We start from the raw sequence: 54,651 nt of genomic DNA, 5'->3' as shown, positions 1-54,651 counted from the left end.
AAAAAAAAAAAAAAAGTGAAAACTGGAGTACCTAGAAGACAGTAACAGTCAGGGAAAATAGAGAGGGGAGGTGACAGGAGGTAGAGGTTGATTTTGTTTTTTCTGAAAAGAATTATGAAATTCCAATATAAAATAAAGGTATATGGCATGTGAATGGTAGAGCGAAAAGCATTTTTAAAATAACTTTGCTAATTTTGAGTACTGTCAATTTTAGAATTAATATTCAATAATTTAAGGTGCAGTTACTGTTGTTTCCCCAGTAACAGTGCAGCTGCAACACTATCGTAAGGTTGAAATTATTCATCAGTATTAACCTGCAATTTACCCTCTTATTGTTCACAATTTGGGCTGAAATTCACCTGATCTATAATAAGATCATAATGTATATTTATGAACATTTCAGCTGGATATTTATGGATATTTCGTTTAAAAATGTTAACACTATCTGCTCATTGACATGGATCAGGTTTAGAACAGAGGGTTTTTTTGCCATTTTTATAATGAATTATCCACAGCTTGTTTTTTTTTTTTCAAAAAACTGTGGACTTTTTTTTCTGAAGATTCCTTCTTTACAAGATCCAGCTGCTTACATCCTCTTTGTGAGGGCCAAACTTCACCTGTATGATCTCTGATAGACATCCTGAAGCTTCTGAGAGACTTCTCTTGCAACTGATGCTTCCACTGCTTGCATGTCACCTGCATAGTGGGCAAAACATAGTATCAGATGCAAAGGACCCATATAGACATGCAAACCTGACTGTCTTCCCCAGGTACCCTAACAAGGCCAGAGGGCATCATATTAGAAGGCATAATGTCTGCAGAAATGGGCTAGAAAAGGAGAAAGAAGGCATATGTCATACCAGATAGACTTATTAGTTTTTGAATAGAAAGGTAGAAAGGGTAGAGTCAAGTGAGGAAAAGCTTTTCAGCCCGGTGGCATGAGAGCCACAATAGCCAGGCTGTTTTACCAAAATCTCTTGGCTTTGGCAAAAATCATAACACTAGGTACAACAGTCCTGGCCAAGTGGGTACTGTCTACAGCAGTTACTCTAGGACAAAAAAATTAAAAAAAAAAAAGAGAATTATGAGCCTAGCTTTGGCAAAATTACTTACAGTCTGATTTAGGTCTAAGGACTATTTGATGAGGCCAAGTCAAAAATTCTCCTAGATAAAAGTTCTCCAAAATGTGAAGTTACCTCAGAACATCAGTATTTTTCTTCTCTGTCAGTTGCTGCTTGGAAAGTCCACTGAAAATATCTGCTTTTGCTTTAATTATTAGTGCAGGGAAATATTAACAGCCTAAGAGTGCTACGAGCTGCTGCACATGCTCCAGCAGTGTGATGTGGGTCTAACAGTCTCTGTTGATTACGGAGGTTCAGAGGTTAACACGATTTTAGAGCTTGGTGCCCTTGCTGTGGCATAGTTTGTAAACTCTTTTGGCGCTAGCCAGTTGTTGATCCTTCAGGAAGATGTAAAACCAAACTGTGACTAATGGATAGAGGAAGGGGCTGTTGTTGATGAACTTTCCCATGACAGGAGAAGGGACCTGAACACACTTCTTCCTTTGTATGCAAGGCCAGTGCAGAGGCAGGAACAACTGCAGTGACCACTGCCGCGTGTGGCATAATGTTGCTTCTGAGCTGGTGGAAGCAAGTCTGTTTGGATATTGATGTTTATATATGAAAAAATATCATATGATATGATGATATATGAAAAAATATGCCCTGTGTATTTCTATTTATTGGTAAGATAAGGCATGTTGTGAATGAGGTAGGAATTCACAACTGAAAAAAAAGGGTAATTTTTTTTGGTTCTATTTCCAAAACTGGATTCTGTTTGTGTCTCTGCTGTGGCATGTAATTGGTTCAAGATAAGTCATCTAACCTAAAAGTTTGAGTGATCGTAGTTATTCAAGGCTCTTTTACAATCTGAGCATTAAAATGCTGTCTTTTGGCTCCTTAGTTATGAAATAGGATGTATAGACTATGAATAGACTAGGAAGATAGATTCAGTAAGGGGGTTGAAGTTTTTGTATTTGGGAGAATATCACGGGAAAGACAATATAAATTAATACTTGTCTACTTAGATTGGCTAACTTAAAGTGGCTTGGATAGACTGTGTAAATAGAATATGAAAATAATAGGAATGTTAAATTAATCATTGAATAAAATATAGGTGGTTTGACAAAAACAAGGTGTGAACATGTAACTTGGCTGTGCCAGAAGTTGAACTGTATGGAAGAATTTTTTTGTGTGTGATTTTCAAACTTTGGAAGTTGTTGGCATTTGAATTTGGAATGAAATCCCCAAATTTTGAAAGTCTGTGTGATGATTGGTTCAAAACCCGTATTCTTTCCAGAAGTCATCAGTGTTTTACTTTCATGTGTGGATGTGTACACACACACAGACACACACACACACATACACACAGAATAATTACGTATGTAATGTTTATAATTTCTAGATAGATATGTTAATGTATAATTTAGAGGTGAGACCTTTACTGCTGACACATAGTTACCAAAAGTTCTTTTTCACGACTCTAAAATTGTTAAGAACTTAATTGACAGAGTAGTTAACTGCTAGAAGAAAAACCCAGAATGAGGAGCATTTGGTAGGCTTGAAATATTCTGTGCTTTCTTTTCTTATATAATATGAGAAGATACCAAAATACCATATATATACATTTGGCAGTCCTTCCCTTACAAAGCTATTTACTAATACTGGTGTTGGAGGATACTAAACTATGGATCCATATGTCTAATTACATGAGAAAGCAGTTTGCATGCAGTTCAAGCTTCCATTGATTTCACTATGAATTTCCCTCATGTTGAAATTCCAGGTGAGCTCTCTCGGAAAACTAATGCACAGATCCTGGCTTCTTCTCAAAACCTAAAAAAAAAAAAAAAAAAAAAAAAAAAAAAGGAAGAAAAAAATAAAATAATGAAAAAAGAAGCTTTAGCATGAGAAAGGAAGCCGGTAGCTGTCTGAGGCCGGCTCTCGGAGCAGTGTTTACTGCCGCGGTTTTACAGGTGAAAGTTCAGGTTGCAGGGAGCTGCTGATCTCCTTCCAAAATTAGCTGCAGTGTGTTAAGCACAGGCCCAGCCCGCGAGAACAGATTTTTATTTTCAATTGAGAGAAATGAGTAGGATTTATCATTGCAGCTGGCTGGAAGTGCCGTGGGGAGATGGAGATTTGGGTATTGTATATTTTGCCATATTTTTCTTTAACCTTGTCTGTTAATGCAGTGAATATCTTTCTTCTTTCTCTTTAGTGTTTACAGAGCAGACTAGGCTGCCCTTGCTGGTGAACTACATACGAGTGAGCTTGGAACTGAAGTGCTTTCTAAATTTAGTTAGAGGTTCTTTGCCTTCAGCATCTGTCAGAGGCTACGTCAGGAGGGACTTAATGCATTAACAGTTTTTGAATAGAATATGATTGCTAATACCACTGTTACAGACAACAGTGGATTGAAAATTTACTCATTTATGTTCTTGTTAATGCTTTCTAAGTAGCAGACATGGCAAACTTTTACATTAGCAGAAGGGAGGAAGCTGAATGAAAAAATTCTTTTGAAGACACCTGTTTATTAATAAGATAGGTATTTATTTTGAACATGTTCTTATCTGCTTGATACCTAGTGATCAATAATGATCATTATTATGATTAATGATAAGTCAGTTGAAATGTGATTTTTTTTCCAAACTTGAACAGAATCTTTCTGCAGTCATTAAACCTTTTTTTTTTTTTAAATAGAGTCAATAACAAAACTAAGCCTTTTGTATTTAATACATGTAGCAGAAACAGTTAACTGCTCAATGCATCTATTCAAAAGCAGAGATATAAAGCGGGTCTAGGTGCAAAACTGAGTTTGGGTTGGGAACCAGCGTCATTTGAATCTCTGATATCACTGAAATAAAGACATCGACAGGCATTCTTCCGAGCAATCTTGGAGGGAAGCAGGAAAGGAGAATGCAAGAAGCATTTCTTTCAGATTCTGTCTCAGTCTCTGTCCTGTTTAGAATTATACTTCTGTTTAGAATTATACTTGAGGTCACAAAAAATGACCTCAATATGAATATATTTAATGGGCATAAAGGGTCAATGACATTTACAATGTTCTTAGTTCTATTTCTATTTATATTTATTGTTTTTCCCCTCTTAATTGAGGAATAAAATAAACTGTTGAGAAAGGAAAGTTTTCTTCAGTGAAGAAATAAGGACAAAATTTCAAAAATAGCTTCTAATTACAACTTTTAATTACTTTTGAGCAATTATTGTGAATTGGTGTAACCAGTGTTTTTGAAAGTTTGCTTGAATTTGCTCTAGTAACACTAAGGAAGGAGGAAAGTATTGGTCAAAATTGCACTGTACACATCCAGCTTGTAATAGGATAACTGTACTTGCGCTTATTGGCATGGGAGAGAGGAAATGTCAATACTTTCTAAAAACCAGATCAATATATATTTCTCAGCTCTGTGACTGTAGTATCAAGCTCCCTAAAATCCCAAACATTTCTCTATGTTTATTTTTTTTCTCAGCTCTTTTAGCTAGAAATAAGAATTGTAAGATATTTAATTAAAGTAAAAGCAAAATAAAAAGTAAAGGCCACAGCATGTGTGTGGGGTGGATGTACACGTGTACATTCCCACGATCAGAGCTTAGAATAAGTAGTTCTGAAAGGATCTTGGAATCTGGATCTTACCTATGGTCCAGCTATTCACACCGATAGAAAAGTACAAGAAACTTCACAGCATGTGGGATACTACAACATATTATTAATGTTTTTGCATTTTTAAGGGCAAAATTTTGAAATCTTAATCAGTATTTAATTATATAGTCAGTTTTATCTAGTCTTATGGTAACTTAAATGTTCAGTTGTGCCTTAATCAGTGTAGCTGTGAGTTTTGTGAGAAGATAGTCTTATATGTGGTTAAGTTCTATTTTCATAGAAGGACTCCTTCAGTAACGGGAAAAGGAAACTACTTATCTTCTCCAGGTTGTCTCTTATTTTGTATGTTTTTAGCTACCCTCTCTTTTCTATTCAGATTGAGCACACTTAATCTTCTCCGTCATTCCTTTTGTGACGGCATGCCTGTTCTCATCACTAGTCTGTAAAATCCTGCCGATTTGTTGAATTCCTTGAGAGTACTGCACAGTGCAGTCCAGAAGATGGCAAACAGATTGGGATGGAAGATAGATTCTCACTCTCTTTTTTCTCTTTGCACTTGTGTAGTAGCAGCAAATGAATCTCATCATGCATAGGGTTTTCCTGATTGAATTTCATACATGTTAGAAACTTTTTTTAGCACTTTTTCAGGCAGGTTTATGTCTGTTTTAGGTCTAGCTATCAATGTGTGGAAGCTTGTAAGTTTCTGAATGACAACTACAAAACAAAATATAAATACAATAATAAGTTATATTATTTTGTAGAATTTATTAAATCATAGTAATTTAGTCAATATATGTAGACTTTGTTCTCTGCTGTATCACAGAATCATTTAATAGAAATGTTTACACTTAATGGAACTTATTTTTTATTCTCTGGAAACTGATGATTTGTAGTACAGACTGTAAAGGGAAGCAACAAATTTCACTGGACAGTTGACTTCATTCTGTGCATTATCTTTTCCACTTTGCTGTATTCATTCCCAAATCCTTCTAATTTCTATGGTTTACTCAATAAATGTTGTTATTACATAGGTTCTTGGGCAGATCGCTCACCTCTGCATGAGGCAGCCAGTCAAGGACGTCTTCTTTCTCTAAAGACTTTATTGTCACAGGTGAAGGCTGTGTTCTTAAAATTGCTTTCCTTAATAATATTACTTAATTTCTCAGCATAGATTGTTACTGTGGATTTAGTATGTTTTGCTTTGCTTCTTTTTTTTTTCTCTCACTTGAATGTTTTCGAGCTGCACACATTTGGAAATTTCAATAGCTTAGGGTATAAATTAATATATATTCTCCCTGTTTTAAAGCTTTCTTAAAATTAATCTTTATATTGGAGGGTGTATCACTTACCCCACGGTAGTTTCACTAATTTGAGTTCTCAGGTAAATAGAGCTGATCAGAAAGATAGTTGTTGATGGGGAAGAATAATAGATTCTATTTTCTTACATGCTTCTGATTAATTATTATTTTTTAATAGCAAAGGGAGAGAATGTAAATCACTGAATCTTAATATTGCAGTATTGTGTCATATTATCTGTTACAATACTGATCAATTATACTGGAGTGTATATTTAAAGTATAAAGAAAATGAAGATGATAATTAAATAATCAAAAAGGACTTACTGCAGAAAGTTTTAAGAGTTCCAAGAGCTCCACCATTTTATCAATCTGAGAATAGTGCTCCTTGCAGAAACCTATTTGACCTTAGGGTAGAGAATCATGTAAACACAAAACAGTTTAGAGTCAGGCATTTGCAAATTTTTAAAGATCTCCACAGATGGGGAGTCCTCAACCTCTCTGAACCACTGTTCCAGGGACTGACCATCTTCATGATGGAAGAATTTTCCATTGTAACTAACAAAATTCCTTACATTGCAACTTGTGTTTGTTGCCTTTTGTCCTATCACTGTACATTTCAAGAGTCTGTTTGCATCTTCTTTACACCTTCCTTAGACCTTCATACCCTATTTCAGTCTCGAATATTTCTGATTAAAAAAAAGAGCTGAAAGCATATTTTCATTCTCTTAGTTGTGTTGATTGATGATTCACTTTGTGCTCACCAATATTTATATATTGCATGTAAGTTTTAAGTGCATTTAGAGTAACATAACCTGATCATTTAGCAGTGTAAGGAAATGACTCTTAACAGCTTTTGTATAATCTTTATATGTCATTCATATCTTGCTTAGGGCTACAATGTAGACATACTAACAATTGACCAAGTCACTCCACTTCATGAAGCGTGCCTGGGAGATCATGTTGGCTGTGCAAGAATCCTCCTTGAAGCAGGAGCAAACGTGAGTTTTTTTCTGAATGAGGTCCAGTACATTTGTTTAGCTGAGAAGGATGTATTCTACTGTTATTTCTCTGTACTATTCCTTAGTGATGGCATTGATCTCATTTTATTACAATAAGTTGCCATCTGAAAGCTTAGCAAAGGAAAGTGGTGGGTCAGACACATCAACAGAGAGATAAAAACACAGGTAAAAATCAAAATTAGAAAGAAGACTATGTAAGTAGATAGGTATGTAAGCTATCAAACAAAAGAGCAATAACAGAAAAAACAAATGTAAGTTGAGAAGACAGTAAGTTCAATAAACTGGAGAAAATTGGTCAGTAGTGTGTCACCAGTCATACATTATTTTCCTTTTAAATTATATTATTTCTCCTCTAAACTGTGTCTCTCCTGTACTGGTTTTCTCTGAGGGGCTTGCAGGAGACCCTCTAAAAAGTCTGCCCACATCCCAAGAAATGTCCAACACAGAGGTAAAAATATAGAATAAAATGACAAATAGTTCCCACATTTAATATGGAGCATGCAGGCTGACAGAGGTCCAGACAGAAGGTCCCTGTTATTGCCACAGATACAGATTTCAATTTTCTGTATCAATTAAAAGAGCTAAGTACAATTACTTTTGAAAATTAAGTCATTTTGTGCCCCAAATATAAATGTGTGATCTTCGATATTCCAGGTATATTTTGTTTTATTCAGCATAGTTTAGCAAGAATAATAATAAACTAGTTTTAACTGAGGAGTGTGGTGAGAGCAGGAAGGTAACACAGGGACTCAGCAGTTAAGCCATGTTATTGTAAGCAGTACATTTGTTGGTATTATAATGAAGTTAAAAAATATATCCTTATTTCAACTCTATTCTTTAAAAGATCTTATGTATTTTAGGTGAATGCCACAACAATCGATGGAGTGACACCCTTATTTAATGCATGTTCACGAGGCAGCGCGTCATGTGCTGAGCTGTTGCTGGAGTATGGTGCCAAAGCTCAGTGGGAGTCCTGTCTTCCTTCACCAACTCATGAAGCAGCCAGTAGAGGTAAGAAATCAGCTGCTGAACAAAATGGGACTGCTGAAAAATGTCTCAGCAGTAGTGTTAAGAAATGTGTCCAGTTTTACCTATGAAACAGCTTAGTGAAGTCAAGCACTGCTGTCATTCTTTGGTAGGTCACAGCGACTGTCTGGAGGTCCTGATATCCTGGGGTATAGATGTGGACCAAGATCTTCCTCACTTAGGAACACCTCTGTATGTAGCATGTGTTTCACAGCAGATCCATTGCATTCGAAAGCTTCTCTATGCAGGTATGTGATTATTTAACTGAAGGTACAGCTAGTTTTTGAAGATGGTTTACAGCACCCACTTTTTGAAGTGAGTTGCACTGCATCATCAAGACAGAACTATTACTCTAAAGCTTTATTTGCAAGATTGCATGATGCATGTTTTCACAAAAGTTTATTCTGTCACCGTTTTTAAGGTGTAGCAAGCATGTGAGTGGAAAAGGGAGCAAGACCAGAGATAAAGGTGTTTAAAATTTTCAGTACCAAATACAGTTTTGCAGGTGTTCATTCATGTAGGAAAAAGTAAAGTAAACTGTAAAGAATTTTTAAGCAGTAACCATTGTTTTTTCAATGGACTTCTTCAGCAATGTAGTCCCACTTTTTTTCATAATTTAGCATATTCTGATTAGTAAAGGCATTTGATTCCTAAATTTCACATTACATATTTAATATAAATCAAACAAACAAGAGATGTTTGTGGTTTGCCCTGTTTCAATCCAAACCCAAGGACAAAATCTGCATTGTTACCAGATCATTTGTTATGCTGATAACCACCATTGTGAATTACACATATATTTGCACAGTGACAGCAATAGTGGACTCAGCCTTGCTAGCATTATACCAGCAGTTCCTCTAGTAAATTGACATGATACTGGTATGCAGTAAAATTCATTAGGTGGCTAAGTTCACTGTGGCTTTCCCACTCGGGGGTGCATGTGTGTGTGCTTGTGCACATGCACACTGCACACCTTTCTTTCTTTCTTTTTCTACACTATTAAGCACTGTCTTTACTCAATGACCATTTGTTCTTCTGTCTCTTAATGCCTGTATACTACCAGGTGCCAATGTGCAGAAAGGAAAACATTTGGAGACTCCACTACATGCTGCTGCCCAGCAATCTAGTACAGAGATCATAAACCTGCTCCTTGAATTTGGGGCGGACATAAATGCCAAAAATGCAGATTTTGAGCGACCTGTAGATTTAGCTGCCCCAAGCAGTTTGGTGGAGAGACAGTTGCTCCTCCATGAAGGTAAGCTTTAGAAGTATGTTTGTACAATTCTAAGTTGGATTATTGAAAAAACTGCGGAAATGTTATAGAAGCTAATTCAATGCTGGATGAAACGAATGATAAATGCATTTCTAGCTATAAAAATATCCAGTAATATTTATAGTCTCAGGCCATGTTGGCCAAGCAGCATCAGCATATATACAATCTGAAACCATATCTTCTTATTTTTATTAGATATTTCTAAAATTAGACATTGAAACTACAATTTTTATTGGCTATCTCAGAACTTGTTTAAAAAATATGTTGGCGTAGCTGGTCAAAACTAAATATATATATTCTGAAATGAAAATACATTTTTTCTTTTTAACAAGTTCTGAGACAGAACTTTTTAACAAGTTCTGAGACAATATATTCTAAAACATATTTAAAAAAGATGTTGGCATAGCTGGTCAAAACTAAATATATATATTCTGAAATGAAAATACATTTTTTCTTTTTAATATATTTTAGAAGTACCTATAAAGCATTTGTAGACATCAAGCATGCAGTTATTGAAAGTATGGGTTTCTTTTTCTTAAAATTTTTGTCAGTTTGTACAAGGTATAATATAAACTGTTTCAGTCTATTCCCAGTTACATACACCAATGCAAAGACAATTTTTTAAAAAATAGAATATGAATGAGTTGTCATATATACTTATAAAGCATTTCATAGAGATAGAATCAGCGGTAAGAAGCTTCTTTTTTGGATTAATTTTTCTTTGTTGAATTGTATCCGAGAAATAAGAGTTGTCACTCAAGGCTTTCAAAGAGCATGAAATATGCTGGTAGTATAATTGACACAAATTACAAATTAAGTATTACAGATAGATTTAAAAAAAAGCTCTTATTTGTGGCAGCAGTATACCACTGAATACTGTGAATACAACCCCCCGGGAGCAGGGGGGTTGGACTCGATCACCTCTGAGGTCCCTTCCAACCTTCGGCATTCTATGATTTTATGATTCTATGGTTTGTGTGTATGTTATAATTCTGCTTTGCCTTTAGATATAGAGAACAAGAGAAGAGACAGCCTAAGAATACTCTTTATTCTCCCTTTAATTAGTCAGTGTGAAGCTGGCATCGGTACCTGTACGTAAAGCAGCAGCAATCCTGCTCTTGAAGTCTGTAGCTTAGAGATAATATCCCAAAGGATATTATTAAAGGATTTTTTCAGACAGGTATAGACCCTGTATAGGAAAATAAGCCACCCAAATGTGTGGGAAATAAGAAGAGGAATTTTTGTCATAATCACAGGCATTCCTTTAGACGTATTCGATCCATTGTACAGGCCTCAAAAAACAACCAAACAAAAAAAGCAACTTTATCTTTGAAACTGTCATAAAGTATTTTCTGAGTGCAGGTTTTTAAATTAAAAATATGAATTCTTTGCTGGATCTCACTGAGTTTGCTTTTTAGATACCTGTTAGGTTTAAGCAGGTTTCAGCAGCCCCTTTCTATATCTTTCAGAAAAAAAACAAAAAGAGTATAAGAACAGGAAAAATAAAGAATTTACAAAACATAAACTTTTTTAGAAATTGCATTATTGTATACAACTGTTGTAAAACAAAATATTAGCTTTCATAGACCTTTTTCAGGTCTATAATTAAATTCCTTTCTTTCTGCAGCTACCCCCTCTTCTCTGTGCCAGCTCTGCCGACTACGTATCCGAAATTACATAGGAAGAGCTAGACTGCATCTTGTCCCGCAACTCCAGCTGCCAACGATACTGAAGAATTTCTTACAGTATAGATAACACAGTAACTAACCTTTAGAAACTTGAATAACAAATACTCTTTTTTTTTTTCCTCTAAATTTTACATTTTACCTAAAAAACTGCTGGGCGGAAGAAAGCCTTTTGCATATTACTTTAAAAAGTCTTTGACGCAGTCTAGGGATGCAATAGTAATTGGGAGCCATTCAGCAACTGGTACCAAGGTGCTAATAAGGCTGAATTGAATGAAGTGTGCTAGTGCTCTGGGAAATGATCGTATAGCTTTAGCTTAACACTTACTAATTAGCTTTAGTGCTGTTACTTGTATTTATAATTCATAATCTGTTTGACTCAATCGAACCACAAAGTTTCTTCATTATTATTTGTTAAGTTGTCCATTTAGAGTCATTATTTTATGTGTTTTTAAGTTTCTATTATTTGCGTACCTAAAAATCCTTGGTGATAGGTGCATTATATACATTGATAAAATAAAATAAATAAATGTCCTTTTTTTCTTCTTTATTTCCTATATTTAGGTAATTCATTAATGAGAGTGAGAAGTTTCCTTTACCTTGCCCATGTTGCGAATTGGAATTCTGCTGGAATATGATCAGTTCTTTTTTTTTCAACCATGCACAGTGTACAGATGGCAAGGGAGTATTTCTCAGACGCCTTACGGTAGAGAGACTTTATGACATCCTCTGGCAACACAGAATTCCAATGTTGTGTATATGTACATATATAGAAATATATAAAAATATAGATATGTATGCATCAGCTTCAACTCAGAGTTCAGAAGATGGATGCAAGGCTTTGTCTGGAAAATACATCTATTCCTTGCAACAGGGCAGCTCTCACTCTCAGAAGGTATTATTTGCCTTAAGCTCTAGTTCACAGAGAGACTACAAAAGAGTCTAAAAATCTCATTCAAACATCAAGAGTGCTGACCCCTCCACAGACATTAGGAGGCTCAGAAGGCTCCTGCCCCACTCCTGCCTGTGCACTGTGATGATTGACGGTTGTGTCAAAAAGGGCAATCCGTTTAGTTCATCAAAATATAACACTGCTTCTCTCAGTTTTTGCATTCCATCTTCCATGAAGAACAGATTGCCATCCCAGTGACTAGCACTCAGTTCCTGTAAACCAAAGCCAGAGATCTGAAGATTTACTGCTTGACGTTTGTGATTGACCTTCTTCCATCCCTTTTCAGTGACCACATCTGCAGTTATGTTACCACTGTAATTATGCTCAGTGAGGAAACGCAGAGGAAGTTTTCACTGAGAAGAATGCTTTTGCTCAGTTGCTACTTTACACCCTCCCAAGAAAACAGTTGTCTGATACTTACCTTCTTTAAAGAAAACTTAATTTCCTTGTTTCCTACACAAACTCCAGTGGGGTGTCTCTGGAGTTCCTGTAAAGGAAGAACTAATACAAGTCCTAGGAACTGCTCAGCAGTCTGTGCTGTGCATACTTGCTAGAAAGGAGAGAACATAGCGAACAAGGTTCGTGTTGCTATGTTCCATCCAGACACAGCATTTCTATGCACAATACCTTTACTGTACATTACCTCTGTGTCTAGAGTAAGATCACCTGAAGCCTCTCGCCTTTGGGTATGCGCAGTGCTTTTTGAGTTCACTCAAGAAGACAGCCATGAAAAATACAGAATGATCCTTCTTGACCCATGAAGATTAATTTTCATTCAAAATGGCTATTTTACAAGAGACCTATTTTGAAACTAAGCAAAGAAATGACATCAGGAGCTTTGTTTTTTTTGAGAGTCCCTGCTGCCTCATGGGCACCTTCTTGCTCAGGTGGCTTTGGAAAGGTCTGTAAGTTCTCAACAATCCCTACGGACATGTAAAGAACAAACAAAATGACCTTTGGAGCTTATACCTTATTCAGTGCTACTTTTTATTTAAGTCAGCAGCACTCTTTTTTTTCTGCCAGAAGGCTGCCCTGCTGCTGGCTTCCAGTAGTATATTTATGAGTTGAATGTCAGGTAACACGCAGTTGTCAGGGTAAGCTTTTATCTTACGCTCCCAGATAATTCTATGAAAATAGAGTCACTTTAGCAAACTGAGCCAAGTTGGATGGGTATCGGTCCTGTTACCATGTAACAGGAACAAACAAAATAGGGAATGTAGGTTGTTGGCCTGGTGGGGCTACACCATGTGCTGGAACTGGGCTTGGCAGATGGGTCCCCTCTAATGCCACATACCAAAAACACAGGCTAATGCAGTGCTGAACAACACATGCTCAGGCAGTCACTGCCTCTGTGGCCTCTGCTTGGTTGAAGTCTTTTCAAGGAATGATTCCCATTTCGCCTGAAATGAAATGAGGCCAGCCTTGTTACTGCTTTCATTACACACTTATACAGTGGGACTCCGATGGGTTCAAATGTTAAGTAATAAATGTTAAGCAAGGTATTAAAATAATATGAATTGTGATCTAAAAAAAGGCAGTGCACTGTGTCAGAGCACAGTTAAGCAACATTGCAACACAGCTTTAGAGGAAACCACCTTTTCCGGCTGTAATATTTGTGTCATTAATATTAACTCATAGAGCAGCAGGGAAGGTTTCAGAGAACGCTTTCTGAAGAACCGCTAATGCAAAACCTCTGTTCTGCTGTAAAACTGCACCCTGCAGTCACGCAGGTTGCACCGCGAGGGCCCGCGACACATCACGCAGGCACCACGAGCAGACACCCGGTTTGTCCCGGCTTCACCCCTGCGCACCCGTGCCGCCTGGCCCACCCCGGCACCCCCATCACGGGGCTGCTCTCTGCCAGGTGGGGAGCAGGCAGCACCACCGCCATCATCACGGCAGGGACTTCTCCGGAGGTGCCTGGTGGCAGGGATCCTGCTGCACTGGAGCCAGGACCCTGGGCTCCGCCGGCGCCCTGCCGCTTCGGGAGGGCGTCTCGCTGGGGCCACGCTGGCAAGAGGCGCTGCCCGCGCGGGGCCACGCTGGCAAGAGGCGCTGCCCGCACACGCTGAGCGGCGCTGGGCCCCTGGCGCCCGGGGTGGCGCCGCTCCCCCTCGCTCCTCTGGGCAGCAGAGGGGCCGCCCGCCCCACTGCTTGTGGGGCCTCAGAAATGCGGCCGGGGCCCGTTGGGAGCTTCTGCCGCTCTCCTTGCGCTTGTGCGTCCTCAGGGTGTGTTGCTGCTGGCTGCAGGGGCAGGAGGCCACAGGTCACGGGCCCAGTTTCTCGTGTTACTACCAATCATTGTGTTTTCCCACTCAGGTATGAAAGTGAGAGATGGGGATGGCCATGCCAACCGGTTCCTTGGGGCACACTGGGCTTATCTCTGTGTTTGTACGAAGGAGATGTTAGCACCAAAAGGCTACTTGGATGAACTAGGGGGGCTCTAGGGGAACAACAACTCGCACTTCACACACTGCTTCATTTTTCCTCATGCATGAAACTTTCTTTTCCCCATTGTAAAGTTTTCCGTGAAGCAGAACCTCACACTGGCTGAGGATGCAATAGACAGAATCATTCACTGTAAAGCAGAAGCAGCAGAAATGCTACTCCTTTCTTATCAAGTAAAGCTACTGAGTTCCCGAGACAAGTCCTGGCTGAAGTATCCTTGCTGTAGCAGAGGTATTAAAGCATGCCATGGATTTTCCTTGAAGCGAGAAAGGGTTTGGGTACACAGGGAGAGCTGCGGGAGAAGGTACAGCTTGCCTTTAGCGAGGACCAGCAGCATCCTTGCTGTCAAAGAGTTGGGCAGGAGCATGGGTACGTTTTTCTGGATGAGCAGAAGGATGAAAATAGATTTGAATGTTAGAATTTAGATTTCTTTTCGGTATGCTGTCTACTTTGTTAGGTAGGTTAAACACAAATGACAAAAAACACATAATGATTTTAGTTTACAAATACTTTTATGTTGTTCAAACTTGTGTAGTCTCAAGATATACTGTGTAATTTCTCCCAGCATTATATTTATGATCTCAGGGGTTATGTCCCCTAAGATCCTGATGGTGCTTAAGCACAGAGGGGCCCCATGCACATAAATGCCACCCATTTTTGGGCATAGATAGTAATAGCCCCAACAATCTGCCTAAAGAGTTTTAAGGTTGCTTCTATGCATTTTTCCCTAAGGATCACACTGCTTTAAATAATCATGCCCTGCTTTGTGTATAAGTCTAAACGGTACCCTTCATATGGCAAATCGAGGCTTTCCTTCAATGTCCAGCTTAAAAAAAAAAAGTTGCCATGATGCATCTTAAAACCATACTGCCCCTTGAAAACTACAGAGTTTCAATGCTTTTAATGCTTTTAAAAGACACATATCTTTTTCCTCACCTTTCCCCTCTTTCTGATTTTATTCCTCTTGCACTGAGACTCTTCAGAAAGAGGTTCCTTTTAAAGAAATGCAGGTTAGAAAGGCTGAGTGATCCACTGTTGTGATGTTTGACAACTCCAATAGATTATGAGATTCAGCTTCCTTTTTCAGTAAAGGAGAGGAACCTTTCAAACAGAAACCCTGTTCTGATGAAGGTGACATTGACTGCTTAGTCAACAAAAACAAACCTAAGTTCACTGTCTGACAGCAGTCCCACTGAGTGAGATAAACTGAAAACATGATATTGTCACACTTTACAGAAGACTTTTGTTTAGCATTTGTAAAATCTGCAGCACTGCAATTTGTTTTTGTATAACAATGCTAGCTTCCTCTTCAGCGAAACAACACTCCTAAGAAATTAAGCAACTTAATTAGTACCTTCTTCTAATATAGAGTTTCTGATAAAAGAGCAGAAGCTGTGAGCTACACAAGCACTGCATGTGAAATTTTTTATTGACATGACAAGTTAAGATATGAGGACACAAAGTACATGACTGACAGCAGGCTGTATGCCCAGTCTTCACAGCTGGTTTATTTTTCTTTTCCTCTCTTTTCTTCTTCATATAGCAAAGGCGATCCTCAACATTATTTTCCATTCCTGCATAAATGTCTAACCTTCAAGTTTTAGAAATAACTCATACTTATCCTAAAAAAATATATTTAGGAGGGTTTTGTTTTCAATACAAAGAATGAAAGCAGTTTCTTAGATTACTGTCACCTTAAATTTGTAATTCTGTAGTTACTAATTTAAACTAGTATTTCTGAAAAACATTGTTGGATAGAAGTGCCTTATAAAATTCCGAACATGCCAAGAAGCGAGATTTCCTATCATGATATATTTTTTTTGTATTCTTAGAATCTGCCAGGAAAGGGTTCTGCTCTGAGGATGGCACATTTGATGCAACCTGTGAAGCTTAAAAATGTGGCATTAAGGGTGATCAGATTCTTTCAATCAAATCATGAATTTGATTGTTGTAGGGCTAACAATGTTAAACTTTTCTCTCAGGTAAACTAAGATTTATAGTAACTTGAAAGCATGTGCTGTTTGCTAGATAACTTCATTAAAACAGAAATAATGACTTTCACAGAAAAGTCAAACAATCATTTGAAGACAAAGGATACTTTAATGGCAAAGGGGAAAAAAAAAATCTATAGTTGTCCAGCTGTGCCAGACACTGAAAACAAACGTCAGCACGCAATCTGAGATTGGATCTGAAAATGATGCATCTACGTTTTGACACTTGCAACCACAGTTTTAAACAGCAGACACATTTGTGTGTTCTCACCAACATAAGGTAAATCTATTTTAAAGAAAATGCAACCTTTTTGTTCAGAATAACTGCTACCCAATTGATTTCTAATATTTAAAAAGTGCCCTTTGACTTACTGTCAAACATAAAAAAAAATCCTCACTCGATGTAGTGGGTTTATTTGTCTCAGATATGATATTAAGGCACAGCTCCACAAACTAATGTAGTTATACTACATATTTTAAGATGGTCGGACTAAAATAACAGTAAAAATCCTTAGTACATAAACAGAAAAAGATGTGAAGTACAGCAGGGACAGTTGCGTTGTTTTGGGCCTAATAATCAAAAATGGGGCCACATGTTCAGTTCTGACATGCTCTCCAATTTTGTGTTTACAACTCACATACAAAAATGTTTGATTTATGTGCTAAAGAATAAATGACCTTTCATTTGATTAAAACAACCCATCAGATACCGACTACTGAAAAACTCTTTTGCAAACTGTATTTTTATTTCAGAAATGCATTTCTTATTCCCTAGTTTTTACATGATTAAACAAAGGAAAACACTTCGCAAACGAAACCTGTAAAAAATGTTTCTGTATAGACTACAAAACAGCTCAGTTGTCTTTCTGTTCGTTTTCCCTCCCACCTGCACCTCTTCTTACAACCCTACTCGAACCCTGGCAAAAATGAAATTTTAACTTTCTAAAGGTAAATGGAGAAGAGCAGAATTTGAGTTCCAATTCCTTTCAAGCTTTCCGGCTTTGCAAAATATTTGTTTCTTTCTGTACTACTGTTGGTTAGATGAGGACATCGCTTACCCAGCTGCTGAGAGTTGTGTTACATCCACCAAAAGAGGATTTATTATTTCACTTTCATAAGAGTTTCTTTAGAAATAGTTTTCTGTCACTTTTGTCACTTTTAATTGCTCCAGCAAAGACTATAGCTGAGGGACGTTTTGGATAGATAAATAATTCCGATCATAAGATTTATCTTACAATTAAATGCCATGTTATGCACAGATTAATTTAAATATTCTTATAGTCTGTTGCTATAATTTTCTTGCCATTTTATCACAGCATCAGTAAATAAAAATATATGCCCAAATATGTGTATCTGATCCTTCATATTATATGCATATTTATAACTAATACAAAATATACAAAGGAAACAAATATTTTAAATGTACAGCATGTATTTAAATAATTTCAATACATTGTTTGTTCTTTACAAACCATATGTTTAAAAAAAATATAAACACATTTTAGCTTTCAGTGAACTATAGGGAAAGAACTGCCAAAAAAGAACTTATCAGAAAATAGAATATTATAATCTAGGTATTCAAATATATCTAAACAAACAATTAGTAAACATCTTCATACTGCTATGGAAAGCATAATATTTAATGGATGAAAAAAATCATCTAAATACTACTTAAGCTTTACTTTCAGTATAGATCCCTAATAATTCATTAAAAACAAAAAGTGGAAATAATGTATGAAACTCACCCGCAGGATTCCAGTCATTCTAAAAAGAGGTTTCAGTGGATACCCCTAAGCCATCCTATTCTTATGTATTTTAAAATGTAGTTATGAATTTCACAGTTTCAGTTATACTAATATTCTAATAATGTGCAGATATTTGCCTACTTGCTTTACCAGGCATTTGTTCACACAGAATTAACCAAAATGCCTGAACTGGCTAACAACAGTATTTGCATTAAAAAAAGACATGGCTCTCAATTAAGTTAGGACTTTTTTTCCTTTGGATTCTCAAATAATTTTTTCTTTGGATTATCAACAAATATATATATATACAAAAATCTTTTTCTTGTTCTCTTTTTACAATTTGCAAAGTCCAAGGAACTCTTCTTTAGGAGGAATAAACTGACATCTTTGTCCTTTGACAATCAAGTCGAAAGCAGCATGAGCACCCACAGAACATCCCTTTCAGCACTACAAAGTAGGTGGGAAAACATCTCATCAGAACGGGTTCAGCCGTATTCCCGTTCCTAATGGAGAAAAAGGATTCACTTTGGCCCACATCAAAGCATCATTCAGTGAAACAGCAGATTTTCCATCTTCAAGGAAGAACACTGGACCCTATGCAGGGGAAGATGTTTAGGAGGTAAGAAAAAGTAGATACATATAAAGGCTACTACACAGTTTATGATATGCACTCATACAAAAGTATTACCCAGTCAAATTAAAGCTCTGATGCTTAATTTAGAAAGGTAATTAGGCAAAGTGTTTCTGCTCTAAAATGTGTAGGCCGCAAACTTCATAATTCTTGATTTCCTAGCTTGTTTTTTTTTTTTTTTTTTTATATATATGTTTGTCAACTATTCTGTAGTGACATCTAGTCTGTGTCTGAGGTAACATGTTTTATACTTCACAATATTGTGCTTATATCACCGTGGCTGTCATTACCTGTAGATAGCTCCCTGTTGTTTGAGAGCATGGAGTCCACATATGCATTTTACATAATATCACTAGAAGAAGCATAAAAGATGGTACTAAATCCATCTGATAGCAGAAGAGCTGTTTACCAGTTCCTAGATCTGGCAAAATACTTGCTCAAAGCTGCATTTCAGTTCTCAGGTTCATACTCGCTGAATTGGCCACTGAATGCTTGTAAAAATCAAATAATTTGCATGTTACATCTTTTAATATGATATTTTATATATATATACATATATTTAAGTATTTTGTGAGCTGACTTCCAGGTCTAAAGCAATGACCTCGAACATTCTCTCGAACCAGACAGAAGAATTTTGTAGATGAGCTGGCGACTCCCTACTTGTTGTTCTTGTCCAAGGGATTCTAACAGTGACAACTTCCATAGTCTTTTGGCAGTGTTGGAATGCTTTCCTTCAAGCCACAGGAGTGACCACTGGTTTAAGGTGGCAATGTTGGCACCAAGCTTTTTGGACATTAGCTGTGAATCTTGTTTTCCTCAGGGATCTTCCTAGCATTTTGCTCTCCAGATTCTGATGTAAAACTATCCTATTTCATGCCACAAGCACCTTGTCATTTACTCCTCGGACTGACATGTTGCTTTGGATAGAGGAAACACACTCAACTACTTAAAAGACAGTGCCACAGGGAGGAACTAGCAGGAGAAAGGAGCCCTAGAGCAGTGTTTTCAGATCTGGCTAATTCTCTCTTTATGAAAATAACAACAGACAACAAAGATGCGTTAAAAGAATTAGCTCACATTCAACATATTCCAGTGATGCACTTCTGAACATTTAGGTTTCTAACATTGGACAACTTGACAATTACTTGATTGGACAATTCTTTACACGGCCCTTCTTAACTAGCAGATCTCTGCACTTGTCTTCAGTGACTGTGACAACAGGGAAGTCATTTCCTTGCAAACCTCAGATACGGATGACAAAATTTAGATGCAAGGCAACCTTAGATCAGGCCATACCTGTATCTTTAGTCCCGTCAAACAAGAGATGTGAACATCTGAATGACTGGGAAGATTTGATCCAGTGACATAGTCTGGCCCAACCATTCCTTTCAGAGGCTCTTCTTGTATTCGTGAGGTCAGCACCGAATACACTGCTCTCTGGGATTCAGATGGCGGTGTGGCTGGCGATTCATCAGCAGGCCTGCGAACAAGGGAAACTTCATTTTGAACCATTTTAATTTGTCTTTAGCTTTGACTTGCATTAGAAACGAAACCCAGAGCGACCTCACATTACATTCATATTCAGAACTTCCAAGAAAATAACTATTGTACTGACAACTAGAACATTGAAATGCTAGTAAGCGCACCAGTAATTTTTTATTTTGCACTTACTTGGCTAATTGAGTACAAGCTCTCCATGCATCTAACTCCTCAGAGAGCTGTTCAATTTTCAAAGGTACGGATACTTCCCGTCTTTTTAAAAGCTGGCTGAAAAGGAGTAAAAATAATTAAAGTCCAAAATAATTCTAACAATACATTCCTGAGAGAAAACACAGGCAATAGTAATATATTCATAATCAAAAGTTTAACATCTAATCTTTCTAGGTGAATATTAATAATAATCTGTGGAAATACTAAATTTCAAGATATAAAAGGCACACCTTTTAATTAAGCTTATTTTTATCTCTATTTTTTCTTTGATGTTCATCTATATTATAATGCTATATTTTTATTTCTTAATAATGACAGTTTTAGCAAGTTAAGAACCCAACCTTTTTATAACTGCATTTCTTTCCACCTTAGAGTGACATAGTTCAGTATATGCTCTGGAACAGTCCTGTTTAATTGAACTGAATACTCATCTACTTGAAAAATTTTGCCTTTTCCACAACACTAGAAGTTTGACTGAAATAGTGGTTTGGGGGCTTGCTGCCCTACACCAGAATCTTCAAATTTTATGACAGAGAAAGTAAAGAAAGCTGCACATAGAGGCATGGCTACACCCTTGTACACCCTTACAACTTTGCAGTAGAACTGGAATTTCAAATTTACAGATTTTGGGAGTGGGATTATGTATGGCATACACCATAACAGGGACTGAGCTTTCTAGGAGTTACTGAAAGCAGAGCAATTTCATTACCTTGTGTACTCATAAAGTGCAGGCACAATGCTGTTGTACTGTCTTCTAATGGCAAGCAAAGCACCAATGTAACCACATAAAATCAGCAATTCATTCCGAAGCCTATAAACGGGGAAACATTAAATCATGAACCATAAGGATATCAAACATTTACAACAACCTTAAACAAACTACTATTTAAAATTAGTTTGACTGCTGTGAGGAATATGCACTGAATGATAACCACTATATCACACAGGCAGTAAGTGTAAAGAAACTTCACCTGCTTTATGTTGACCTCAATTATACTTAATGTTAAATAGCACACAAAAAGCATGATTTTTTCAAGCACCAAAAAGGGCACTCAGACCTTCTACTGTGATAAAAATTTCAGTGTAAATGTAATTGTCCTACACATTAGTGTGGTCTTCAGTTTCTTCTATTTCACCCCAAAGGCCCATATGAACCCAATTTTTCACTCTTAAATTCTTTACACACCCACCTGTACAGCCAGAAATACAGGCTGACTGTCTATTCTACAGGTAAGGCAGAGCAATCCAACTATTTTAGAGTTAATTCTGAGATCAATAGCTTTAATTTCCTTAACATTTTGAAATAAAAAGATGTGACAGACCCTTGCTCTTTTTTCTTCAGGTAACCGAAATCAGATCTGATCAAAGATTCTTCAAACAAGCACAAATCTCTTCACCCACTTTAAATATCACATAGGAAAAAAGAAACTATATATATATATATATATATTTTTTTAAATTATTATTATACTAAACTTCAAACATGTAGGAAAATTCCACACTCTGCTCCAGATAGTTAGCCTGCTTGCTGCATTTGTATACCTCTTTTGGTCAAACAAATACTATTAACAATAAGCACACTTTTTTTTTAAGCCTTTTTTTGTTGTTGTTGAAACTCCCACTTTCATAAGAATGGAAAAGACACTCACTCGCTATATTTATGCAACACTAATCGTTCAGTACGTATGTAACTCAGAAGATCAAGATATGGACAGACTGAATCCACAGTCCAATCTGAGCCACGAAGCTGTTCTGTTGAAAAATACAAAGAAAAAATATCTGAACAGGTAAGCTATACAAGTGCCTGATGCTTAGGTAAGTTCCTTCATGCAGGTACCTACCTTTAACATATTGTATGCCAATAGGGAGAGCCTTTTCTGGTTCTGTGCTTAGCAGATAGTACTTTATAGTTTCAAATACATCTCCATCTGCTTCAATCGTCTCTGCCAGCTGCATACATTTTTCTACATCAGGAAGGTTACACTAGAAAAAAAAAAAGATTAGCAAAATCTAAGAAATACATAGTTGTTCAAGCAACAACATGTTCAAATATTTAAGAACATAAATACAAAATTTTGCACATAGCTAATAAGACCAAACTTTCTCTGAAAAACTCACTATTTGAAGGAAATATGCACATGTAATTTTCTTTAACAGTTATCTAGACTGAAGAATAACACTGGAGAAGGAGTTTCAACAACTAAAGTAAGAGTAATATCCATTTCCATTGCTAATGCTGTTGTGAACTTGTCACTCTGCTTAACAGATGTGCAGCCAGGGTCAAACACTAAGAACATTAGGAGGTCAGACTCTTCCACTGCTGAAGAGGAGATCTAAGGAGATCATAGACCCAGGATGTACAATAACCATGTGGTACAAAAAGCTGACCACTACTAGGCTGCACTTGGTGACACAATCCCACTGACAGGGAGTTCTGAAGATTAGAAGCTACTTCTGGGAATAGCCTGTGCCAGGGAAATACTATGCACACAGTAGAATTAAACAATGTTCTTATGAACATTTGTTCTATTAACAAAAAAGGGCAGACAAGGATATTAAATGTTAATGTGCAAGAGGATTAGCAACAAATTCATCCTATAATATGTTTGTCCTTAAGTACTCCAAAATTAAGAAGGAAATCAATACATGACCTCTTGCTAGCACTGAGGGAAATTCTTTTTCATTGTACCTTTTCATGCAGGTCATTTATTTCTGCTGTGCATCCAGGATAAAAAGCACATAGTTTTATTAACTGCAGTTTATTATCAGGAATCATCATAAGAAGATCAGCTGCTAAATCCCTGTGCAAACAAAAGAATAGTTACTCTTGATAGTTTATATTAGGACACTTCTTTACACTGAAGTTTATATGAACACAAGGTGAGAAGATTCAGCTGCAAATAAATTTGCAAAAAAAAAAAAATGTTTTGGGGGACTGCATGTGTTCAGTTTTCTGTTGCTCTAGCGAGTTGAATTAAACAACTGAATACCTCAGGTTTCTAAATCACCACAAAGTGAGTTGCGAACAGGAAGGGGAAGGAACAGTAGGATTTCTCCAATTTGAAAACCTTGTCATGAACTCAGCAGCTAGGAAGGTTGGAGGCTTCTATGCAGAGCACAATTTTATAATTCAGAATGAGTACTGCTTTAGTGACATTACAAAACAGATTATGAAAGGAAATGAAAGCCATCTTTACCTCCTGAAAGGAGGTTTGTGTTTAGCAAACTGCCATTTCAGAAAAAAAATCTCTACCTTCCATTATTCTAGGACTTGCCTCTGTGTAAAACAAAAACCCCTACTAAGGGCCCTTGGATTTTCAGAACGCAGGTCTTGGCTAAAAGAATTTGAAGTTACTGTCCAATATTTGTAACTTTTGCTATCCCACTGCCACACACTGATCAATATTTAAAAGTAAACACAGCTTAACTTTTATTAGCAAATTCATATACTTTTCAAACCTCTATCTCTAGAAATAAGCAAAATACCTGTATCCAACTGATGGAAAGCTAAAAGGAAGACATTGAAATAGTAATAAATAAAATGTGTTCTGTATTTTAATTTTAAAAGAAATCTAATAGACTTAAATGACAATAGCAAACTTATCAGGAAGGTTAGTTGTCTTGTTACAACAATAAAAATACTCCACTGCCGTTTCTAAGCCTACACAAATGCCAAAAGGTCTTCAGCAAGTCTGTTATGTCATTGATACGCAATATGCACTTTTCCAATGCAATAAAAGGCCCTATATACTGTATTTCACAAGATCTCAAGCTATTTTCAAAATCTGATAGATGCTCTGACCTACAAAAGTGATTTAAAATGTTTTTAACGATTAAAAATTGTTTAGTCAGAAAATGAAATCAGATATAATTAAAAAAAAAACAAGTAGAATTAGAGCTACCACTGACCAGTGGTGAGTGGCAGAAAGTAGTTCCTTTTAGCAGGACTTAGAGGCTAAGTACAATTAAAATGAGGACTGTGTTCTTAAAGACACAGAAGTTTGCCTATAGTGATAGACTTGAGAGGCTGGCGAAGGGCACATATATTCGGTTGTTTGTATTTCATAACTAATTTTCATCAATAATCAAAGATCTTTCAGTGTTCTGTGAGATCTCTAAAGCAAAACGTTCCCAGATGGGGGGGTATTGCTAAGCATAAAAATCACATAAAAAGCAGCCCTTCAAATATTAGAGGTGACTTGCCCATATATAATCTATCCACGCTGAAGACCAAAGCAGACTATACTATGCTCTCACTATCTCTTTACTGAAAGAGACAAAGACATTCAGGGAACTCTGATTTTTCCATTCAATTATATGCTGCAGTGACTGCAAATCAAAACCCACTACTGCCAGATGTAGTGTTTTGCATATTTTGTGAAACCTGAAGACAATGCCAGATATGTACCTGGGCAATACACAGCACATGAGCTTAAAACTATAATGCACATGGAGGTTCATGCTGAAGTCTGAGTTTGTGCAAGTTTTATGTACCTATTTATATGGAAATGCTGTACTATTAATAAACATTTTGTTACAGGGTCTCTTTCAGAAGTTCTCCTTACAGAAATGGAGAAAAAATACCCAAATATCCATTCCATCTCTTAACTCTACCTCCAGTGCTTACAGAAGAGCAGTTCTACTATGTTTCTCTCAGGCTACTTCTAGTAAATACCAGCTTCAGTGGGAAAGCTGAGACTTGATTGCAGTATCTGCTTAAACACTGCTGTCTAATGATTGCTAATTCTGAAAGCATTTGAAAAACTGACAAATATATCTTAATAAAATTGTCAGCTTTTCACTGCTATACAAAAATAAAGAAAAATTAGCAGAAATGTGGTTCCCATGTGTAGAACAGAGAAATGGTTTATTCCTGCGGAGTTAAACAGTAAACCTGTGCTATCCTTAAATCCTGCTCTATTCCTAGTACTAATATAAATTGTTTGGCTTCTAGTGCGGTGACATTTTTTCACGGAAGGAAGGAAGGACGGACCAAAGAACGGACGGAAGGACGGATGAAAACCCACCACTCCATATGCTCTAATTAAGCTTCTGTTCCTTCTAACTTTGTAAGTCAATTCCATTCTTGCTTTCTCTGAAAACATCTGTCTGTCTCTGAAAACATCTGTCCAGTAACATCTGCCCAGCTCTCCAACCTGTCTAGGTCCCTGTGAATGGTAGCACATCCTTCTGGAATGTTGGCCAAATCACCCAGTTTTGTATCAGTTTTGCTCAGTACAGTCCAGTAGCTACGTTTGTCATTGCCCAAGCACACTATCTGGGGTTGCTTCAGCAGGGTTCGCATGACAGGTCTCTAAGACAATGAGTATTCACTCATATACACTACATATGTCAAGCATTTTGAGATAAAAATTATAATATTTGTGTTCTCTGTGCATCATTGGTCTAATCGCACAAGACTTATTCCAGTACAAATCAAATCTACCTAAACATAGTGATTTGGCCAACATAAAGAGTTTTCAAAATGAGGAACAATTTGTTTTGCCATGAAATAAAATAAATAAATAAATAAATAAACAACAAAAGAGTCATCTTGGCAGTATGAAATTCTTACCATGCGGTTACTGTCATACATTTTCTTGCTAGCAGCTCTAGGGCATAATGTGTTGCTTGCGCTGCACTTTCTCCCAAGACAGTCCCCACACTGACTGCCAACTCCAGTTCATTTCCACGAATCAGGTTTGCCATGGCAAGCTTGCTCAATTAAAAAAATATATCATTAAGTGACACAATCATTCCAGATATTTACTGCGTTGACCATATTGTATTCATATATGAGATTGCTTTTTACAGAAGGACAAAATAGGGATTAAAGAAATGCCTACATTAAATCAGAGCCTCTTGAAAGAGTCAATAGTTGTGTACCGACAGGGAACCAATTTTTAAATAACTGAATGGATTTCCCTTAACTTCTCATTATTCAACCAACAAGATGAAACATCATATATAACAGGCATGATGCCAAGCCCTTTTAGCCACAAGTGAAAACACTAGCATTCAGAGTACATTTCTCATTTCTTCTGATAAAATGAAACTCATAAAACAGGGATGAACCTCCTCATCCTCTCTGGGAAACTCTAATTGTTGGTTGAATTGCAGAATATTAAATGACAGCAACACTACAATATCTTGAAGCTTCCCTGTTTTGAAGTAGAAGCTTTTTTCTGTAAATAGCCAAGTAAAATGGAATCCTATTCACTTTGAGGGGGCAAGGAATAGAAGAACATGTTGGGTTAGCAACAACAAAAGCCAGAGAGAATGAGGGAGGGAAAAAGGTAATAAACCAAAAAAAAAAAAAAAAGTATGTTTCTATATTGTCAGCTGTATTTTTGGTGGTGATGTTTCCCCTGCTTACTTAAATATTTAGACAACCAATTCCTCAATGTGGAGATTGCATATGCATATTTTTATCATGTAACAGTACAATGAAGATTCAGTTCTGAATGGATCTGCTGAACTACTATAAGAGTAGAAAAAAAGAGTTTATATATGTAGGTATTTTTTGGTATAACAACATTGTGTATTTATTAAATCCGATAAAATAAAAATTATTTCTTTCTGTGCATTCAGTGAAACTATGAGTTTTGCCACTGATTTCAATTAAGTGCCAAATTCTATGTAAATAAATAAAAATTGCATATCAATGGGAAAGTAATAAATTTTAGAATGAAGTAGTTATATTCCCAAAATCAGTTAACAATATAAAAAGCAAGTCAAAATTGGTGTTTCCACATATACACAAAGTAGAAGGAAAAAAAAATAAAAGAAAAAGAGAGAGATTACCTCTATGTTTTCAACAGCCAAATGGCAACATGCTGCAAGCACTGCATGGCCATCCTGGAAGTACCACTCTGCTAGTTCTTTACTAACCATATGCACGAGTCTGTAAACAAGGAAATAGGAATTTTAGAAGCTAAACTTGTTTGATTTATATGCAAGTCACCCCAAGACCTTCTGTATTCTAATACTTCTCTAAGCTAACTTGTAGATAACTTCATTGACAACATTAATGCAATCATTTTGAACTGTATCTACCACTTACATGTCCAGTCATTTTTCACAATCCAGAGGTCTCTTCAGATTGCCAAAAAAATTAAATGTTTGAATATATATTCTGTACTTGAGAATTCTGCATGAATATTCCTCTGTTTACTCAAAAACTGCATATGTAAACGCGGTATCAGTACACACTCCAAGTGACTTTTGTTACTAAACATCCTGTTTGATAATATGCTTCAGGATTTTGAGTTCTGTTTCAACAGGCAGAAAGGCACAGCTTCTTTGCTTAGGAACATACAGTGAAAAGTTGACTATTGTTGCATATTCCAAAAATCTTTACTGATATACATAAAAAAAATAAGTGAAGCTCTCCATAAGAAAGAATGCATAACTCAGAGATGCCTGTAAATCTACATCTCACTCTATTCAGAAAAAAAAACCCAAAAACCCGACACTACTTTTAAAAAAAACTATATATTTAAACATTTTTAAGTGGACAAAAGTGCACCTTAAAGACTAAGTATATCAAAAAAGCTATCAAGCAAGTAAAAAATGCATATATAAAAAGAATTCATAGAAGGATGCTATACACAGGGACTGGTTTAATGTAGTACTAGTTAGTTAGTTATTGGCTCTCTACCAACAGTGTAGGAGAATAAGCAAAAAATCCTTTTCAAATTTTACACTTGCCAAATTAAACCCATAAGGTTTGCTTCCCTCGATGATTTGATATACTGCACTGAAAGGAGAGTCTTTAAAAATAATGAAAAAGAGCTTACTCATTATAATCATGGATATTGTTTCCATCAGAATTCGAAGGCCCAGGTGTTATGGAGAGTGATGTTTGTATATTGCCTTCACAAGCTGCCTAGAAGTGAAAGGATGGATTAACTACATGCTGATCAAAATAAATATGAAATATGATTTTCAATTAAAAAAGTAAGCTCTGGAAAACAATCATTCTTAAGTATGAATATAATAAAGGAAATGTTTAAACAAGACCTTATTCATAACAAAATTCATAACCTTCTGAATAAGCTTAAAACAAACAAACAATGAAGACTAAAGCCTTTTTCCCCCGCTCCCCGCCCCCCTTGCTCTAGGAAAAAGTATTTATGACTGAAAGGTGACTTCAACACCACTCTTAGGAGGCATATCAGATCTGAAAAGGTTTATAGAATAATATAAGCTGAACCTACTTCATGCTTGCCAAGAAATTTCTAATATTAAAACAGAAAAAAGTTAAACTGAAAGTCTTATGCATGCTTTCATTTGGTTTGTGCACTCAGGTACAGCTTGGATAACAACATTAGAACTCATGGCTCAGTTAAAAGAAACAAAGTTCTTGGGTTTTATCGCTCAGTAGCATCTGATTAAATCTTTGTCTCAAAGATTAGCCCTTGAGATACTGTAATAAAAGCAAACAAAGCAATTCCTCTCTAGATTTGTTGCAAGAGATCTTTCTAAAGATCTTCTAAACATCTTTCTTGTTTCTCCCTCTGAGGCAACTGAACTTTCTTGGATAGGAAAGCATTAGAAAAATTGCATCAGTGATACAATCGCTCACAAAGAATAAAGAAAGAGTGAGGTAAGTTATTAACCTTGGATGTTTTATGCACTCTTCAGCTTGTGTTTACATTTAGGAAGCAGCACAGACCTACAAGGATGCCAAAATATACTTAAATACCATGTATTTTCAGAACTTATCTAGTATTTGCAGTGAACTCACTACCAGAATGTGCTTACTAAGACCAGTGTATTTTAAAAACAAGAGGCAATTTAAAATAAGATTTTCCCAAATTGTGGAGTTCCTATATTGACTATTATTCCAACAGAATAGAAGGCAGAATAAACAAGAGCTTGGTAGAAATGTAAGAGGAATCCTACACGTCTCTGATGTTAAGGGCTAATAAAATCAATAATAATAATAATAATAACAATAATAATGAAAAAGTGTCAACCAGACAATTTTGTATCAGTTTTCATTACAGGTATTTGATTCCAGTTCAGAACAATCAGGCTTAAAATAATCTGAGTACGAGACATCTTTTCCTGTTTTTGAAATAAAAACTTGCTACCAAAACTTGAGAAACAAGCTTAATGACTCAGCCATTTTAAAAAGATGAACTGAACTAGCTTTTTATATATGTTTCTTTTCTTTAGACTTAGAAATAAACTAAACGCATTTCCCACACTTATTTATGCAATACCTGTGCAACAAGTAGAGCATCTTTAAGCTGACCTCTTGAAGTAAAGAAAGAAACCAGCTTCTTCACGTCTCCAACAGCGATACAGTATGGAATGACATCATCGTTTTCTTCCTGAATTAATTGGTCAGCTCTCCTAATTAAACAAAAAAGTAAACAAGATTTACACACATGATTTATCACAGAACTTACCTCTGATATAGAGGTAGGATTAGGACAAGTTATATGATTTTTATTAACTTACCTTTGCATTAACTTCTTCCAGTATTTCATTGATACACCAGGTGCAACCGAGAGTGCTTTGTCCCACTAGAAAAAAAGGGAAAATATATTTTGATAGATTTTGAACAACACTTTCATCTTCCATATTTTCATGTTTTTCCCAATACAGATACATTTGCCATGAGAATAAATGAGTGATGAAATATGCAAACTGCATATGTCAAAAATAATCTGATTGGAAAAAGCTCGCTCTTGATTTACAATCATTTTTCTTGCTATCCAAACAAAGCCATCTTAATAAACTTAAATATTTTATTATTTTTCAATGATGGGCTGATATTTTACCTCTCCAAGCTCTACCATCAGTTCACAATATCTCTGAATTTGTCCTAATCTTAAATGTATTTCTGCAGCTTCTTTAAGCCTCTCCTCTTTACTTGGTGCACCAATACCACCTCCAAACTTGGACATTTTTACTGTTGTCAGTTCTTGTGCTTTGGACTGAGAAAGAAAAAAAAAAAATACTGCCATTAGTTTTCTGTGCTGAAAATAGATTATTTCTATTGCAAAAAACATTGTTAAGAAAAAGACTAAATATAACATTAATTATTAACCATTCTCAAATAATGTGCATCCTTTACTTACCATTCTAAATCTAAGGAGATGTTTCATATGCATAATTCCTTTGCAGTAGTTTTGTGGAAGCAAACTATCATCCTGTCCTTTTATTACAGCAACTAAATCCCATAAGTTTTTGCTGCCTCCTGGAGGCTGTAATTATTACGAGAGGGGGAAAAAAAAGTTGCATTACAATAATGTTCAAGAGAAATGAAACCCATTAAAACTCAGAAAAGTATTTATCAAATTCAAGAAATACAGTTTCAGAAAAAAGACTAAGAATACTTACTGAAAAACATTCTGAAAACCATTTCAGTTTTTTTCCTCGAGGATTTCCTGTCAGTTTTTCCACTTCTTGTTTAATATCCCTAGAAACTTTACCACATAGTAAAGGAGGAGCACCACATTCCACAGCACGATCTAACAAACAGAAAGTTTTATACATGAAAATATTTATAAACTTGTACAGCAATAAAAAATATGTATGTACAAATTAACTTACCTATATTACCAATAATCTCATCCCAACATTTATCTGCTAAAATATTTATCTGTAGAGGGTCTATAAGAGGTGTCAATGACCAGAGTCTCACAGTAGAGTCACGAGAGCAAGATGCCAGAGTAAACGGACGGCTCGGATGACATGTTAATCCTGGTAGAGAGAGCATTTGAAAGTTTACTCAAGTTTAGCTAATCAGTTAAACTATAAATATTTAAAAAATTTTAAAAAGCTTAAAAAACAATTTAATAACACAGAAATATAAAGTATTAATATTTAAAATACTATTACCATATACATCTGCACCATGATCATAAACTATGTCCAAACATGTTCCATCTCTTGTGTCCCAGACTCGGATAGTATAGTCCCAACTGCCTGATATTAGTAGGTATGGAATTTCAGGATTCCACATCAATCCCCGCACTGGAGCTGTGTGTCCACTAAGAACATTTATACAGGCATCCTGCGTATAATCCCATATTCGAACAGTACTGAAATAGGACACAAAAGACCTTTGGATGTTTTCTCAGCAATGATCTAAATTTACAACTAAATTGTTTTGACAAATTTGAAGATGATTTTATAAAAGCTTATTAAAATATAAATGCTCCAAATTCTTTTAGGCAGGGTAAGGAAAACAAACAAACAAACAAACCACGTTCATAAAAGTAAAAAACTAATCCATTCCACAGTCTTTCCGAATCCCACATATACCTTTATCTGACACACTAGTGAAGGAAAAAAAGCTAGCCCATACACATGGATGCTTAATAAATTTGCTTATTAGGACTCTTAAGGAGAAAAATAAAACAAAGGAAAACTGTGACATCTATCTTTCTGAGGGTTTTTATAATTTCTCCTTTCAAGGTAGTATTTGTCACAAAGCACAAGCAGATGATACTTTATCATCTTCAAAGTGTGCATCTCCTATCACAGCTATACAAGTAATGAGGAAGAACTCGTCACCTTTTTCCCCCACTTGTATTGCTGGGTCACTGGTATTGCTGGGTACAAATAACTGAACAGCCTCCAGTAAGGAGTCTTTAATTTATAGGAGATTAAAAAAAATCTTGTTACTTGAAAAGATTATGATAACTTGGACTTATTATATCATTTAATAAATTACCTCTATAAACTAATATATTATTAAAGCTCACTCATGGCAGCGAAAGATAAAAAGTAAGACTAACGGGGTACCTGGAACCCATTATAAACTTCCACAGATTCTACTTGGACATACTTTTCAAAGACATCCAATGAGACCTCTACTTTTGCTATACCTGTTTAGCTGCAAAGTCATTATGTCACATCACCCTTATATTATTCCCACGAGTAACATACAGTAGTCACTACTCCACTCTCGGGGAAGCATTTCAAAAATTTTATTGTTATAGGAGCTGTGACAAATTTATATAATTTTTCTGCTGTCCAAAAAGTGTTGAGCAAAGTTCCAGACCTTGCGACTGCACAAGGCAAAGATTTGGACTAATAGATTACTCATAAACCTAAGTACACCATAGTGTTTGAAAGTGCCAACAACTAAAGATATTAAGTTTTTCCTCATATTCTAGTTTGAGATCTAAAGTTTTTCTAACACTTTGGGAATACGTACCCATCATCAGAGCCACTGCAGAGGATTCCTTCTCTAAGAGGAGACCACCGGACATGAAACACCTTTGCAGTATGCCCTGTAAAAACCTTCAGGGGCTGATCAGAGCTCGTTGCTAAGTAATAAACACGAACATTTTTATCTTCACAACCAGTAGCTATCATATCCCTGCAAAATATAAATAGCAAAAATAATTAGTCACTGGGATCATCAAAACCCACTTAAGATTCAATTCTATAAAAATAAGTATGATTATTTATCATAGAATTTATTACACAATTTAACTACACAATTTATTTAAAAAAAATCTTATAAAACTTCCCTGGTTTCTTATTAAACCTAGAAAGGTAGGATGAATATTATATATCTGCTGTTAATATTAAGTTATCATTATTGCATAATATTAGAAAAGTTGTTTTACTGTGCATCACAATCTGCAACTTACTGAAATAAAGATAGAAAAGAGATAGAGAAAGAAATTGACCTTGCAGACTAGAAGTATATTCTTAACACACAGGTTTCCACAATTCACTTCTGCATATAAAGTAAGGTAGAGTAAAACAGAAGTGCATATTGAGGAGTGCAAGACCCTTAAAGATTTAAAATAGCCAGTTTCTCTCACTTCTCTGTTGAATCTTCTTAGATGCTACTAGAAGAAAAAAATATATAATGAACCTCTCCAAGAAGTATGGTCATCACTTTGAAATTTCAGAGCAGAGCAAAGAGGTCAGCCTTACTACTTCCATGCCAGAAATGTTTGAAAAATCATCCACGCAACATCCAAATATTATAATTGGATAATTATTTAAATAGTTTTTCATAATCCTTCTCATATGTTTTAGCTGTATTATTCAAGAATGTTGCAGTGTATTATTCCATTCCTCTTTCAGTCTATTTATATCATTATGCAATTCAATTTTTTTTTTTTTTTTTTTTAGCTGTTTTCAAGTCCCTTCAACGGATGACTGGGTGCTTTTCCGATGACATCAAATGTGGAAGGTACTTAATGACCCTTTTAGTCACTTTAGACCCTTTTAGTTACTGAATTTCTATGCCATTCATTGCATTGCCCATAGAGCAATTAAATCCACTACTGGGAATTCAGAGCTGCTGCAAATATATCCTACTCTGGAACACAAACCATTTCAATGTTCTAGTAAACAGGAATAACACATTCTAAAATAACATTGTGTTATTATTTAATTGAATTTCTAATGAAGTATTATTTAGGATAATTAATTTTTTACTCACTTGTTGTTTTGACTCCAATCACAACCAAAAACTGCAGCTGGATGTTTGTACTTGTGAAGAATCTTGCCATCAATGGTTCGAATAATACTGAAATCAATTACAGTATATATTATGAGGAAAAAAATATCATTCTGAGGCCATTCAAATGCCAACTTTGATTCTATGCAAGCAAAACAGATAACTCTGTAACTGAGGGGCTCTAGGAATGCAAAAATAATCATTCTTTCTTTACTCAAATATCTTTTTGCTAACTATATACTCCTCAGTACAACATTTAATTGGACTTCAGACTATATAAAATATTCCTTTAGAGAGCTTGTGAACAGCAGTTATCCCCTCCCCTGAGGGGATCCATAACAGGCCACAATCTAAATCATGGCTATGTCTTTAACATAAAAAAAACAGTATCTTTAGGGATTAAAAATGGTTTTTGATTTATTGTTTTCTAGAATATAAAGCTCACATGTTTTGTTAGATTTGAGTTGATATAAGAGAGGTAGCAAAAGTAAGAAATGAACAAACAGATTTTACAGTGTACTGAAAGACAATACATACAAAGTTATTCTTGATGGGCATTTGCAGGTTTTGCAGAAAACTAAAATATTTTGAGATTAATATTTAGAACTATCCTAGAAAATATATTTAAGATGAGTGGCAAATAGTACAATGTGCTACTAAAACAGTAATTTCTAGTCCCTGAAATAATTAAATTCAATTAAAATTCGACAAGTTCTCTGCGTCCATAGATATGAAGCCTAGATGAATATTGTCATCATCAAAAAAAAAAAAGTTTGAGTATCAGAGTCTTAAACAATTTCTGTTTTTCCCTTCCCCCTCTTACCTTTTATTAAAAAATACATCAATTTAATCATTGATGGTATTGTCAGAGACAACTGGTTTTTGACACTCACCAAAATCCATCACCGCTGCAGGTTGCTATTCTTTTGGAATCTTTATGACTCCAGGCAATGCAGAAGATTCCATTCTTTCCATGCTTCAAAAAATGCAAAAGACCTATCAATAAGAAATAATTCACCCCTTTTTCTCTTATCTACCAACTCTCATGTTTTGCTATGTATTCTTGTGGACTTTAGCCCTATTTCCTATGGACTTTAGCCCCATTTCTCACAGTAAAGCATATTAAAATGAGTCCCCCAAATAGTTCAGGATACATTAGATAAAAAGCCCAGAAAGCTAGGACTAAGAAGAGGGATAATAAAACTACCACAATCCCCAGGATCCAAGAAACAATGTTAAAAAGAATACGAAGTGATTTTTACTAAGAATACTAAGTTTAACAAGTTAAAAAGAATACAAAGTGATCAAGTTTTTTTCCCCCTTCCCCATCCATAACAGTTGGTGGTTCATTCTTTTTCCTCTGATGCAGAAATTGCCACAGTTACTGTACATCTAACCTACACAGCCTTCATTAGGACCATACATTGCAGCATTCTGCACTATTCTGTATATACTGTTACATAAACCCTTCTGCCAACACTCAATTATGCTACTGCTCCAAAGCCTAACTGCTTTCATAGATTCCAGGCAATACAAAGCAAGGTTCTAATGAGACACAATGTTTAGTGTACTGCTAGGGAAAGCTTTACGGTCTAGATTTCAAGAACTTAACATTCTGTCTGGATTTTATGTTTTAAAACACAGAACATCATTTTACATTTTGACATCCAGCATTGACGTCTATATGTCTATGTATCTTTACATATTCAAAAAAGAATCAGCTTTACTTTTGCTGTGCATTAATAAAGGACTAATTTTATGATAACAGAGACCTTCTTGTGCTTTATCATTCTCATAGCACAAACTCAGTTTGAACTACTGAAAAATATTTCATTTATACCACTGTATTCTTATATAATATTTTTTTATATATTTTAGCATTCTATATTTTATGTTATGGCACCTTTTTGGAATATATGAAAACTGATCCTTGTTTGTTTATTTACTCACACTAGAGGGAACTAGTAACTTGCACTCAGCAGACCAAAAAAGTAAACCCATCTTACCTCGCTGAACCGAGTTATCATTTTGCCTCTTGGGACATCCCAGATGAAGCCCCCATTTCTGGATGTTGCACCTGCTATGCAGTTCAGATCTCCTTTAGAAAAAGGCACTTATAAAAATCTCACAATGAACAACAAAAACAAAAAAAAAGCAAACAAGAAAAACACAGCACTGTTGACAAATATATTCTTAATCAAAAAGCATAATATAAGCATAATATAAACAAAAGTAGGCAGTGAGTAGGTTTTATTCTCATATCTTCCATAACTGAAGCACCTGAGCACACCAAGAATGTACCTGAGTTTGCAATCACAAACTGAGTTTTTCTAAAAGACAGGAAATATGAACTCCATAGTGGAAACCTGAAACTAAACTCAAAACCAAGATCCTAACTCATGAGATCTTCTTCATCAGGGGAACCCTGAATCTTAAAACAGCTATAATTTTGCTAAACAAATTATATACCATGGACAATTAAGTTTCCACTATAAATTTTCTATTACACTTTAAAGGCAGCAAAGAGAATCTAAAGAAGTAGGAGGAATCTAACAAGAAAATCTACTTATAAATTATTGATATCATTAATATTATGAGAAATGTACTCTCCCACTCAGCTGACCTTTGCATAACAGTTAATAGCAAATTTCCCACTAGCCTGGGAAATGGCTTTGCTGAAAAGTCCCTTTGTAGAAAGGGCTGTCTATCCTACTCAAGTAAATGCAGAGTTTTTGTGTGATTCAAATCCTATGGAAAGGACAGGTGTGTTCTAAGCACATCTGTTCCAGCTTTTCAGTACAATATGCAATCTGAATTTCTTGAATAAGTCTCCTCCCATGCAAAGACAGCCTCAGCTGCGTTATGTAATGCTAGGACAGCTCTAGAAAGTTTCTTCATTCCACACTGATTATCTCCCACAAGGGTAAGCTTCAGCCACTTCTGAAGGACAACGCTGTACAATTTCTAGTTGTATCATAACCTTCAGTTATGTTTAAAACTTAGAGGAACTCCTAAGATCTAAAATAAATACATTTATACTACAAATTACTGTTAATCACTGACAGTTCAAATATGCAGACTCAAAGTGAAATAGTCTTACCTGGAGCCCAAGAAAGGGAATAAATAACCCCCTCATTACCAGGAGATGTGTAAACTGCCGTTAAAGTATTTATGTCCCAAACTTTTATCGTGCCATCAAATGATGCTGTAGCAAGAAGATCAGGGTTATCAGGTTTGAATTTACAATCAAAGATGGTCTCAACATGTCCCTTAAGTGAGTGAGAGAGAGAAGGAATTAGTATCATTGGTAGCTGACATAGTAGTAGCATTAGAAGGCTTTTTAAAGTGCCCAAAAGCTTTTAGAAATCATTAGTAAATTAAAAATAAAATCTAGAAACATCTACTTCTCTCCTGATTCACTGAGGACTAATTCCATAAATTAACATCACTAAATTCCATTACCTCAGATTAGCCTTTCAAAGTTTTAGGATATATATATATATATATATATATATATATATATATATATATATATCCTAATATATATATATATATGTAGAAAAAATATCCTATAATATATCCTATATTATAGGATATAATATATGTGTAACACCTATATTTTATAATTTTTTAATATTTTAACACTATATTAACACACATTATTATAACACATATAACCTATCAAGTCAGTTACGAGATTCAACAACCTTTATGCTATGGCTAATCAGGGAATATTAAAAGACACAAGAATCTGGACTGTAACACTCCTCCCTCATTCAGTTAGTTAACAACAGTTCTATATCAGGGACTCCTTGAATTTTTAGAAAAAAAAATAATAAAAAAAAAAAAAAAAAAAAAAAAAGAAAAAAAAATTGCTCTTTGTATATGTACTGTTATGACTTATTCTCTAACAAATGATCTGTTGTTACACTCAGTTTTCTGTTTTAAATAGAGGCAGCCTATGCCCTATTGCAATTTAAAACTCATTCCTTCAGAACTTTCACATCTTAACTGCTTGCTTTCCGAGGCTCTTGCAGAACTAGAAATAGAATTAGAACTAGAACTAGATACAAGAAAAAATGATCCTGTTTATTTTTGTTGTTAGAAAATGCCACATAAACCATTCCAAAGTTTGAGACAGAAATGAGACATACCAAATCTCTAAGGAAATCCCATTTTTTGGCTCCCATGTCATAAAGCCCCACTCCACCATCCATAAAACAACAGACAGCATGACCAGGAGGAAGAGAAAATGCTTGGTTTTGGGTGAAAGCTGGAGGAGGAACTGCCTCACTGGTTGAAGACGTATGATGGGTTTTAGTTGGAGATTGTGATGAAAATGCTTAATAAAATAAAACATATAAAAGCATTAAGATTATTTTTAGTCTTTCATTTAACAAAAATAATTTAAGTTACAATGTGGAAACTGGTTTGTACTCTAGTGAGATTAAAAACAAAGAAATGAAGACTTCTTATATTATGCCTAATCTGCTGCAGAAGGCCTTTATAACAGGCTTGATCATCTCCAGATCCATTAGTCTAAACATCTACAGGCACCAGAGAACAGTTTGTTTAATTAACGACTAAAAAGCTGACAGAGGTGAGAGATTTTGACTCAGGTATGCCAAGATTCACGAACATTATATTTTAAACCTGTATCTTTGAATGGTAACTAAAATTATACTTACAATTTTTGGGTGGAGGAGAACTTAGGACATGCAAACCATGAAAACCACTTTTCTTCAATTTAAAGTTATCTATAGGTGTTGTACGTGAAACATTCCAAAAGCGCAACACACCAACCTGAGAATCTAAAGTAAAAAAAACTAATTAACTTTTTTTCCATACATGCAGGTATGTGGTTTAAGGACAGATTTAAACAAAAAATATATTAATGAATTAATTTTGTAATCCTCAAGCTAATATTAGAGGTAGGCATAACCATCCTTATGGTAATATCAGCATTAAGAAAAAATATTTACATTATTTTATAGCAAGAGTAATTTCTTCAGTAAAAATACTCGTGCTATAAAATACTCGCGCTATAAAACACTCGCATGGGAATCAGGGGAAGCAAGAAGAAACAAGCACTAGCACAACACATGCTTGTCTCTATTCCCAAGAAAATTCTAATATATGCTGATGAAGCATGCAGGAGTTCAAAAGCTTATTGCACAAACATAAATACTGTACAAAATAAAAAATTTGGGTCTCATTTGTATGCCCAAAAATCATAAATATGTCCATATTGATCACAGGAGTTTTTCTCCCCTCCCCACCCCTGGTTTCATATGCTTTAACTTATTCTAGAAGAAAATAGAAATACATACACCTTTATTTGTGGAAATTAAAACACACAGGCATCAAGTCTGAAGACTCAATGCTATATGCATACCCTTTTCGTACGTCAGGACGTAGAAGGCTTACCTCCAGTTATAAACATTCCAGGTGCACTAGACACCCAGGCTAAACACTGAACTGATGCAGCTGCACTGGGGAAATTAAAAGTTGTGATACAGGCCAGAGATTCAGAATCAAGCAGGCGAACACCATTATGTAAATTAGCAACAAGAAGGTAATCAGTTGACAAGGGATCCCATTCCAGCGCTGTCACTGGATCCTCCTCATCCGTCCCTTCAAGGGACTCTGGTCTTAAGACATGTTTCTGACTTTTAGAACCTTTAGAAACAAAAGAAAACAAGTTATATTAAAATACATTTTTTCCCCCAGTAGTTATCATGTTTGCATGCATCTTTTTTGTCTCTGGTGTAATGTCAGACAGATCGTTCAAATCTTCCCCCAAAATGCTTAGTAGCTGGCTCTAGTGATAGTCACTGAGAAATTAATGAAGCTGATTTTCCATATTTGACCCAAAAAGCAGTTCTGATTCCAGGAGAGATTATTTCTAATACATCAAGAAATAAAAATGAAGTTTATTAATACAAATGTATTTTAATAAAAAACAACTAATAATTTATGTTGTCCCTATATGAGTGTAAGCAGCACATAGTCCAAGACACGAGTTATTTGAGTATAAATAATCTCCACAACACAGCAAATATTGGCGGAATAAAACCAATATGAACTAAGAAAAAGCAGATAAAAGCTTGCAGAACAAATTGTATGAATAATCAGTTTTAGACTTCTTTTTTTCAGTCACTGAATATCTGACATTTAGATAAGAGAAGCTATATTTCACTCCAGGATCTATATTACTGTGACCCACAATTTTATCATGTTTATTTTCTATTTGTGTGTTTTTATGGAGAGCTGATACTTTATTTTATAATACAGGGTACAGTTCAAATGAATAAATAACTGCAGAGACCTGTTTTTGAAGCTGAGATTTTCCTTCAAAGAATTTAAACCACATTTGTAGAAGTAGCAAATACACCCACAATTATTTTTTTCTACCTTTCAATTTTTACAATTCATTTACCATACATGGACAAATGCCAAAGACCTACCTGTTTCACTAAATTATTGATAAAGAAGAAATCTCATTCCTGTTAGTACTAAAAATACTATGTAGAAAAAGTTCCCAGGGGAACACTGATTTTTAATACTAAAATAACACATGCTCTCTATAAGGTTCTGAAAAATATGCCTAGCTCTTAACATGTTCAGGAAAACATCAAAATTCTTTCTCACTTGTCTTCTCCTCACAAGTTCCCACATTTTCTCAGTCACTTAATTTTAATAGCTTTTTCTTAGTTTACTTTAATGTGCAGCAGACTTATTATACACCTTGTGAGCTACATGTGGTAGAATTCCTGAGACACACCTTTTCATTCCATAGTTATTAGACTGCTTTGCAAAAGGGATTAGTTTATAAGCCAGATTTTTCCTCCAACTGTTTATTCACCAGCTTTAGACAATCTGAAGTTGATGGTGCTGTCTTCCTGAAAACTGTTAAGATTTGTACTATTCCTGGCAAGCTGTTCTCTCAGAAGCTCTCTAGACAGCATGTTTAGAAAGCTCAACCAGGCAATGCCAGAACATTTTTCTAGCACAGGGTTCTCTCCAGACATTTTTCTGTAGGATCCCAGCCTCTCCTGTACTATCTAGTCCACTTGGTATAAACAGCACAGTTACTCCTTAGAGAATATTACAGGAGACTGAAAAATACAATATTAAGATGCCACTGGGGCTCCCTAGTTGGATTGGGCTTGCCTTTGCCCAGCTTAGTGTCGAGGAGAATACTATCAGGATGAAAAGACCTGGCTTAAAGCAATGGCTTCACCCTCTTTTACAGTGTGCCCTGCTTATGCTTCAGTGCAGCATTGTAGTATGGTCCAGCAGGTATAAGTAATATTTAATATAACTCACTAGCAATGCCACATTTTTGATTAATATTGAAAAGTAAAAGAAGTAAAAAGTTTCAAAGCAAAGAAATTGAAAAACTCCTTTCTGTCAAAATGCAATGTTCTTTCAAGATCAATGAATTCCTCAAATACAATTAAACTGTTTTGCTTAAATCTCATTTGGTGAAGAAGCTTTCACAAAAGCTTGTGTATAAGCTTAAAATTTTGGCCTTTAGATTTCTTTGCCGGCTTCTAAGAATCATGTGTGTCTGTATGTGTATATTTAAATAAAACAAAAATAATTATGTTTCTTTTCTTTTTAAATTACCTTAATGAGTATGTAATTATAACACAGTAACAATAAACTGTCTGGGAAACTATCCCAAATAAAGACACAGACAAAACTGCTCTGTTAAACTAAACTCAATTCTCAAGCTGGTAAATGTTGTGTTGTTCAATACTGGGAAAAGACTACCTTCAACTATCAAATTTTGTATTGTGGTATAGGCAAAGCAGGTGTTACTTCTAGCTTTGAGATAAGAGAACTCTGAAAAGAATATGAAGTATGACACAAGATCCTATTTTCAAAATGGCAGAAGACTAGAACATGACATCTAAATAAATCAAAAGCCAAGCAAGTCTATTCAGGACAAAAAACTCACTGGAAGATACAGTACAGAAGATTTTGGCTATTATCACTCCCTTAAATCACTTTGTTATACTTTTCAAGGCACTGCAGTATTATGTCAGTGACAAAAGGAAGTAAGCACAATTTGCTCTGCACTCTATATTAAAATATTTTTCTTTGGAGCAAGATGCTCCAAACATATGCAAGAAGCAGGAAATCTAGGAACAAGTTTTATATTAGATTGCATATTTATACAACCTAAACTGGAAAAAAAAAAAAAAAAAAGTAGTAGTAGATTTGCACCCATATAGAGAAATAAATAACAACTTTGGCATATCAGTATTTACCTGGCTGAAAAATGGAGAGACTTCCATCAGTATGTCCAAATACTACTTTTCCTTTTTTCTTTGGATGCCACCTGAACAGACAAATATCTGACAAAAAACTATGTGCATCCTTATGTACAGTTACCCCGCTGTCAGGTCCTGAGATAGTCCAGATGTACAAGGGGCCTCTATGAGACACAAATGCAACTGAGTCACCTGCGTTCCAACACCAGCTAAGTGAGGCTGGAATTCCTGAAACATACAAATAATATAGTTAGAAGCAGGATACTAAACACAATATAATATTGCTTAACCCAAAATTTGTCTTACACAGATATAGATTGTTTTCTGCATTAAAAATAATCAACCTGAAGATTAGAAAATTGCGTTTTCCAAGAATATTAGAAACTCTTATAGTACAGAAGTGAATATAAGAATAGAATATAAGAATATCTTATAGCACAGAAGTAAACTATATCTATATATAGATATATATGAAGGGAGTACAGCTATTTCTCAAATCATTTTAATAATATTTTCCTAAGTTGTGCTTTACAATACCTATACTTGACGGCATTGGTGCCAAGGACCAACCAGTGCCTTTGGTAACAGCGGATAAGCCTAGGCCTGTAAACTATCTCAGCCATTCACCATTTTACTCATCAGTGTGCTTTTTCCTGTAAGGTATTTGCTATCAAGCTGATAAAATACTGCTAGCTTTAGAGCGCCTATTTTTGCAAGACACAACGAAACTTAGAGATGCATATAACAGTGAAAGATATGTTTAGAAAGAAAGTTTATGACAGAAAACTAAAGCTCTAATTACAGAGAACTAGACACTTTTCCTCTGGACATCCAATAGCTTTAATTCAGTTGCTTAAGACCTAACTTAAGGTCAAAATCTTTAAGCTTGAATGCCTAAACACTTCTAACACTCATTGTCCTCATAATTTAATAACATGTGTTTGAAGGAATAAGTGACCATAAGACAAATTCCTTAAGCTGAAAATTTGCAGATGGATTTATTTATGGAACTTTTAATATGGCCATGTCAGAGAATAACAGTACTGTTAATAGGTGATATAAACAAATCACTCTAGAAGTAATTTTAAAAATATAAAGAAAAATTAAACTACCTTTCACACACATTTACAGGCTCAATAAGTTTAAGGATGCAGAGTGGCCACTAGAAAATAATAAACAGTTTTTATCTTAGTGTAAAATTTGAATCAAAATAGAGTTCGTAGAAGAAACAAAGTGTTTTCCCCTACTTATTCTTGTGGTAAAAAAGATCCAGAGCTGCAGTGCCAAAGTGTCTCAGAAGAGGCCAGAAGACCAACTGTCCTCTGGTTGTACCTAGACCATTTTTCATGTTTTCAAATGTAGGAATTATGGACACCTAAGACACCAAAAAATGTAAAGAAATTGCATGCAAGAGCAGAATTAAAGGTACTAATTTTGACTGAAAAAAAAAAATGAATGAGGACTGGGCACGAAAAGGTGCAGGCACAAGTTCTAACTGATCTCCAGTTCTCTATTGTCATCCAATATTGTCTCCCAAGCAGCAGTTTCAAGATGCAGGTAGGCATCAAACACTTGAATAAAGAAAAAAGTCATGCTTCATATTCATTGATAATCTATACTTGACTTGGTTCAAGGCTATACTTCGAATTCACTTCTGTAAATTTTGCATGAAATCATGCAAGGCTTAAGAACTATTTATCCTTCAGTGTGATGACAGTTTTTCTGCTCAGAAATAACAATGTGACATAAATAACAGGCCATTCTTGAATTAGTTAATTCTATAATTTTATTTCTATAATTTTGTTTAAAAGGAAAGAACGAACTTTTTATTCAATTTCTTCAGCACAATTCAGCACAACCTACTTACATACATTATCACTACTTTCTAAAATATGACCACATGGATATTGTGGTATTGGCAGACAAATCCTTAGCCTACACAAATCATTAACAGTATATTGTATCAACTGTTTCGGGTAACTGCAGATGAAAGAACTGTAACAAACAGATGTCCATGCATGAAATACCTTTTGTATTGTCCAGCCTGGCAATAACTTTCTGTTCAGCTACGTTCCAAATAATTACTAAACTGTCTGCGCTGGCACTTGCAAACATGTCTGGGTTGTGAGGACACCAAGATATGGCTGTGATTGTCTTCTTATGCTCAGACATAATCGCCCGGAGCTTGAATTCATTGTATCGGTGATCCAGCTAAAAAATACAAATTGATTTTTTGAAATAAGTATTTCAGAAGCTTTAAAAACTGCTGCTTTGCAGATTGGTTCAAATAACAGCATTGGACTTTGGCTTACAGATTAATTTATACTTATGTATCATTTATACTATTTTTACTTTATACAGCATTTAATAGTTTTCAGTACTTGTCATTTCAATAAACTAAATTTCTCTGGCTTACACAGAAAGGCTACCAAATATTGAATTAGCAAAACTAATATTATTGTATTCTGTCTTCTCTTATACACTATTATTCTCCATTAACAATGGAGACACATTTTTCACAGCAGGACTCTAAAATGCTTCATGCCATATGTCACAACCATAAATAATGGTTTATGGTAACAACCATTATGAAACTACAAAAAGTCTAGAAGATGTGTGCAATGAAATTATGAAACTCCTTCTTAAATCATTTAAACTGTTTTGTAAAAAAAAAAAACACAAGCCCACACACAAATCTGACACAATAAATTTTGATTCTGCTGCTCTCCCTAGCATTGTAACTGAGGCAGTTAAAATAAGCCTGGGCACTACTTCCTGACACACATTCCCTCAAAAATAAGCACAATTTAAGGAAAAAAAAAAAAAAAAAGCCCCCCCCACACTTTGTTATAAGTTAACATAACGCAACTGGCCACTTCCAAAGACATACTGCTACGCAACAAGGGAAGCAACTTGTTCCAGTCAAAGAAGGATGACTGAATGCACAGCTCTGAACATCCAGGTCCCAAGCCTCCCACAGTAGATTAAAATTACTAAAGACTATTTTTACACTTTAACTGAAATCTTGGGACTTGCTTCCTTACTCTCTTCCATGACTACACTCTTCCCAAGCGCTAGTTGTACAGAGAACCTGTCTTTCACTAAGTTTTGAAAAGACAACTTCAAGTAACATTCAGACTGGTTTTGTGTACCAATTGTAACAAGTAGTAAAAATAATTTAGAAGAAATACCTTGAAAACAAGATTTAGTTTGACATAGACAACTTCTCAGTAGCAAACACACTTTCAGGAATCTTGCAGAAACATTTATTGACAAGAGAGATAAACAAATGAGATAGACTAGTAGCATTTTACTTTGTCATCTCTTAAATAAAATGTTACCTGATATATATAAATAGCAAGGGTAGCACAGTAAGCAAATCTGTCTCCACTAGCAGCACAGACATCTTTGTTCCATGGCTGACATCCAGCAGCTAACAGGCCCACTTGTTTAACCCGTGACATTTTTGCCTATAAATGAGAAATTCATTAAACTACAACGTGAGGATAGAATGTTAAAAATACACTATTTTGTTCACACAACTTTAACATATGTATCTTAGGAACATAAGGAATGGGTTTTATGTTTGAACAAAATGTTGAATTTTACGAGGCACAAATTAACGTGGCAACAATAAAACCAAGGAGATGCTCACAGGCTTCAGCGCTACACACAAAATATTAATTCATTCTTGTGAATGATATTAATAGAGAAACAAAGTGGGAGAGGTAGGGAGGGGCATGAGAAAATCTGAATGGTTCTTTGTTCGCACTACTTGAAATGGTTCATCGTTTTCATTTTCTTCTGAAGTCAGCATCCATGCGTTTAAATTTAAATTTAATGTTCTCTCTGCTGAAATCTGTCTGCAGATTTCTTCAGACATTTTAGGTTTCAGTTGAACATGCACACAGACAAGGAAGCCAGCAACATTCATTGGAACAGTCTAAGCAAAAGGATAGGAAACTAGAAAAACTGCATACATATGTAACTTGTCATATGTTGCATTTTAAATTAAATGTTTAAAATAAGAAAGTATTTTATTTCAAAACAAAGAGATTTATGAATAATTATATTGGACTTTTAAATACACGCTGAAAGAAATGGGCATATCAATGTGTAAAGTGCATACCATGCTGGGAAAGCTATCAAAGGAAGTCCACGGTTTCCAAGGAGACAAGAGAAAGAGGGAGGACAACAGAAACCTTTTTTTTTTTTTTYTTTTTTTTTTTTTTTTAAATTCATAAGAGCAGCAGCAACATTCTAAGTCCTTCCTTGCTGATAAATATAGGAAAAGAAATGTGTATACCGTAGTTAAAGTTAACTAAACAAAATCTGAATGGACTGGATACGTAGATATCGCTACATATCTGTAACGATGATAAATGCCTAATAATCCCTACCTTCATATAGGTATCATTTTTTGTGACCCACTTAATGTCCATGCTCACTCCAAAACCCTGCTAATCCCAAAAATGCAGAATCTTGTTTTGATTGTAGTACAAGAATCACTTCACTTGACAGACAAAGGAAGAACACCTTGAGGCTCCCGGAATAAAGCAGAGTTACTGCAGGATGCAGGAGAGGAGCCCGAGCACGGTGTCGCACCACACCAAACGGCAGTGGCAGTAGCCTGGCAACCGCAGCTCTTCAACAGGCACCATTTTTATTTTAGCCTTACTCTTTCTCTGCATCAGCTCCTCAGTGTCTTTTATTGTTTGTTGCATACCTGCAGGTATTACAGCAATATTCACAGAATAGCAGCGCTTTAATCAGCAACTTTTATTTATTAGGAAATGGGTTTGTACAGCATATATTAAAAAACCACAAATCTAACTAGCGTAACCAAAAATGTATGCTCGTATAGTTAGTGATTGTGGTCCATTACATGCATGCTCTGTCCATACGAATACATCCACAATATGGTATGTACACAAAAGCAAATATACAATATCCTCTGTATATACAAAATCCTAGTTTCTGAACAGCTTAATGCAGTAAACTTTTTCCATATTTCCTGCTTCTACGGATTCTCCAGTTAAGTCTGTACATTTTCTTACATGGAGTGCTTGCTGTCTCCCATATATATATTATACATTATATATATATATAAATAAAATGTAGGACATGATAAGACTATTGCCCCAGGTGCTATTATTTTTAACATAATATAATAATTAAATACCGCTTTAGCAATATAAAAAGTGATGTCTTCATAAAAAGACTGGGCACCTTCACCCATTCTCGTGTCCTCATGCCTACCAAAAAATCCCTTGCATCTCTGCATCAGATATTGTGTCAGTCTTAGTAGCACAACATCTCACGTAAAAGTAGCAGCATAAATGAGTAGCAGCTCTCTTCCACAGAGGCTGGAAAGCACCAAGTACATTGCACATTACAGCTATGGTGAGAAATTAAATCCTGAATCTTGACTATTATTTTGTCTAGACAAAATAGAAATTACTCCAGTATACACACTACTTCAATGGCTATAGATAAGTCTGAGACTAAATAGAGCAATGAAACTTTGGGAGTTTCTGGAAAGATCATTCTTGAACTTCTTACTAATAAGAAATTTGAAAATTTTCTAAATTCTGTGAAAGTAGAAAATATTGTTATCCCCCCAAAGCCACAAACTAATTCCTGCAGATGAGTACTCACAATTTCATATCTCGTATTCCATGTATTAAAATGAATTTAAGTCTCAATTTAGGAAGTTTGGGACTCTCATGATACATTTAATATTGACATATCAGAGATTTACTATATCAGAAGCCGAGAATGTTTGCTTTGCAAAATTTGACAAAAAAAATAGGTCAAAATCAGATGGTATGGATTTTAATGGATCCATAGAAGAGTTTGAAACAAAGAAATAGTTGCAATTATCCAACAAATTATAATTTGTTAAGAAAATGATTTTGAATAATACTATTACTTTCAGCAAGAATCTTCAGAAATATAGAAGTCTAGTTGAGTGACACTGTAAACATTAAGCCCCTTCCCCCAACAACAACTCGCAAAAACATGAACACACATATGCCATACACGAACGCAAGTTTGCCCCATAACACTGGATTTTATAGTGCTCCCACCAGTTCCATATGATGAGCTAAAAAACTTGGGATCCAAAGAAGTTTGGGATCAAAAGAAGTTGCCCTTCTTAACTTATACGGGTCCCACAATAGTCACTAAGTGTTGAAGCTTTTAATAGAATGCTTGTATTTCATTCCAGAAATATATGATCATACCTATTAGATAATCTACAGTAATAGAAGGTTAATTTGAGGGCCAAAATATACACTGAAATAAGATAGTGCTATAAATAAGATGAGGCATGCAATTTTAATTTAGCCACTTCGAGCATCTATGAAATCTTTAAGGATATGATGACTTGATTTCCCCACCTACCCACCCCAGCACGTCACATTCCTCATTCACAACAGAGAAGCTTCTCCAGGACATAACTAAACAATTTTAGAAAAGAAACAATCACTTAACTAAAATTTACAATGAAATTGACAACAAAAAAATATTAATTTAAGACAGATACCCAACTTGGAAAAATTAAAGCCAATAATTTAACACTACAAAATTATAAATGGAAAAGTTTTACAAAGGAGAGTGCTGGACTGTCCTAACTACATGACTTTTGCAGCCTAATGCATGTAAGAATGCGCAGCCTTAGCAATATAATCAACAGACCAATACTTGGGTCTGAAACAGATTAGGGAGAAATGCTACAATTAACACATTACCAGGGATGTTAAACTGCATGCACTAAATCATCCAAACATCACACATCAGTGAAAACAAAATTCTCATCTGTAGATTACTGGTTGACCATATAGAACTCCTGCTTTCAGATACTCTACACATTTTTTCTTCTTATCAGTTATATGTGATATGAGCATAAAGCATGTGAGACCCTCCTAGGAATTCAGTTCTGACCTTCCAATCCATAGCTACTATAGTCATCAGAAGACTGTTTTGAAGCCAGATTGCCATGAAAACAGTTTCGATTTCGGATAAAGTTACACAACTCAGAACCGAGTCCCTGATGAGCAGCTACTAAAAATTATTCCATATATAAGGCATCTAGATATTAAATAACTAAATCTTCTATTTTTAAAATATATTTGAGCAAATAACTGGTGTAATCATGTAATTTACAATAATGCAATTTTAAAAATATGCTGCCTGTTCCTGCTGTTTCATTGGCATCTCCTGCATTCTGATTTAGCATCTGAAAACAAAGCATCACAAGCACAAATAAAAAACAATCCCTCCCCCCCAAAAAAAACCACAAACATCATATATACAAGCACAGTTACAAAAAGGAGCTTGATAGAGTGAAAGGTTACTTCCTACCCCAAATCTACAAAACATTTGCAGACCAAACTTACTGAAGTCATACAGTTATTGAAAATAAAAAAAAAAAAAATCCAAGACATCGTGCAAAGGTTGCTATAGTAACCTCTATTTCTTCCTCAGAAGAACTATCAATAGTACCATAAAAGAATACAAATGTTCAACACAACTTGGAAATAGCCCCAGATAATTTTTTTTGAATCAATTACTGAATACAATTATTTTGATCTATGGGCAGTATATTAATTCTTCTAACCACTATAAAATCTTTGATCTCCATTTTGTTATATGTTAAACAATTCCTACTGATTAAACCTTGCAATCTAAAAATTGCATCTAAAAATGAGGCTTGGTGGCCACTGAAATTCCTATATCTTTTATTCAGTTATCCATTAATCTTCATAAAAATATTTAGAAGCACTTTTCTATTATTTAAAAGTCTCATTAAATCCACTAAATATAGACTCTTAATAGCATGCAACAGATATTTAATTTTAGTACTGGTATCACAAACAGCAGTATAAAGAAAAATATAAAGGAGGTAAAACATAAAATATTAAACAATTCTTACTCTTTGTTGTCCTTCATACCAATCATCTTCATCAAACCAGTGGGAAATATAAGTCATCCAAGCCATGGCAGAAGGCACAGTTGAAATTAAAACCACTAAATCTCAGTACATGAAAGGACAATGAATTCTGTGCTACAATCTACTTGAAACTAAACCAAGCTGCTCGGAGATCAAATCAAAGCTGTGTAATATGATTCTACATCAGTAAGCTACAAACTCATAAATATTTAATCTGAAATACTTTAAACAATTGAAATACTCTTTTGTCACTGGATTATGAATTACAAAAAAAAACAACACTGAAATGCATAAAACAGTTACTAGAAATATTCCAGTGTTTTGAAATTGAAGCAGATTAGTGCTTCAAGCTGAATTTTACAGTGCTTCTGAGCTCAGAAAAAGGAGGTGCTGTCTGAGTCATTCTTCTCTATCTCAAATAATCATCCTTTTCTTAAAGCACTGTCTGTAAAAACTGTGGTTCAGTGCATAAAAGAAAACACTGAAATGCAAAAATACCTTCAAGATCTTGGACCTTGCTCCATCTTAGTTAAGTGGGGAGTGGTTTCAAGAGGCACAAATATTACAGTGGGAGGTGCCACAGTTATGGCATGGCACACATCTTACGTTTAATGACAGAAGCAACAAATATTCTGATGATGTTTTGGTGCTTTAAGTGATCTGCACCTCCCCTGTGTGCAGCCAGCAGAGCCCAAAAGGCTCACCTACAGCCACCAGCCTCCATCAAGAGCTTGAGAAAGTCCCATTTCACCAGTTAATCAGAAAGCGTCTGCTTCTTCCCCCTCCCTCAGAATTCACTATCCCTCAGTTTCACTATCTGACTACTCCTTTTGCAGAAGTCAGCAGGTTTTGGTATACTCTTAAGTTTCACATCAGCTGACTTTACAAGGCATTTTACTAGTGATAGCATGGTAAAAAGGGGAAGGTAGCTGCATAGCTGATGACCCAGTTCAGTAATGCAATGGTGCATTTCATCAGCTGCACCCATTCCAGAGTCATCATGCAAACCTTCCAGACCCTGTGGACACCAGAACTTCCAAATCTTCAAAGAGAGGTGCTGGTGAGTTAAGTATCCCCCACTTTCCTTTCTAGATCTAGGAGATCTAGAACCCAAACAGCCTATGCCTTTTAAGGAGATGCCTTAAGGAGATGTTTCCCACAATTTAGTTATATAATAAGCTATTGAAGGATGCTGTGGTCTCTGACTAAATCTGAGCAGTATTCTCAAATATATCCATAAGTATAACGTATAGATGGATTTTACAGAAGACTTTGGATAAAATAATACTTCTGAGCACCGAAATGAACGAGCTGACAGGATATGCTCATGATGCCCTGTGACAAGAAGGCATTTCAGTTGTGAAGAACAGCATTGAAGAAAGGAAGAGAGATAAGAAAACTCTCTGCCTTAATCTACCATCTATTTTTTATTATTTAATAAGTAGCAGTTGATATGCTATGTCAAATCAACTATGAAGTTCTTTTCCCTAAAGATATCTCTAATTGCCATTTGCTTTTGCTTAAATCCTAAATGAATAATTTGTCTGTTTCTTATAGTAGTAGTCAAGACTTATTTATTTTTGCCATAATTCTGTATCAATAAACGCGTGTCAGAATTAAGAGGGAATTCGAAGTAACTGACTAGTTCAAGACCATATAAAGTGGAATTTTAGTAAGCTTGTCTCCAGATTTATTGTACCCAGATAACTCAACAACTAGGCTCATTCTGTGCCCATCTACATGGATGATGTGTTTTATAATATGCCCCATCATAGTACTAAAAACTGTGTGATTGATGACTACATACTAAAGATGATCATGCTACAAGTTTGCATTATGTCTTCTGATACATTACAAAGTTATCAGATACACAATAGAAATTTAAAGTCTTCATGATGAAAAATGATCAAAATCTTTCAAAAAAATCTTTACATAATGCCATATTAAAAAAAAATACAAAGTCATCAGTTTAATATCTACAGTTAAAAAAAGAGTTCAAAATGGCTCACATTTTATTGCAATAGTGCTTTGAAAGCCTCTTCAATAATGGTATAATACATGTAATGATAGTTAACTACAATACATAAAAAAAACTTTCGAATTTACTACCAATTAGAGTATAAAGTAATATATCATTTTTGTTGAACAGACACAGAGCTCTAGACGTTCACAGCAAGACTCCGCAAAAAGCCATCATTGACGTAGCGGAGCTGTGTCACAGTGACCCCATGTCACATGCATGCACTCATTCTCCAGCATCCAACGACCCTCCAGCTATTGACAGTGCAAACGTCATAAAGGCTTCTGTGGTTATCTACTCTTTTCATCATTTGCTCTTTCCCAACAAGCTGTAGGCATTTATTAGAGCATTCAGGCCATCTTACTATGATCAGGATAAAATGACAGTAGCATATGCACATCATCAGCATAAGACTTTAGAACAACCTTTCATTAAGAGTACAAGGACAAAAACTGAGCTACTTTCATGACTGAGCTTGATCAGTTTATGAAGATTAGGCTCTAGTTGCTAACAATAGCAATGGATTGAACTTGATTATGCTTCTTCCTGAGGATGTTCTTTAATTGGATCTTGAAAAACAAAATTCAATTAATTTTTATAGTTATTCTTTTAAGGAGATAATTTCAAGCTATCTGTGAAGAAACCTATAAATGATCACGATTATACATACAGTAATCACTGTTACTTCCACTTAACAGAGGCTCCATATTTATATTCCATAAAGCATGCATATAGTATTAGAGAAATAGGAAGTTACCTGCCTGAGATCATATTTTAATAATCACTTTTTAAATTACACTTGGGTAAAATAGACTTTAAGATAAGTCATACTTGGTCTTTAACACCTTTTCAACAGCACTTCAGCACTTTCTCTGTATATTTTGCTCATTACAACATAAACTTTTCTTTGTAGAAAGGGCTTCAGTCTCTGAAGCACAAACAAGTCAACCAGAAATAACTTGAAAGTTATAAAAGGAATGAAAAAAAATGAAAAAAAAAAAAATCTAGCAAGGAAGCTCAATAGGTAACACTTAAAAACCCTCAGAGATTGATCAAGTCCTCATATTATTCATCATCTGCATTTAATTATCAATAAATCTAGTGAGTCAAGAGATATTGAAGAGCCCAAGTGTAGAAGACACAGAGCTGTGCATCATCTATTACAAATTGTGCCCTTCCACAGATTTGCTAATGCTAATTGAAAATCCACTTTGAAAGTCAGCTAAAGCTGGTTAGAAACAAAGTTAACATGATTTTATTGTAAAAACATGTCAACTTTTAAAAAGTTCTCCCCTACATAATACTTTAAAACATGCAGATTCTTCCACTCTTTTTCAGAAAACAGTTTGCAATAAATTTGACAGTTGTATACTTCATGGGGCACTTCTGTTCTGAAGTCCTCCATATCTGCAAAAAGCAGAAACGCTCAAAAAAAAAAGGGGAGGGGGGAAGGGGGAAACCCACCTTTATCTGCAACTGTTAGATTACACTCTCTTTTCTGTAAAAAAATCTGCCTAGGATACAACTACTTGCATGTTCATAACCAGCAGGTTCAATATAAAAAGCATTAAACAAATGATTACAGAGTTCTGTTGAACATTAACATCACCTTTCTGCATACCAAATCTAAGCTTCTATATCCTGGCATTCAAAATTATTTATGAAATTGATTTCTGGGAATTGATATATCACCTTTTGCCCCATTACCATAGCATCATAGTAGAGCTATTTTCAAGACAAGAACTAACAACTAAACAGGGACCATCAGAGAATTAAAGATACTGAACATTCACAGGTTAGAGAGTAGTCTACTTCATGCTTTAGCTATTTAAAACAGTCATGGAACTGAATATAAAAATAATTTAGTAAGAATAAATATTCAACTATGTGGACACAACACATTCATTTTTCTCATACACAAACCCCTTTATGCTAGTAAACCTACTGGCTCCTTAAAGGAGAGATTGCAATGGTTACTGGATGGAGGTAACTTTTTCGTTATGTGCCAAGTTTATTGGCCTCTACTTTTTCATACACATAACCAGAGTTAAAAAGAACTATTAAAGATTTTTTTTTCCGTAAAAAAAAAAGTCTCCATTTTGCAAGGGAATCTACAGAGGTTTTTTCCTATTATACCCTCTGAGCAATACTTTAAAAAGGTGTATGAAAAAGTGACCTTTACTCACAGGTTTAAGAAAAAGGTACACATTTGCACTAGCTAGGTTCAAAAGTTTGTTATATCTGAAGAGTTTATTTTTTAAGGAGTTGAAAAGGCACTTAAGATAACTCATTTTTCACATTTGCCTTCTATATCATCCATCGAGCTTCTGATTTCAAATGTTTATACACAGCATATTACATAGGCATCAAAATATATCTGTGTGTGCATATACAGATTTCTGTGATCTTGTAAGTGAATCACAGAAACGTTTAATCACAGAATGTTAAATGTTTAATCACAGAAACGTGGTGGGATAGCTCTAACGACTGGAGCGCTGT

The 54,651-nt window shown here is 35.2% G+C and overlaps 2 protein-coding genes across 2 annotated transcripts in view; one reads left to right on the top strand and one right to left on the bottom strand.

The window, feature by feature from the left end:
• Positions 1-11,433, top strand: part of ASB5 (ankyrin repeat and SOCS box containing 5) — a 26,318-nt gene extending 14,885 nt beyond the window's left edge. Inside the window, exons 2-7 of the mRNA XM_026040805.1 lie at positions 5,703-5,782; positions 6,860-6,967; positions 7,849-7,999; positions 8,128-8,262; positions 9,078-9,269; positions 10,915-11,433. Of these exons, the coding sequence (XP_025896590.1) occupies positions 5,703-5,782; positions 6,860-6,967; positions 7,849-7,999; positions 8,128-8,262; positions 9,078-9,269; positions 10,915-11,042 (794 nt within the window). The 3' untranslated portion in view covers positions 11,043-11,433. The remainder of the gene's footprint in view (positions 1-5,702; positions 5,783-6,859; positions 6,968-7,848; positions 8,000-8,127; positions 8,263-9,077; positions 9,270-10,914) is intronic.
• Positions 11,434-18,463: 7,030 nt separating this feature from the next.
• WDR17 (WD repeat domain 17) lies at positions 18,464-50,201 on the bottom strand. The gene is made up of 29 exons (XM_026040804.1): positions 50,115-50,201; positions 45,520-45,648; positions 44,206-44,389; positions 42,176-42,406; positions 39,324-39,575; positions 38,585-38,707; positions 38,051-38,238; positions 36,997-37,165; positions 35,903-35,994; positions 34,790-34,872; positions 33,879-33,965; positions 32,631-32,795; positions 31,307-31,509; positions 31,019-31,168; positions 30,806-30,936; positions 30,544-30,669; positions 30,244-30,399; positions 29,921-29,985; positions 29,680-29,812; positions 28,249-28,337; positions 27,254-27,353; positions 26,025-26,164; positions 23,139-23,250; positions 22,291-22,432; positions 22,099-22,201; positions 21,159-21,260; positions 20,411-20,506; positions 20,036-20,219; positions 18,464-18,702 (listed from the first exon to the last, which is right to left on the bottom strand). The coding sequence occupies exons 1-29, from the start codon at positions 50,178-50,180 to the stop codon at positions 18,583-18,585; spliced, it is 3,921 nt and encodes a 1,306-aa protein (XP_025896589.1). The 5' UTR covers positions 50,181-50,201; the 3' UTR covers positions 18,464-18,582.
• Positions 50,202-54,651: the final 4,450 nt, after the last annotated feature.

Source organism: Nothoprocta perdicaria, unplaced genomic scaffold (assembly GCF_003342845.1).
Source record: "Nothoprocta perdicaria isolate Ctin4 unplaced genomic scaffold, notPer1 scaffold_267, whole genome shotgun sequence".
NCBI lineage: Eukaryota > Metazoa > Chordata > Aves > Tinamiformes > Tinamidae > Nothoprocta > Nothoprocta perdicaria.
Note: the sequence above shows the minus strand (reverse complement) of the source record. Positions and strands in the feature narration are given on the sequence as shown.

Coding starts and splice junctions, on each gene's coding strand:
- WDR17 (XM_026040804.1), bottom strand. CDS start 50,180: ATGGCTTGGATGACTTATATTTCCCACTGGTTTGATGAAGATGATTGG. Junction 38,239..38,584: donor TTCTCCTCCACCCAAAAATT/GTAAGTATAATT, acceptor TATTTTATTAAG/CATTTTCATCACAATCTCCA. Junction 20,220..20,410: donor GCTTGTACTCAATTAGCCAA/GTAAGTGCAAAA, acceptor CCTTGTTCGCAG/GCCTGCTGATGAATCGCCAG.